General features: G+C 36.1%; 1 long non-coding RNA gene across 1 annotated transcript; it reads right to left on the bottom strand.

The window, feature by feature from the left end:
- Positions 1–18,086: 18,086 nt before the first annotated feature.
- On the bottom strand, positions 18,087–64,501 carry LOC119473416. Its single transcript, XR_005202629.1, has 3 exons — positions 64,387–64,501; positions 24,981–25,066; positions 18,087–18,911 (listed from the first exon to the last, which is right to left on the bottom strand). It is a non-coding gene; the product is annotated as an uncharacterized LOC119473416 (long non-coding RNA).
- Positions 64,502–72,089: the final 7,588 nt, after the last annotated feature.

The raw sequence follows: 72,089 nt of genomic DNA, 5'->3' as shown, positions 1-72,089 counted from the left end.
GACAATAGCATAATATGGTTTTCCTGGGTAGGGTGAGAAAGCATAAAAACTTCATAAACTTGCAGGTGTGATAGGTAAAGCATGCCAAGGATAGTGGGATAACTTGGCTCTCCTATTATAGAATATCAATGAAAGGTAAGAAAAGAGTTTGGTAGGACAGGTAGAACAGACAAATTAGTGAAGAGCAGATCAATTTATATTTAGTTTGAAAGCCATAGGGAATTATAACATGTTCTTGAGTCCCTTGGGGATCTTAAGTAGGAAATTCTTGAGAAGAAATTCATGTAGCAGTGTATAGAATAAATTTGTTGACTAGGGGATAGATTATACTAACGACAGAGAGAAGAAACTGAAGTAAATTAGATGTGCTTGTGTCATTTGTGGGTAAGGTGAATCTAGCCCTTTTAATAATGACAAGATGAGAATTAATTGAATACCTACTATAAATGGGCTTTACTTATGATAATAATGGCCACCACCATTTTTTAAGAGTTCACAATGTACTAGGCAATGTATTAAATGTATTTTAAGTGTTATCTCGTTTGCAATCTTCATGATAAACCTAGGAGATTTTGTTATGATGACCATTTTATAGCTAAGAAACCAAACATCAGGGAGGTTAATTATATATAACTGATAAGCATGAGACTTGCATTTGAACCAGACTCCAAGATTACGATTCTTCCATTGTAGCACATTGTATGTGATTCATGTATGCAACAAGTTGTAAGACATGAACCTAAAAGAGATTGCCATGGCTTGAACTTAAATAGACATCGATGGTAAAGTATAAAACTCCAATGCACAAGGATAGCCATAGTGCTATTGGAAGTGAGAAAGACATTTAGGAGATGATACTTTATCAGGGAATTTTTGCTTTGGGGAAAGACTGTCCCTGTTATTGATTACATTTTAACTGACAGCAACAGGGATAGCACTGTGTACCTTTGGGTAAGCTTTCTACATTTTGCAAATTCTCAAATATTTCATGGGCATGAGAATGCCTAAGTTAATGCAGTTTCTGGACATGCTAATGTATCCCTCCAGGAGGCAGAAGAAGGTCAGCCTAAAAAGAGAACCACCAGCAGTTGTGGTTAGATCCTTCTTTCCACCAGCCTTCAGCAAAATGTCCTTTTAATTTTCTTTAACCCTTATCTTTCAAAGTTGAAGCCTTTTGGTTTGGAGTTTAAAAGAACTTCCATCACCAAGTGTTTAATCCTTAAATCTTAATATATGTGTCTAAAATTCATCCAAGCCTCTATATAAAGTCATGTGAAGGAAGAAAGCATTTCATGCCCCTTTTCATATTTTCCTCAATTCTTTCCCAAAATGATAACCCTAGGGTCTAATAGCCTGTTTTCTGCTTCTCTACCTAATTTGCATGGCATATACTTTATAGTACAAAATGTCTATTGATGGGTAAGAAAAAAAATAATAGTGACCATTTCATGTCAGCAACAGGGGAATATGGGTTTGGATTTAGTCTAATTCCGAACCAGTGATAAGGTGGATTAACACTAAAATGCAACAATGCTGACATTAGCAGCTTCTCTACTCCTTGAGGCAAAGCAGATGTTGATTAGCAGTGTTTAGAATTCAGATTCTAGAAACAGAGACCTACATTTACAGTCCTGGCTTTACAACTTTTTAATTCTGAGACCTTGGGCAGGTTTCTTAACATACTTCAGCCTTTGTTTCCTCATCTGAAAAACAAAAATAATAGCAGCCTCAATGTATATGTGTAATTACGATCAATGAGATTACATGTCAAATGTTTAAAACAGAGCCTGTATCATTATGTGGTTAGAGACTGATGCTGCTATTAAGAGCAAACTTGGCTGGATGGGTAGTGAATTTAACATAGCAGGAGAGAGAAAGTGCCCTGTACTCTTTCAGAGCCACAGCAGTGCCTTCCAAATGGAGAGACATGAGGTGGGATTAGAACAAGCTGCAGCATGGACTTTCTCATATTTGAAGTACTGTGCACATATGTAGTATTTCCTGGAAGGCATAGGGAGCAACCGAGTCTAGCAGGTAGTTTATAGGTACGGATGTGTGGAGGGTGAGGAACGGGTGTACGTGCACGTGCACAGCCTTGTACCTAATACTAACGCTAATTTGCAAAGATAATTTTTTCCTCCTTGCCTCATTCTGAATATAAGTGAAAACAACGACAAAATATCAGAGGGAGGTTTTGATGGCTTTAACACCTTGACATGCACATATGCAGAACAAGCTTTCCAACAGGAAGCAAAAGCGACAGCAGCAACTATTGTTGGAATCATGCTCAGTGGAGTTACAGGAGACTTTTGTCATCCTGCCTTAGATTCCGTTCATCACTTGGCCTGTCAGTTACTCTTTGACAAATAGTTTCTCTAATTACTCTGGTTCCTGTGAAACCACAGCCTGGGTTAGATTTGTTTAAATATTACAATGTCTATATAAAGTAGAGTCACCCTTTTGTCTAGGAACAAAACTCTGGAAGGTCTATTATTTCAGAGGTAAGCAGTTGAGCACTTTAGACCCTTGAATAATCCAAAGTCTAGATGTCAATGACTTCAGGCTGTCCAGGCATCTAAAATTTTGTCCAATTTAACAATCTGTAACCATTTATCCTTCATGTGTTTTTATTCCCATGTTTTTAAGCTTGGGATTGGATTCTCTCTATGGTATATCATCCTTTGGTTTTTCAAGCTAATTATCTCCTTTCGAGTTTCAATCCATTCTTCATATGGGCTATAGGTTTTATACATGATACAGTATGTTCCTTTCAATATCTTCTAAATAATTAATTAAATGCTAATATTGCCTTTTTTCTTAACAATTGTTCTTAAGCATTAAATAAATCACAGATTAATTGAAACTTCCTCACCATTTTCCCATTTCTCTCCATAAATTAGCTTTTACTTTCATTTTCTTTCATGGACCTTTTTCCCCCTTCTCCTCAGGCATTCTCAGAGGGCATCTAAAGTTCTTTGGCTCTGTAGTTTTGAAATGTGCAATTTGGAAGGAATGTGGGTCTGGAGGGAATTAAATTAACTAGAAGCACTCTGATTTTTTATTAAATTGCTTCTTTCAAAGATATTATAGAACATTCCAGGTATTCATTTTTAAATTTTCTTAAAAAAAGGGAAAAGGCATTAAAGTTCAGATGATTTTAGTTACTTTTTTGCTTAACTTTTACAGTCTATACTCAAAACTCACCTTGATCACGTTTTTAGTACAAAGTTCCAAACATTAGGAAAATACATTTATTGAATTTAATTTGGTGAAAATTAGAGGTGGGAAATAAAGAGTGCAGAACAACCATCAAATGAAAATAATGTGAGAAGCCAGCACAATAAGGCATGGGTGAGCTATATCCTAAAGCAAAGAGTGAAAATTCCATGTGATTGAGGATTTGGACAGCAATCAGACATCAGCCAAATAATGTGCAGAAAGAACAAAGAGCACAGTCCCGTGGAGGGAATTCTGAGTGTGAGACAGTAAGAATGAGCAAGACTATTAGAGCTTTGTGCAGTTTGGGTTAGAAAAATTTAGAAGGACACAGCGGGTAACAAGTAGGCCACCAGTCAGCATTTTTTTTTCCTCTGGAGGACTCATAAAAAGCAAATCTGTAATTGTGAGAAATGAATGAGAGCAGCCCTTTTGAAATAGTCAACATGACTCAGGCCTTGGCTGGATCCAGTCCTGGGACTCAACTGGAAGCTATGCCTCACCAAACACCACAGTAGAAATGGAAAAACAGAATCAGTCAGCCGGCGGCCGCTGAACATCTACACCTTTGACTTTGTAAATCATATCATGTGAATGGCTAGTTAAAGGTTTCAGTTATTCTCATCAGTTTTAGTTTGCTTGCTTCAGGTAGGCATCCAAAAAGGTACAGAACATTCAGAAAGCTGAAATGATGGTTACAATTTAGAAAATGCAAGACCGTTTCTGCTGCCACAAAACTTATTCTGCCGTTGTCTTCTTAAACTGTGTTAGTGGATTTCAGCGCTCAGTGTAAAACCCAAGCTTCTTAAGTTGACTTGGAAAGTCCTCTTTTGGGACTTGACGTTTCAGATGGCTATTTTTATTGTTTCTTCATGACTTTTGCTTTTAATCATTACTGAACAATTTAAATTTTCTTAACAAGCACAGTATGTTCCACTATGATTTGAGACCATTTGGCATGCTGTTCCCTCTGCTTCATTACCACCTTGTTGTCTGGCCCCTCCTACTCTAAATTCAAGATTAGCCTCAAGTATTAGGAAACTCAGAAAACCTTACCATGTGTGGTCCAGTGGCCTCTCCCTAGTCTTAGTGCTTACCCCCCATTGCATGAATGCCTTCTTCTTTGTTCCTCTCTCCCATTAGACTGTAAGTAGTTTTAGGAAGATACCATGTAATCCAATCCACATTTTCTTTCCATTGCCAGATAAAATGGCTGTCATCTAAGTATGCATATTAAATGTCGGTTGAGTGGAATGTCAAAGGAATAGGATAATTAGGATAATTATGTTAGAAAGTGCTATTATGATTGTGCACCCCTAAAATTTGTATGTTGAAACCTAATCCCAATGTGATGATAGGAAATGAGACCTTTGGGATGTGATTAGATCATAAGGGCAGATCTCTTATGAATGGGATTAGTGCCCTTCCATTATTTGAGTACACAGCTGGAAGTTACCACCTATAAGGAACAGGCTTTCAACAGACATTGAACCTGCCAGTGCCTTCATCTTGAACTTCCCAGCTTCTAAAACTGTGAAAAATAAATGTTTACTGTTTATAAGCCACCTAGTTTATGGTATTTTGTTATGGCATTCCAAATGGACTAAGACAGAAGGGAAAACTAAAAGTGTAAATAACAGCACTGAATAGAATGAAAGACATACACTGAGAGTATTAGCAAATTCATTATCTGATTGATTGGTGAAGAGCACTGTTCTATAAACTAAAAAAGTCAGTGCTTTCCTAAAAAGGGTAATCTTCCTGTATAAAGTTGCGTCTTCCCCTTTATTATATGCTTTGACGTGTGTGTGTGTTAACTTTTCTCTAAGTCAGAAACTTACTATTTATTTATTAAAAAACTATTACAAAGGGCCTGACAGAGTGCCATGCATACAGTAGGCCTTTTATAGGCTTACATTTAATAAAATATTTATTGGATGAAATAAGATTAGAAGGAAGACTTTGCAAAACTGTTAAAAACCAAACTATGTCAAAGCTATAATCTATTTTTTCTGCACACCAGTCATAATATTTCTTCATCGTATAAAGAAACTGACATTATAAAGGATGAGGCTATCCCCCATATTTCCTTTTATCTGTCAGTAGAATTAAATGTTCTTTAACAAAAGGCCATCTGTAGTTGTGTGTATCCATATCAATGAATTTAAATACTTATAAAAATATGAATGTTTGATGTCAAGCAGAGAAAACTTAACTCATTAAATGTTTAATTTTTGGTTCCAATTAGTGGTGGCATTATATTTTAAACATGAAGATGGAAATTGATTATTGTGGAACCCAGGACAAGATTGTTCTGGCAATCAGTATGTAATTGCATAGAATAATGATTGGCAAAATCTAGTTCTTGGACCAGAAGCATGGGCATTCTAACACCTTGCCAGCAATGCAAATTCTCAGGCCCCCTCAGACTTACCTTACCAACTCAGAATCTCTGAGGGTGAGGCCTAGCAATCTGTGCTTTAACAAACCTTCCAGATGATTCCAATGCAGTATAAACTTTGAAACCCATTGGGATAAGCCTTTCAGAGTACCACTAGGAAGTTCAAAGGGGACCATGCTTATAGACCTCAGGATTTTCTGGCCTTGAGCATTCTCTGGAAAATGGGCTTTTCCTAACACTGAAACACATTTCAGTGCTCCCTTCAAATGTTGGTCCAAGACTTGATCTGATGGCTAGAAACTAAATTCTATACACTAATGCCATTAGAAAACATCAAGAATTGTTTATAATAAACGGGAAAAAGGCCAAATCCTACCTGACCTCTGTGACTTAGCAAGTGTTAGAATAACTAAGAATAGACAACTTGTACAGTAAGTTGCTCATCAAGTTGAGAATGATCATAAATGTATTTTCCATTCTTTTATGCTATATTATTGCAGATAACATTATCAAACGACTGGACTGTTGACAAATTTATGTGTTTTGATATAATATCAATCAGACAATTGTTTTTATTCTTTAGTGCCTTTGAGACAATGAATACTTGCCTTCTTAAAAATGCCAAGTATCTATACAACTGTGTTCCTTTTTCATTTTATTCTCCTCCTTATACTGTTTTGTTATTCTGTTTTCTTCTTGTTCTGATTTCTCTGATGATCTCTTCAAGGAAGTTTAATAGATTATTAAGGTTATATTTAGGGATCATATCAAACTGAGTGCCACTCAAAGCTTCTGAATACCCTAAAAAAAGTTGTCTTGGACTATGATTTCAGTTCTCTGAACCCTTGTAATATTATATGCTGTTATTTTTGGACTCCCCTATTTGGAGCATCCAATGACAAAAGTCTCTTGAGAAATAATACATTGTAACTGGAGAGCTCTATTTTGGTGGATGATTTTTTTCTTCTTCTTTTTTTTTTGTGGGTGATTTTCATGTCTAATTTCTTTCTTTCTTATTTAAGTACCTATGGAAAAAAATCTGGCTTTGTGAATAGATAGAGTCATATGGAAAATAATCTCTACCCCCAGATTAAAGAGCTGAAGTAAAAGAAACCTTTTTTTTTTTTGATATATATGCATATTCTTATACATATCAGACATGATAGAGAGAAAATGAAAAGTTATAGCTCCATTTTCTTGTATCTCTGGGAAGCTATAAAAGTGCATATGTGACTCAGGTCATCTCATAAAAAAATAATATGCAACATATAAAATACAGAGATATTTAATAGGGTTATAAAATCTGGGCTACCTACTTATTTTCTAGTAGCAAATTTATTCATTATTGTTGCTATTAATAATAGTAATATCATTACGAATCTGTGCATATATTAAAACAACATTATTTGCATCATCCACAGAAGATAATTTTCCCTCTGGGATTTAATCGTGGCGTTTGAAGGAGAGAAGTGCAATCATTATGAAATGCTGAGAGAGTCATACTTTTCTGCTCATGGGTCTAACACTCATTAATATTTATGTGAAGATTTTCTTTCATGTAGGAGAGGATGGGGTTAAATAGAAGACTCTGTGATGGGTACAACATGTGGAAATGTGTATGCAGCACAGATGCTGACATGTGGATTAGTAGCCACGTTGAAAAGAGGAAACAGTTCTGTCTTGAATAAGAAAAGATAACATTTCCATTTTGTGTGTGTGCCCAGAAATGGGGATTCCACTAGTAAAAGCTCTCTTCGTATAACTTGTGAGTCCTCTGGTGTGCTACCTGAAGAAAGATTTGGAGACTTGGGATAATTGTGTCCAAGTGGCAGGTTTATTCTTGCTCCGTTATTGTGACTGTGCTTACTTACTGGCACACAGTACACTTTGCCCTCATCTTGGACCTGTGTGGCATTACCTTCTGCTTGGTTTCTCTCACCTGAGTACACCGTATTGAGGATGCAGCAACAGACTATTCTTTTTGAAGTCAGACATTTTAAGCATTTTGGTGTCTTTTGCTGGAGCACACACCCAGCCACATTGCGAGAGTTTCATGCTATTATGAAGTGATTTTGTGAGCAGTTGTGAGCTAGTTATTAACAGAAGTGGTTTAACTGGGTCAGCCCTAAGAGCAAGTCATGTGATTTTTACAGAGAACACAACCTCTGTATCAACGTTTAAATTATGGTGTTTTGTTGTTGCTGTTATTTTTAAATAAAGAGTTTTCCATTGGGTTACCTCAGATAACTCATCAACTGATTGAATGAGGAATCACCAGGACTGGGACAAGAGATGACAATAAAGAAAATTCAGGATGGAACTGTCTTTCATGAGTCATAAACTAAGGTCTTGACATACTACCTTGGACAATTTTCTGAGTCAGAACTGCACCACTGCCCTGTTGCAGTAATAACGTGGGGATAAAATAAAGCATCCTCCAAGGAGGCATTTAGTGGTGAGCTAAGGCTGAGAGCCTTCAAGGACATTTATCTCCATAGTAGCAACGTTTGACTTGTTGTGGTTTCCACAAATCTCTGTAAAAGGCATTGATCGTCACTGACACTATGATTAGAGGAAGCACTGATGCATAGCATGTTTGTGATTAAAAAAAGAAAAAACAACTCACGTACGGAACACATGTCATGAGGAGGCTCTCATTCTCCTGAGAAAAGAGAAATTTTACTTATTTAAGAGATACTTTCTTTTTTTTTTTATCTTTTCTTATATAATGTTAGCTTTGTTTAATATGTAGGCCAGTCTAAGGACTAAGAAAGTGGCACTTTCTCTGTGACCTTAGTCAATTCATTTTACTTCCTTGATCCTCATTATCCATGCTTTTAAAATGAGATTGTTGTTCATCTGATATGTTGTCCACCTCAAATCTATAGAATTCTATAATGCAGTCACTGTTTCACATAGCTCTTCCAATGCGCCTTTCAGGATTTACTCTAAAAAGTCAAATGTCTATAGAATGTTCATAAATCATACAGCCCCAAACCTTATTGAATACCTATTCATTATTTGGAACAGTTAGTCACTCTTGAAAAGGAAAAGGATATATAATATAAAATTGTGTAAGACATAGCCTGTTACCTCTGAGAATATTCTATATATTATGTAATCCAAGGGGAAAAGTGTTAAATTCCTTTAGCACGTTACAAAGATGATTATCATATACCACAGGGTTTCTCAACCTCACACTATTGAGACAGGATGGGTAGTTATTTGTTATGGGAGGCTTTCCTGTGCATTGAGTATGTTTAGCAGCAACTGGAGTCTCTTCCCAGTAGATATTAGTAGGATTCCCCCAGTTATGACAACCGAAGATGTCGGTAAACATTGCCAGATACTCCCTGGGGAGAAAAATTGCCCTGATGCAGGAGCGGTGCAGTAGAGGAGGGCAGAAGCTATCACTGCACTAGAGGAGGACAAGAACTTGTGTCAAGTTTACAGAGAGGATGCCAAGAGGATTCATTTGACCTGAGTCTTAGAATATAGGGAGTAAGTAAGACTAGAAATATTAGGTCGTAGTCACAGTTAGCAGGACCTTGATCTCGCCACTGGGAAACACCCAACGTTTTGAGGTGAAGATTCAGGTAGAGAGTCATTATAAATAGGATAGTGGTCGATCATGAACTTTGCAGTAGGAAAAATCTGGTTTTAAATCCTGGATCCAAAATTTCACTGTTGTATGATCTTGGGTAGATTAATATTTCTGACTATGATTGTGATTAAGTGCAATATGTAAATTTCTGAGCACTATGCCTGGCATATAAGGCATGTGGTATAATTATCATGTGAAGCATGCATCAACCATAGGGTCTTCACCCTAAAGTCTGTTCATGGGTTGTGAATTGTGTTGTAAATATCTTCTTATTCATAATGAAATACTAACACATGTGAATTGTTTAATTTTATATTCGGTAGAAAGGAACAAACATATTTCTAATAAGCATTCCAGCTCACTGGTTTGCTTTCTTGACTATTAGAGTAAAAGATGGAGTTAAAGCCAGCATATGAAAATTGAGACTTCTGTGTGTATTCATGGAGGGGGGGTCATAAGAAAATGCCAATCTGAATGTATGTCAGACTTGCTACCTAGGCAATTGCTCAGTCTAGGATTAACAACTGCACTTGCTTAGCTGACCAAGTGTATCAGTTTTCAGTGCCGTGATGATGTTGGAACTTGGAAATCTGCCCTCAGCTGTGGGGTCTTCCTGCAGCTGGACAGAGAAGCTTGGGACATTTAGACGTCTGTCCTTGGGCTGCTGCTTGGGCACTAGCCATCAAGGAACAATAGGACTTAGAACTGGAATCTTGGATAATAGATAAATATAAATGTGTATATATGTGTGTGTGTGTATATATATATATATATATACACACACACACATACACACACACACATGACACAAGTGTACGTGTGTGTGGGTATGTGTATATACACATATGTATGTGTGTGGACTCTATAGTGAGTTTATATATATGTAATATATACATACACAGTGACACACATGTATGTGTGTGGGTATGTGTCTACACATATATATGATACATATATGTATAAACATGTGTCATACATATTCACATATATACATATACACATATACATCCACACATATATACATATGTGTCATATACATAGATACATACACATGCACAGATATACATATACACATATATACATGTGTGTCATACATATACACATATGTATATACATATGTGTCACATACATGTTTCATATATGTATATACATATGTTTCATATATGTATATATACCATACCCACACAAATGTACACACGTGTGTCACGTGTGTGTATATATATGTTTATATTATATATATAAACTCACTATAGAATGCACACATACATATATATGTATATATATAAACTCACTATAGAAATCTAGCTTTTGGCCAGGCATGGTGGCTCACGCCTATAATCCTAGCACTTTGGGAGGCCAAGGGGGGTGGGTCATGAGGTCAGGAGTTAAAAACCAGCCTAGCCAACATGGTGAAACCCTGTCTCTACTAAAAATACAAAAATCAGTCAGGTGTGGTGGCGGGCGCCTGTAATGCCAGCTACTCGGGAAGAGGCTGAGGCAGGAGAATTGCTTAAAACAGGAAGGCACAGGTTACAGTGAGCTAAGATCAGACCACTACACTCCAGCCAGAGCCAAAGAGTGAAACTCCATCCAAAAAAAAAAAAAAGGAAATCTATCTTTTAACAATTTTCAATAAACTTTATTATTTAGCCTTTCAAATTATTTTACTGGCCCTGCCTTGATTCATGTATTGTAAGGATTGAAACTGATAATATCTAGTTTTGAAACTTCCACTTCTGTGATATCAGTGTATTCAAGCCTTGAAATATACTGTTATGTTAGAGCTAAATTAAGGCAAATTTATACAATGCCAAAAACTGATAGCAGCCAATTTTCCAAGGCCAGTATCTCTTCCAAGCATTGAAAGTTTTATACCACTAGGGAAAGATTTTGCTGCATCACCTGTTAAATTTGAGCCTTTTTTCAAGGTTGGCTACTTTATGTGCTTGCTGCGCAGGTCTGATGCTTCATTGGTGCCAGACCCTAAAACATTCACATGACTATTGCTGGTAAGTGGCAGCTCTGGCAGTGGCTACTTAGCCATCTCTGGGAGAGGCCTGCCTGAGAAAGGTGGTAAATGTCACAATAGGAGATTAATTGTATATGTTCTGTGTGACATGACATCCCATAGGACTTAGGAAGATGTTTGTGGTTGTATAAAGTATACTGTAAATATCAGTCTTGGCTCTGGCTGTGACCCTGCCAAACACCGGGCTAATGTCATTTGTCATATTCAGACATTGCCTTTTAAGAAACATCCTTGTACAGGCTGTTACCAAGGTTTGATGTGTTTGATGGCGGCTCCGAGGAAATTGTTGTCCTTATAATAGGAGAATAGAGAGAGACGGGAAACCAGCAGGGGGAGGGAGAAGAGGAAGTGAGCCATGGGATGGAGCAAAAACATGTCACTCAGGGGAATGAGTAAATTATGTTCTTGCTTTTTGATTAATGAAAGTTACTAGACAGATTTCCTTTTGTCTTCCAAGACTTTCATTTATTACCCTATTTTTAATGAAAAATCTGTGAGAAAAGATAACCTGAGAACTTGCTGGGGAGAAATTAGATACTTCCAGTGTTTAACTTCAGCGAGGTTTATTGACATTCTCATTGAGAGACGGAAGAATGAAGTGAAGGGAGAGGGGAAGATAATGAGAAGGAATAAGGACACCATTTCACTGTGGCCTGATTATTAGCATACTGGATAGTTTCACAGCTATCTACCCTTGGGCTTCAGATTTGACCCACACATCAGTATTTGAGTTAAATCTTTATCTTATTTTTATCATCTGAGTGATCTTTCGAAACCCCAACACCCTTTTGTTGCAAAGCCTTAATGACTGGCTTGCATTACTGAATTTCTAGTTTTGGTTAATCCTGTGTATATAATACTCTTCTCAGACTAAGTAGAACCAGAACATATTCTTGCTTGCAGTAGACAGATGTTCAGAGCACAAAACCTCATCCAAAAGAGGAGCTACAATACATTACCATACATAGGGCCATGGCAATGACCAGTCACTGCCATCAATTGAATAATTAGCTTTATTTTGGAGAATACCTCTTCCACCTGGGATTCTGAAGGCATAAATCTATTATTACCTTTGCTCCTTTCTCTTTCTGTGAGTTAATACAATGTATAGCTTCTTATGTCTGTCAATTTAAATCCCTAGTGGCAATGGGAAAGGCATGTGTGATGGCGAAGTGCTTCTCAGGGGAATTGAGGCTTAATGTCTCCTTACTTGAGTTATGATAATCATGTGTATCCTGAGCTGAAGCCACATATGAGGATCCTATGTGGAAGTAGTTTGTGTCATCAGTCTTCCCCGTTGACAGTTTTATCTGCCTTCCCCTCTCTGTTTCTTTCTGTGTTTCTTCGTTTCTAGCCTCTTTATTTTTTTCTTTTCTATCTTTTCTTTTCAAACTTACTCTCAAGTTTTGTATATGAGAATTGTGCTGTCCCAATAAAGGACAAAAATGCTTCTAAGATTCAGCCACATTGTAAGCAAATAATTGCCTCCGGGATTGTCTTTAGTTTGATTAAAAACTACTTATTCTTCCCATTAATTTGTTCATTCATTTATTCATTCTCAACAGTTCTTTATTGATAATTTACTGTGCATTAGATACAGAGCTGAGATGAGAAAGAACAGCCTATAAGGCACTTATGAATCATTACAAGGCAATATAGTGAGTGTTATAAGGGGAATATTTGCCAAGTGCCAAGAGATGCCATTAGAAGAGATTGCTAACAGGTAGGGATGGGGAAAGATGATAGAAAGTGCCATAGAGCAGCAATGTTTTAGATAAACTTGATGAATTAGTAGCTGGGTATATCCATTCCAGTCAGAAGCATGAACAAATGCATAGTAGCATAAAAGAGCCTTGCACTATGGCATGCAGAGAGAAAAGTAATTTAATTTGCTCTGTCCTGAACCAAAGATCAAAATGGAGTGACTGGAGAAGGGGTTAGTTATGTAATGAGTTTGCCTGGGGCTTCCTATCAGTTTTCTTTTGCAAATTTAGCAATGATAGAAGTGTGTCATGTGGATTCAAAAGAGGAAGACATTCAAGGCATGGAAATCTACATGGAGACAGTTGTAATAATCCAGGTGTAAATAGAAAATTATAACCTGATATGTAAATAATAGATATATGTAGGCAATAATGTGAGAGCATGTGGTGTTTAGCCTTTTCTTGGAAGGTTAGAAAATGATTTTTGCATGAGGATATATTGATGTGAGATTTTAAGGATGGTGGCCTGAGGTATAGGTTAGGGGAAGTTTCTACATAGGACAGGATAGGAGGGAGGTGAGATCTGGTTATCTAGAGAGATGGGCTAATGCTGAGTTGAGAGAAGAGGGTGAGATGTTAATTTAATTGGTGTTGCTGGAAAAAAACATCGAAAATTAGGATAAACAAGACAAAAAAGGTAGGTAAGACTAAATCTTAATAAATATTAATTCCATCCTCAGTGTCTGGGCTGTATCTTGTAGGTGATGTGAGATATTGAAAGGGTTCAGCCAACAGAGACACAGGAAGACTACTTATAAAGACCTCGCTCTTTCAGCAGTTAAGAGGTTGGATTTGAGGTAGACAGGCTTAGAAGCAGAGGCATGAATAGGAGGCTTTTGGAATAGCCCAGGCAATAAATGAGGAAAAATAGAATCGGGACACAGTTACTAACTCAAGTGTTTGACTACATATTCACATAAAAGCTGGTGTCTTTGGGTTTTTTTAGAAGCAGAAACTGAGATCAGAATTTAAGTAATTTAGTTTGTAAAGGAGGAAAATACCAACACAGAAAATAAGAAAGTGAAACAGAGGAGGAAATTCAGCAAACAAATGACATATTTTCAAGCCAATCACCAGTGTGGGCAACTGGCACTTAATCCTGCTGATGAACTTGGTAAGACATATAGAACACTATACTCATTATATAGATGATGGGATCATTTATTTACATCCCAAACCTCAGCATCACACAATATGCTCATGTAACAAACCTGCGTGTATACCTCCAGATTCTAAAATGAATGCTGAAATTATTAAAAAAAAACATGTCTTATAAAATATGTAAACACATCCTAGCTAAGGAGAATGGAGGTAGGATATTTACAAACCAACTCTCGGTCATGAGTCAAAGAGAAGGGCGGTTAATTCCCTGGCACTGCTTGCTCTGCTATGTAGAGAGATAAGCAGATAATGACATTAGCAAGTGAAGCCAGTACACACTGAAATGGTAAGGCAGTAGAATAAAACCAGGACAACAGTATATTCTACCAAAGTCGGAAAAAAACTGGGATCACTCCCAGATTTTTGTCTTTGGGTCAATCACTAGATGGTAATTCCATCAATTGAGAGATTATAGGAAAATAATGAGTTTAGGACAAAAAAAAAAGAAATAATTCTGGACATATTGTCTTTAAGGTCACAACAGGATATTCTCTACAGGTGTCTATGAATTTCAAGCTCAAGGAAGGTTGCACAGGATATTTAAAATTGGAAGTCATCAGTATATAGGTAACGTTGAAATAATGCAGACAAATGAGATAACTCTGACACACTGTGCAGTGAGTAAAAGAGTGGGCCAAGGAGAGAGCCCTAGAGATCGTGAACATTTCAGGGGTGTTGGGAAGAGAGAACTACAATAGAGACAGTGTAAGGTGAGGAAAGTGTAGAGTCACAGACACCAAGAGACTGGAGAGTTTCAAAAAGGAGGAAGTCAGCAGTTTTAACTGCAGTTAAGAATAATATAGAGGTTTAATAATATACATCTAGTAGATATTTATTTGGCCTTTAGTGATCCTAGTAAGAATAGTTCATAGTAGAATGATAGATGTAAGATTATACTGGGTTTAGTAGTGAGCCTACTTCTCTTCTGTGGATGAGATGGAGATTAGATGGTAGCTTTAGGGAGATTTAATTTCAAGGTAGGCTTTATGGCATATTTATAAACTAGAGGAAGAAGGAAACAGTAGTGAGCAAGCAATTGAATGCAATGGGACGAGGATTGCCTCGCAGAGCAACATCCCAGAAGAGGCAGTATAAATGGTTTAGGTGAAGGGAATAGCTGACCAGAAGTATGGTAACCTCAACATATGAGACAGGCAGAAAGGAAATAAGGAGGAGTGTGGGTAAATTTAAGTTAGTAGAAGGGGGCGAGTGTGAATATATAGAAGTGTATACCCTAGTGCTCTTGAAGATTTAAGAGGGCAGATGCTTTGCTGAGACTTCATGGAGCAGAGTTCAGTATGAGGCTAGGCTAGAGAAGAATGCCTAAGGTTTGCAAGAGTTGTGGAAATTGCAGAGGAATCTGTCTGAGTTCAAATAAAATGATTGTTGAGGGCCTGCTGATTTTACAGATTAAACCTTTGTAGTAGCCAGGAATGGTGGCTCACCCCTGTAATCCCAATGCATTGGGAAGCTGAGGCAGGTGGATCACTTGAGCTCAGGAGTTTGAGACCAGCCTGGCCAACATGGCAAAACGCCGTCTCTACTAAAATTCCAAAAGTTAGCCAAGCATAATGGTGCGTGCCTGTAATCCCAACTACTTGGGAGGCTGAGACAGGAGAATTGCTTGAAACCAGGAGGTGGAGGCTGCAGTGAGTGGAGATCATGCCACTGTACTCCAGCCTGGGTGACAGAATGAGAATCTATTAAAAAAAAAAAAAAGAATCTATAGCAATGTAATTACCTGATTTTTTTCAGCAGTGCTCAGCCACTTGAGTTTAAGAACAAAAAAGATTGAATTGTAATACTTGTCTCTGCTTTATAGAGCCAGAGATCCACAAGGAAGGGGTGCAAAGGACCCTTACTTTTTCTCTTAGTGCTCTTTTAATTACCAAATTTATTATATGAGTGATCTACATTGTTTCCTTTGCTTCCTTAATACCTTCTCCTCAAATCCTAAAGTCTGTATTTTGTCTTTTATCCATCTATAACTTCTTCCTTTCAGATCAATACTAACATGTTACTCATCAAAGCCGATGTACATTTTTCCCATTCTTATAGCCTTTTAGAACTCTCTGCAACATATGCCAACATTGACTATCCCTCATTTCTGGAAAAAATCCTTACATTAGCCAAGTTAGCCTAGGTTAAATTGTGGAAGCAAACAAATCTGAAGGTTCGTTGTGGCTTAACACAATGAAAATGTTGTTTTGCATTCATGCTACATGGTCAGTATACGTTAGGAATTGAGGCACTGTGCATTTAACAAACACTGCAGAGCTTAGGTTGTTGGAGAATCCATCTGCAATCACCACAAACTTCCACAATCTCCACAATCACTACGGTAATAGGAAAGGATTTTGGCAAGTCCTATACTGTTTCTTAGAGCTTCCACCCAAATGTGACACACATTAATGCTGTTCACATTTAATTGGCCAAATTAAATCGCTTGGTCATTTCTAACTGGAAAGTTTCAGCAAAATGCAGTACTATTTGATACACAACAGGAGAGACAGGATATTCGGGAACAGTTCAAATGACTACCTTTATTTCAGCGTCTATGATAATGTAAATGTATTTTAACATTCAGGTTCTCATACAACCTTTGCCTCCTCCAACCCTAACCTCTTTTACCTACTAAGTGCCCACATATGCCAAGTTTGGTTCTCAGCCTGGTGTTCTTCAATTTATTCCCAAAGTACTCTCGCATCCCTTTAGGTGATTTCCAGATTCATGATCCTTGACCTGACTTAATGTCTTTGTCTCGTCCCATAGTACTAAATGTATCCTGAATGTTTCCACTTACATGTTTTGCTGTCATCTCAGTTGGAGAATATCCAAAACAGTATTCAAAAACTGACTTTCACTTACATTTCCTATTTTTGTTATTTCCTTCTCGGGAGACTCTGTCTCAGAGCCTCAGAAGCCCATCTAGATCCTCTTTTTCTTGAGGTCGTCAAGCACCTGTTTTTACTTCATTATTCATGGATATATACCTAGTAGGTATTCTAAAATTACCATTTGGTGATTTTATTTTTCTAATTTTTCCTTCTCTAAAGGAAACCCTTTACTCATATTATTTTGTACAGACAGTGGCATTCCAGAATGTAATTGAAAAGTTCGAGAATAGGATTCAAGAACATGTGGTTGAAATCTTAACTACATCACTTAACCAAGCGGCTTTAGATTTGGCTCATCACTTTTTGTTGTTGTTGTTGTTGTTGTTGTTGTTGTTGTTTTTTGATCTATTTCCTTATCTTTTTAGTGAGAAGACTATACTAAGGGTAACTTTATGAATTTTAGATACCTTATTATTGTCCAGCTGAAATACTTGAAGCTATTGGAATCTAATTTTAAAGAGTTTATTCAAGCACAAAGTTTGAGACTAGCCACTTCAGAAACACCAATTCCAAATAAATGGGATCAGTGTTCTAAAGCAGAGTAAAGGTCTCACTTACATGGGCAGAAACAAAGAAGTTTAGCAGAGTTGCAACATTGTCTTATACAAGGCTGGTTCATGAGTTTCAGCAAATTGATTGGTTATAGTCTGTTCCTTTTGGGGAAAGGTGTATTTAACATTGCATCCCAAATGATGTCATAGTCGTGGGAACTATTATGCCATCTGGTCTAAGTCAGATGCAGAAAAATAAATGAAGGAAGTTAATCTATAATAAAATATCAGTAACTAAAAAGAAGGGGGTCTCATCCCTGGTGCAATTCAATCTCATGTTTTACAAACCAAGAAATACCAGAAAGAAGATTAATGTATAATCAAAGAAGCAACGGTTGCCACTGCTTACTGATGACTCAGTCCCCACAATCACATTTTCTTTAAGGCACAAAATAATTTCAAGTTCCAACAGCTTTATTTTGAATTATTTATTTTTACATTAGAGAAAGAGATAATGGCTTTTTAAAAAAATTGACAATAAAGAGGTAGTGAAAATGTAGTAGTTGAATAGTCTGTTCTATATCTGTAAGAGTTTGTTGTTTCAGTTCTGAGAACATCTGAAAAAAGGAACGAGAAAGCAAGATTCTATTTAAATTATGATCAGGCTACTTATTGGGGGTTATGTGTTCAGTAAAGGTATTCCATCGTCAGAGACAGAAGTCAGAAGCAATGACTATCAGAGTCCAAGAATGATGTAGAAGACAGCTTTCTTTTAAATAGTAGCCTCTCTTCCTGGCTACTCTTGCCAGAAGAAAAGGAATTAGAGATAAGTACCCTAACAGACAGACTTTTTAAAAATAAAGAGAATTGTTATTGTAAAGAAAGAGAGAACATTACGAAAAGACTGAATACAGGAAAACTTCTACAAAGAGGGACTACAAATCCTCAAATAATTTTCACCTAGGTAAAATAGAAAATACTGTATAGATGGATTAAAAGGAAGGGGAAAGTAGAATTAATAATTACAAATGTGTGAGCATGAGGAAGTGGCCAAGGAAAGAAAACTAGCCCAAGGCTAAATAAAAATAAGGGGGATAGTTATGGGACTGTGAATTACAGATAGAACTTAAAGTGAGGCAGGGTGGGACTGAGAATATGGGAAGGAGAAGAGAGAAAGGCAGTGGATTTATGAGTTACTCACTCGCTATGAACAGAGCAAGTTCCTGTCTTTAGGTGAGCCATGATGGATAACTAGTGGGAAACTGGCATTGCTTATATGTTAGTTCTCCTTAAATCTATCATGATGAGTTCTTCTTTCTGTTGGAATCATTTCAAAAGCCCCATGGCCTCTGCAGGAAGAAAAAAGAGAAAGAGGCATTATACAGTAGGAGTGAGAATTAGGGATGGAGAACAGCTTGGGGGAGGGGTGCTGTAAATAGAGTCTCATTACCACAGTCTAGCTTGGTGCCTGATTAATTATGGAGCACTTGATAATGTCCTGGAGTCATGGAAATCAGGAGGAAAAGTACAGATAATTGAATGGAATTGAAGAACTGGCAGTGTTGAGAGCATCATTAACATATTTTTGCTGTTGTTGTTCTTGGCATCTGCCCTTGTCACAATTGACTCTGGGCTTCAACAGCTGCACGTTTTGGTGGAAGTGAGGAAGGAGAGATGGGAAGAAGAAGGGCAAGTGGAAGCTGCCATCTTTCATAGAAACCCAGAGGTCTACTGGTGTTTGTAGCCAGTCCCATTCTATTGACTAGGACTCGCCTTTATCTCTTTGTATTATGAAGAATTAACTTTTGCTTAAAGCACGTCAGGGCCAGTTTTCTATAGAATTCAGCCTAAGTACGTGATAGTGGTTTACAAGATAAGTCACTAGGACTTGTGTTTAGAAAGCTAATACAAATTACAAATCTCCTCTGAAGCAATACCTATTGGGATAGCTTTGCCTGCCATGCTGAATCAGACAAGTCAAGTTCTATTTTCGACAATGAAATAAAACATTATCAGTGTGCAAGGTCTGAGTAGATATCCATTTGCATGGCGCTGTGCATGTGAATTTTTTAGTTGTCAAACTTTTTATTCTCCCTGTAGATGTCTGAGGTTGCTTGTTGATTAAAATATCAGTGATAAAATTTAGAGGAAAAATTTACAATGTAAGTATTTTCAGATTAGTCTAGAGCAAATTTGACAAAACAAACTGAGAAGTTTGTACTCATTTCTTGTCTCTTCCTGGATGAGGAGAGTGGTGTACACCTAGGGACTACGGCACAGCTGTGCATAGAGACTGAGCTGCCTTCTGAGACCCAGTATATGTTTCAGGTCAGTGGAATATTGCTGGTCATGCTCAGTTCTGCCTGTGGCCTGCAGCAGGGTGGCGTGGAGCTGGGAGACTGCACAGAGAATGCCAAGGTCTGAGGAGCAGCAGCTGCCTTTGCTGGCATTTTAGTACAGATAATAAAATAGCTTGGAGAGTATCACATGAGATAGAATTGTTCTATAGAAAATACTGCCACTTGGGATACTGCCAAGCTTTATCTATCCCAAGTGTTTTTCTACTCCTTAATTTTTTTTCTCTTCTTTCTTTTTCATTTTTGTTAAAGAAATAGAACCAGTCCAGATTGAATAAAAATTGACCTAAATGCTCATTAGAACACAAGCTTACTAGTCCCTCTTAAGATTTATTCTATTTGCACAAAAATCACAATAAAACCTTCCTTATACAATAGCCCTGGTGCATGGATAAACTAAGGGGCTGGACTATAAAGAGAGCTCCCAGGCAAATGGATGAAGAAGCACATGAGCTCCATTAGTAGCAGTTTCTCTGCATTTTTTTTTTCTTGAAAATATTTACCGAATGTCTGCTTTGCCTCAGCCAGGAACTCTTCTTTTGTTTGTATTTGTTTTCCCATCTTAGTAGAAATTCTACTTACAGGTGGTGGTTGTTGTTGTTGTTATTAATTATTATTGAGACAGAGTCTTGTTCTTTTGCTCAGGCTGGAGTGCAGTGGCGCTATCTTGGCTCACTGTAACCTCCACCTCCGGGGTTCAAGTGATTCTCCTGCATCAGCCTCCTGAGTAGCTGGGATCACAGGTATGCACCACCACACCTGGCTAATTTTTTGTTTATTTTTAGTAGATGTGGTTTCCCATGTTGGTCAGGCTGGCATGGAACTCCTGACCTCGTGATCCGCCTTTCTTGTACTCCCAAAGGGCTGGGATTATAGGCGTGATCCACCATACCCAGCCCACAGGTTATTTTTCAAAAGCACTCAAATATTTCTCTTGGTGTTGAATAGTAAGGCTTCAGGAGGTTTTCCCAGGTGAATCACACATTTCTTTCATAGTGGTAACTGGTACGACCAACCAGAAGACCTAGAATAGTTTGTATACAAAAACTCGTAGGTCAACTCATATCAAACATCTATTCTCAACTGGGCAACATGCTGTGTTCCAAGAACTACTGAGCTGGATCCTGACAAGATGAGTGTGCAAAATTTCACAAATACCTGATAACCTAAAATATTGTAGACTAACCTTATTATTCAAGCAAAAAAATTTAGGCAGAAGTTTTGTGATTCACCCTATATTCTTCGGTTTTGTTTTTGTATCTAGGTCTAAAAATCAGGCTTAGACAGCAGTAGTGGCTACTTCAATTTTCTTTTTGTTCTTGTTTCTGTATTTATTCAGTTCTGGCATTTCACAGCTTATCAAGAGACATAGTTTAACAAGAGTCTCTGAGATGAAACTTGTAAATTAGTCAAATTCATTCTTGTTGAGCATCATGCTTGCTTCACTGATTTGTTCTAGAGTGCCAATGGGAATTTCTAGGACAATGCAACTTCATCTCACAACCACCTTGAGCCACTAGGAAAAATAGTTGCATACAATCTGTATATGAAGGCCTGAGCAGAAAAGTTATTCTCTTATTGATTCAATATTCACAAATTACTTATGGCACCTAATCTAATAAATTGCAATTTCAATAGATTACATGTTAAATTGATGAGAATTGGGAGGAAAAGAAGTTGTTTTATTGTTTTTCCAAATTTTATTAGGAATTTTGAAGAAAAGCATGATTTCAACTTAGACAATGGCTTTTTGAGAATATTTATTTTTTCCTTTAATAGCCTGCTTCTTTGTTGAAATTATTGCATACCTAAAGAAATTCTCAGGCAGAAAAACAAATCACCAGTGATTTGTCAAATCATTAGCAATAAACCTGCTTCTCGGTATGTACTTCTTTATAACTCAGGCTGATCTTAAGTTATAGATCAGCATGATTTCATATAACTTAATATGGGAAAGACTACAGCTAGACACTGCTGTGATAAAAATGTAACAGATACTGAGAGAAGTCAGATAAGTTCTGCTCAGTTTCTATATCTTGAACATCAGAGTATTATCTTCATTTATAAATGATATTCCATTGCACATATTAGTTTAACTTATGGTTATATGTGCATTGAACCTCTCTTTGACTAACAAATTCATTTGCTAAAATTTTTCTTTTAACTCCCGTTTTATCCTCTTTTATTTGCAGGAATAAAATCATTTAATACTTTAGGAGATTTGATAAGCACACTTTGTAATTTGAATGTAAGTGAAATTGCTGTTAGGATTGACACCTCTGAGCCAAAACTCATGGCTATGTTTTATTAAAGTAAACATCTAGAAGATAAGAGGAGTACACAATTAGACATTCGGATATTTTGTCAACAAGCTGTTAAGTGTCCAAATGTCTTATAAACATCTGATGCTTGATGATTTTCTTTATTCCCATGGCTGTTTGGTATTTCATAGGTTCAAAGACATCCTGTCAATTTGGAGACCCTGATAATATGACAGTGGATTTCAAATTGCACAGCAGAATTCATAGCAGGAAATGTATTTCATATTGTAACCCACTGTATTTGTGCATATTCACACCTACATCCACATCCCTCCCAATACAAATAAATAACTGAAACAACAATTTTACAGAATAATACATGGCCTTTCTATGTGGGATTTCTATTATACTCTATTCTCTTTTATTCTTTTCATTATATTGTATTCTACTTCATTTCATTCCGTTATTTGAAAACTGAATAACTCTCTGTATTAATTCCATCACAAGTTGCAACTCCTACTTGGAAAGCTTTTTATTAGCTTGTACCTCAACTTTGGGTTTCACCCTTATAGGCTAGTATGGATATGACTTAATGGTATATAACCTTCCATTGAAGCTCAGAAAAACAAGCTTTGATCTTGACAAGTACACTATGTGTGTTCACAATGTACATCCTAACATAATGTAAGGTTCTTTTTAACCCCTATTGCCTGCCCCCAAAGGAAAGAGAAGAAAGAGGAGTTAGGGGACAGGGTCTCCCAACTTTCGTTGCTTTTCATCAATTTGAATTACCAACCTTAGTTAGGATTCTTCGAGAGAAAATCAGCTGTCAGTAGCACGAGGCAAGATGTCATTGGCTTAGTAGCTGTCACCTCCTTATAGCCATCATCTCCCTGTGTCATCCGTTACTTTATCAGGGTGGAGAAAACTCAGTATGACACATTTGGCTCTGCAGGTAGGGGATGATTTATTGCCTTGGTGTGGACTCATTATTTGCGTTCCCTTAAAATTAATATGTAGAAATACTACCCCCGAAACTGATAGTATTTGGAAGTGGGACCTTGGGATGTGATTAGGCATTAGGGCAGAGTCCTCATGAATAAAATTGATATTCTTATAAATGAGGCATGTGGGAGCTCCCTTGTTACTTCCATCATGAGAGGTTAACAGGGAGAGATGGCCCTTTCTCAATGAGAAAGTAGGCCTTCACCAGACACTGAGTCTGTGGCACCTTGTTGTTGAACTTCCCTATGTCTAGAACTGTAAGAAATAACTTTCTGTTGTTTCTAAGCCACCCAATTTATGGTATTTTGTTATAGCAGCCTGAATGGACCAAGACTGTCCCATTGTCTAATGGCTTTTTAATCTTGTCTATATGAACACTTGCCATCTGCAAATCATCTGCTAGCAGTAAGCGTATCACTTGCTTCATGTCTTGGTGAACTAAAGGTGAAAATGTCGAAGGACATCTTATTTCTCTGGCAGCCTCCTGTCCAAAGTGTTTAGACTTCTCATTCGGCTCTGACCATTAAACTGACCACATTACTTTTATAGACTGAAAACAAATCTCTCTAGGGTCCTCATTACCTTCGGAGGTCACAAACAGTGAGATCTTTAAACAAGGTTACTCTTACCAGTCCTAGAGAAAAAATAAAATCTCTTCTGCCTTTAATGATTTCTATGGAAGAATAAACCTCAGGCCATCATAATATACAGCAGTATTTTTTCTGAAAGATTTTATTTGCTTCTTTCTTAAATCATTCTTACTTAAATTTAAAAATATTTTCTTATTTTCTTTCTATGGTAATGGAAAATAACAGTTTCTCACATTTGCAAATACAAAAACAATTTGAAACCCTACATATTTATGCATTTAATTGCAGGATGAATAATAACAACCTCTTAAGTTATTCCTTGAATATTTTCAACAAGTATTGCCTTTATAGTTGCATGTCTTTTAAATTATTTTAATTTCCTCTTTAATATTATAGAGGCCAGAAGTCTAGCCAGTATGGTAGCCAGTCTATGGCATGACTGTGAGTGTCAAAGTTCCTCACCTTCCGATCACACATCCCAGCTTTTAAAAATAGCCCTGACTTAAATTGTGTAGCTACAAGGTACATACTTCTTCAATAGATACTTTTGACTGCATTGCTATTTGGTTAATAAATGTTGGCTTTGTCTGTTTTTTTCCTTCCTTTTTTCTTTAGTTTGCTTTTCCTTTGTAACCACAGCATTGCTCATGTTTATTCCTAGAAATTTTCATTTGTGTGTAACTACTACTCCAATTTCTCAGGATAACTTTGAATTCTAATCTGATTGTTTTATTACTACTAAAGTTTATATAATCTGAAATATTAGTAATCATCTGTATTCCATTTTTCAGATAATCAGTGAAATAGTCTTATTTCCAAGGCTAATATCCCGAGCACCAGTTGTTAAGTGTTTTCAAGATCTTAATATCAATTGATGGATTTTTAGCATATATCTACAGCCAGCTGTGACTATATCATGCAGGAAGCTAGTAGTTCTATGATCTTGATACTCTTCAGTATATGGAATTCCCGTGGCAGTGTCACACTTACCAAAATTCATTGAAATATGTTAAGAATTACAAAAAGTTATGCCCATATGGAAAATGCATTGGCTGCCATTTGGGTTTCAGCTGATATACTGGAGACAAAACTGAATTTAGGTTGTTTCTTGTTCCTTTTATAGAGTATCACATTTGGTCATATTTAGCTCATTTAAATGTTATTGTGAAGTTATCTAACACACTGCAGGTACTAGCTGTACATACTAACTGAACTCTTGGATGGAAGTGTGGTTAGGTGGAATATTTGATTGTGTTCCATAGTTACACTGGAGACCAGGTGATGGCGACATCTGGTAATGAAAAAATACAGAGAATAAAATATTCTCCTAGTTTGAAAATGTTATTTTAGTCTTTCACCTGCTTTCAGGATAAAAAGTACAAAATGAAAATGAAAAGATACAAAGGAAATCAAACACAGCCTTCTGCTATATAATGTTATTATAGATAGTTAATGGTCCCTGGACTGGGGTGAACAGTGGGGAGAGAATCATTAGGAGAAAGCAGTACTTTGTGGGTCCTAAGTATTGAAGGAGTAATAATTTAGAAATGGCACAAAGTAGATAATCTCCACATGTATGATGGAGAAGTTCATTAATTAGCTCTCAATAATTTCTCCAAATTTCTCTAAAAGAATCTTGGCTGTTTATAGTTTTTATTTATGTATATTATATATACACTGCAACATATATCTTGTACATAGTTCTTTTTCTTCTCTAGGAATGACTTATTTCCAATTATGTTATGGGCAGGAATGCATAAACTTGCTGATAAGGGAGATATAATGTAAGGATTCATATAAGGGGAACCCAGTGGAGCAATATTTAGAGCTTTGTTCATTTTGTTAGTCCGGTTTATTCTGTAACTCACTAGGTGTTTATTAATTTCATATTTTGTACCCCTGGACATGGACGGGAAAAAAAGGAAACATTGAATACAGAGTATGCCTTCCAGAAGTATACTGATTACATAGGAATACAAGTCATATTTTTATGAAACAGTCCATAGTAATAAGAGCTGGTGTGTATTTATGCCAAAATTAGCAATAAAGAAAGGGATAAGAGCTTCTGTGGTCTTCAGAATCACCCACCTAAAACTGTGAGCTTCCCCTGGGCCAGATTCTAAGACAGTTCTCTTTTTAGGGAAGAAAATTTGTGAAGCTTCAGTCCATTCATCCATTCATCCAGATGACTCTGAATCATGTTGGTCTGGCTACAGGTCCTGCTGTATCCTGTGCCCAAGTTCTAAGGCTTGGGTCCGTGTGCTTCATCTGGGATAAAGCCATAGTCATATACTATCCCAGACACTGAGTCTGTGGCACCTTGTTGTTGAACTTCCCTATGTCTAGAACTGTAAGAAATAACTTTCTGTTGTTTCTAAGCCACCCAATTTATGGTATTTTGTTATAGCAGCCTGAATGGACCAAGACTGTCCCATTGTCTAATGGCTTTTTAATCTTGTCTATATGAACACTTGCCATCTGCAAATCATCTGCTAGCAGTAAGCGTATCACTTGCTTCATGTCTTGGTGAACTAAAGGTGAAAATGTCGAAGGACATCTTATTTCTCTGGCAGCCTCCTGTCCAAAGTGTTTAGACTTCTCATTCGGCTCTGACCATTAAACTGACCACATTACTTTTATAGACTGAAAAATATAGAGTATTATTATTATATAGAGTATTCATTATTATTATTATTATTATTCAGTATTATTATTATATAGAGTATTCATTTTTCTATATTTAGCAAAAATGGGTAGAATGGTTTAAACAATAGAGTGAGTAATTGGTGGTGCCAATTATTTAATCTTGTTCTGTATTTTGCACCTTTGATATTCAAATAAGTGATGTATAATGTAATTGCCAAAGTAAAGAATGAATTATATTTTAGGTAAGCATGTTTTTGCAGAATTTGTGAACAACATGTAGGTTAGAGATTCTAACCTAAACCCCCTTAGGAGGATAAGCCAGGGTAGTAGATTAGAAGATGAACATGTTGGAAGGCCCAGAGCCTCCATTTATGATACTTTTATTTCTGAAATGTTTAATCATGTTTACTATTAAGTCAACTCAGGCAGAATTGTGCCAATGGACTGAATAAACAATGAGGATTAAGCAACTAGAGGACAAGAGGATGAAAAGAACATTCTATGAGGGGAAAGCAAGACAGATCAAAGGATGGGACTGGTACTGGAGGGCAGATACTGTGCTGTGTTTTTCATTGTGTTCAGTGCCTAACACAGTAACTTGAATATAGCAGGCACATAACAAAATCTGCTTAGTGACAATGTGAGAGAGAATATCAGATTTGGGATTTTTGCAGTGGGATAATTTTAAATGATAAAAGTAAAGAGCTGGTGCTACTAGTGGATGCCATGACTGAGGAGACAGGACACCAGAGCGTCTCTTGGACATTGAACCATTGCAAAGTCAGAGTGTTGCCTTTGGGAGTTGAGTTCATCACCAATAAAGGAGAATGGAAACCTTAAATATAGCAATGCAGAAAGTAAGTTTAAAGCCCACTGAAGACCAAGGAATAAAAAGATCACTCATCCTCACCCCTAGGTGGAGTGGTGGGATAGAGGGGAGGTGCACGTAACAAACTTAGAAAAGACTGGATGTTGCATGGTAATTTTGGTAAAAGATATTTAGCAAGATAAACAAATGGTCCTAATAAAAATATGAGAATTTGTTTGGAAGAAAGTAGATGTTCCACATAAAATAGGAACACATTGAGCCAGTCTTGGAGGAAGGAGCCTGGGAGGAATGAAAATGATCTGAATAAGATTAGTTGAAAATCCAGGAAATATAAAGAAAACCTGAAAGTAATAATAGAAATTAGGGAAGATACTGCAAGGGAAAATGGGAAATATACAGATATGTATTTTGCTACAATTACTAAGTATCCAAGTGGAAATATCCAGTGAGTAGATGAACATAAATGAATGCAGTTATTTCAAATATTTTATAATATATATCATTTTGAATACTTTCTTTTCTATTTTAAATGTTTTGCAAAAGAAATGGGCACTGTGACAAAGCAAACAATGAGTCAATATTGGAGACAAATTTAAGATTAAGATATTAGAGATAGAATTTTGTGAGCGATTATTATGTGTCAGGCAGGGATTGAAGAGGTTTAAAGGCAATTCATGTAATCCTCACAAAGGTATTGTTGTTAGGCATGTACCAGTATTGTCTCTAATCCATGGGATGCAATAAAGGTAAATAAATCAGCCTACATTTGCCCAGAAATGTAGTTATGGAGCTAGAATTGGAACCTAACCAAAGTTTCTAACCACTATGCTATTTTGCTTCACTATATTAATTTTTTTTTTAATATTAAACCTCTTCAACAACTATCGAACGTTCCCTTTGACTGTGGCATCTTCTTCTTGGCAGAGAGTATTCATTTTTCTATATTTAGCAAAAATGGGTAGAATGGTTTAAACAATAGATTGAGTAAACACTGACAGAATAATGTGAAACCAACGTGCCAGTATTACGAAGAGATGACGGATGACACGTCATTATTCAATGGCACAATAAAACGTGATGGATTTCCTAACCACCCAATCTTTCACTGACAGGCTAGTCCCTTTCTTTCTGATGTAGCTTGATTGTAATGGCCTGCAGAATATTGAATAGTCTTGATGTTAGAAGCTACTATGATATACTGTCCATCACTCAGGTGAGATGAACTAGGTTGCAGATAATCCCTAAACTTTTCCTAAAATTATCTTGTTTGTCTATGCTATCCTAAGTGGACCCAATATCTAGTAGTCTAATTGATTACAAGACCCAGGAAATGAGAGGTGTATCCAATAAGATTGGAAGATTTGAAATCCCTAGATTGTAAGCTACTTGGAGAGCTACCGGGAACCGTGATCAGATCATTTCTTCTAGTGCCATGCCTAAAAAACAGATTCTCTATTAGTGTTTATTGAATTGAATTAAATATAATTAACAGATAAGCAATACAATACTTTATACGATATGTGTAAAATTATAGACTTACTAGCATAAATTTAAAATGTTGATTTAGATCCATATTTATTGACTTGGAGTTATGTTCGCAGTGTATTGTTGGATTTAAAAAAAGGAACATTCCAAAATATAACATATACTAAGATTAGTTTATGTTACCTAGCTAGAATACTGTATGTATAATTCCCTGTAACTGAACAATCTCGAGGCCATATAGTATAGTGGTTCAGCATGTGGGCTTTGGAATCAGACTCCGAGGATTTAAAATCATGATACCCTTCATGATTTTACTTCAGCTGAGTAACTTGGAGTAAATTACTGAGTAATTCTGTGCCTCAGTTTTCTGACTGTAAAATTGGGTAAAAATAGAACTCACATCATAGAGTTATAATAAACATTGAAAGAGATCATATGTATAAAAGTATTTACTCTAATGTCTGATTTGGAGTAAGCATGCAAATAATTTATTATTATTATATCTTATTATTATGGAAGGAATATGGAAGAAGACTTACCAAAATGTCGTATTGTCTTTTCTTCCTCTTTTATTACTTTAAGAACATTATTTTATAATTAGATAACAATAAAGCATTTTATCAAATTTTGAGGAAGACAATACATTTTGTTAGAAGGAAATTTAGATGGCATTTATCCCATTTTCCAAGTGCAGGGATCCCCCCGCCTCCCAGTGTAAGTTTCCTAACATATTGACATTCAGCCTCTACAGAAGTTCCTTGTGCTACCTCTTAACTAGACTGTAAGTTTTCTGTGGACAGATCCTATATCTCTATCCTATATACATATCCTATATTCTATCCAGTCTTTTTTGAATGCCTCATGGAGTAATCACTGCATAAGTTATATTTTAATGAGGTATAAGCCTCCCATCATTTCCTTCCCAAGGTATAGCTGCCCTACCGTGGAATATGCTCAGGTTCTTAATACAGTTCTCATTCTCCCTTCACATCTGAGAGAATTCTAGTAACATGGCTTCCCAGGGCCTGAAGGGTAAAACACCCATCCCTACTCATTCTCCTGAGTCTTTTTCATAAGAAGAGATTATATGAGATTTTAACTTTTCTTGGCATCATTAGCCTTAGCATCTGTCTTGTCTCTCAAACAGCAACTGAGTCCTTAAAAATCAGATTAAGAAGATTGCAGCAGAAATACAACACTAAGCATTGTCCATGAGGGAATATCTATAAGGGTTCTCAACTCTCTACCCCTCACGGGTTGCCCTACAAAAGTATTTAATTCAGTCGTTCTCAGAATCAACTTGGAATCTTAGGGAGTGGGGAGGAAAAGAAATGAAATCTGTGCTTTAGAATGCATATTCCAGGTTACCTGTAGGACTTGGAAGTTCATAATTTCAGGTTAATGGTCTGTTAACAACTCCCTAGTCTTTTTTTATTGCATTTTAGGTTTTGGGGTACATGTGAAGAACATGCAAGATTGTTGCAGAGGTACAGACATGGCAGTGTGATTTTCTGCCTTCCTCCCCTTCGCCTATATCTGGCATTTCTCCCGTGGTATCTCTCCCCAACTCCCCACCCCACACTGTCCCTCCCCTTTTTTCCCCCAACAGACTCCAGTGTGTAGTGCTCCCCTCCCTGTGTCCATGTGTTCTCATTGTTCAACACCCACCTATGAGTGAGAACATGCGGTGTTTGATTTTCTGCTCTTGTGTCCATTTGCTGAGAATGATGGTTTCTAGGTTCATCCATGTCCCTACAAAGGACACGAACTCATCGTTTTTGATGGCTGCATAATATTCCATGGTGTATATGTGCCACATTTTCCCTGTCTTTATCCAGACCCAAATTACTTTTGGTCCTAGCCATACCCAAGGCTCTTCCAGGAGTAAACCCTTAGCTAGAAATGTCCCCTATCTTTGGGTAGAACTGCATGCTGGAAGCACTGACAAGGGAAACGCTAAAATATTGTGGAAATAATAAAGTTAAATTAGTGATTCTGTAGCATACAGCTCTCAAAGAACTAGAAGCCATATCTAAGACTTAACAATACACATGTATTTTAAGAGATTAGATATATACCACTTATTTTCTGACAGGTATTAAGCAGATTGGACTTGGTTTTGCCCCTTATAGGTTATGTTCATTCTGTCACTGTGAAGTAAGCCCTGCCCTTTGAGCAATCGTTAACACATAAGCATACAAAGCTGCTCACATAGGGCCAGAGAATAACAGCAAACAGCATCAACTCAGGCAATTCCTCTGTTCCCTAAGAACACATTCACAGCCTTCCTGTTCATCCCTTCTTTAGGTAACTGCCAGGATTCTTGGCTCTTGTCTACCTGGACTTTGGGCACATCTACGCTCCATTTTTCGGTTGACCTCTCTTGGCTTACCCTGTAAAAACTCACTGTTGCTCTGCTGAGACACTAATTTAAAAAATAACAATGTTGAAGAATGTGTCAAAAGACCAGGAAGATGCTGTTAAATATATATTTATAATCTTCTGAGAAGCTCTTTTCATAGAAGAAATGAGAATTTTTTTAAAGATAGTTCTGTTTATTCTGATGTTCTCAGAAACTATGGACTTTAATGTGTCCTTCCTTACATCACCAATGCAACATCAGGACCCAACAGTAAACACATGTCTGCTTGCAGCATTGATCCTTACGTATAACCCAAGACTGCCAGTAGCCCTTGAAAATTGTTGAAATCTGTGGATGCCTGTTTGGTCCTGTTTGCGCTGCTTGTGAGAGCTATACCTCAATTTCCTCATCTGTAAACTAGGGATACCACTTGTTCCTGCCTCTTACTGAGGATTAAATGAGGAAGCCCTCAATCAAGGTTAGCTAGTTTTGCTGTTTTCCTTCCATTACCATCTAGATGTTTTTTCCTACTCAATACTCTTTCCTTTTTTTTCCTTAATGAGCTTATTCCATTTTTCTAGCTTTTAATTTTGACAATCCTTGTGACTTTAGCACCATCATCAATTCTTCAGAACTTAATTTGCCCTTTTTATTAATTTCATATTATTCATTATCAACATATTTAAATAAAAAATTCAGTTAAGAGTTATATAAATCTCTTGTTTCCTTTGATAACTTAAACACTTGCCAAAGTTTTGCAAACTTTTTTTCTCTTAAAGAAAAAATAGTACAGCATGCTATCTCCAATTCCCTTGTGAAAAATATGTGTTTTATATAATAATTACTATAATATAAATATATAAATATATATTTATATATTTATATTATAGTAATTATTATATAAAACACATATTTATATTTATATAATTACTATAATATAAATATATAAATATATATTTATATATTTATAAATATATAAATATATTTATAAATATAAATATAAATATTTATATTTATAAATATATTTATATATTTATAAATATATAAATATATAAATATTTATATTTATATATTTATATAAATATATAAATATAACAAGTATTATCCTATAAACACCGTTTTACAAATGGTGGTAAAAAATGAATTTTCACTGTTGTTGATTAATATGATTAATGTTATTCTTACAATTTAATAAGGGACAATTTTAGCATTAATTAAGTTTGTAGGAGGCCCCAGATAGATACTTTGGTAGAAATATTGTTAAAACAGGACTGTACTTTTAGCGGTCAAGAATTTAAAATAGCTCTAGTTGGCAATAATCTGGTTTTTGAAAGAACATGAATGATTGAGCATGAATATGTGGGGCCACATTATAATTGTCTGAAAAAGACTAAGGACTGCTCTGTGTTTCCATATTCGCCATTTTCTCTCAGCTTTGCACAGTTCACACAGCCTAACACAACTGAACTACTTGGCAAATTTTATTTTTACTAGGGCATCTCATAGCATGAATGTAGAGAGACTAGCACTTATGGATAGCTTCTGCACAGTCATAGAAAATAAAATGAAAATATGCATTTTTTTCTACTTGTATTACTTAACTGAAAACTTTTTTTCTCATAGTAAGTCAATGACTCTACTTTGTGAGTAGATATTCTTTTACATTTGTTACATTTAATTTTTATATCTGCCGGTATTCTAATCATTGAATTTGAGATGAAATAAACTAGTCAAGATTTAGGTATTTATTCAAGCAGTTTTTGAGGATCCAACATATACTAAGCTCTCTCCCATACCGTGGAGATGGAAATGAAAAAGACATAATCTACATCTTTCATGAGCTTTTGGTATAGTGGAAGGCAGACATACAATCTAAAGTAAATGTCAAAACATTTTTAAGTGCCCTGGCGTAATTATATAGAGGGCACAGTAGTGGTTTCAAGGAAGGAGCTGTTAGTTATATAAGAAGTATTGTTTAAAGGAATGATTCTTAAATATTTTTGTCAAAATCAAGATTCCCAATAAGGAGAAGCAAGGAAAAACAAAAAGAAAATCATTCTAGCAGAAAAAGTTTTAAAAGCATAAATCAGTAGGGACTTGGCAAATCAAGTTTAGTAGACTGTGGCAAGAGATAAGGCTATGAAACAAGCATCCTTAGGCCATATACACTTTTATCTGACTTTGAAGAATATGATCTGATAGTTGTATCTGAAGATCTTAAAGAGCATAAAGGATAAATTCAAGATAGTATGAAAATAATTAGTCTCCTGTTGTAATCTAGAAGAGAAATGTAGACACCAGCAAGTAGGTGTTATTGATAATAGAGGGATCTATTCAGGAGCTTTATAATGGAGAGAGATCAGCAAAAACTTGGACTTTGGAGGTATGGGATGAGGGATAGGGCAGGAATGGATGAGTTGGTGATGGCCATAGGCAGTGTGATTTTGGGTCACTTAGTGGATGGCATTGTCAATAACTGAGAAAGGGAATAATTTAAAAAGCAAGGTTTTGAGAAAAGTTCAGTTGGTGGCATCAAAAAATCATCTTCAAGTTTGCCAGTTAAAGTAACAAGCATATATTACCACATTTTTTGTTTGAGTCAGAAAATTGGGAGCAGTTTAGAATGTTGGTTATGGTTCAGGGTCTTTCATGGGGTTGCATTTAAGATGTTGGCCAGAGTTGCAGGCATTTGAAGGCTTAACTGAGGATCAATTTCAAAAATGGTCTGCTCACGTGGCTGTTGGCAAGAGGCTAGTTTTTTGCCACATGTGTTTCTCCATAGACCTATTGTGTGTCCTCATGACATGGTGCTTGGCCTTTCCCAGAACAAGTGATCCAAGAGAATCAAGGAAGTTACAATGTCTTTCATGACACAGCCTCATGAGTGACATGGTGTCAGTTCTGCAATACTGCTGACCAGTACTTACATAGTTTAGCACAATTTAATGTGGGAGAGGACCTCAAAAGGACGTGAATACCAGGAAGCATGGATCATTACGGCTGTCTTGGAGGCTGGCCACCACAAGGCATATAAGTTTAAGTGACTGGAAGTGGCAAGCTCAGTAAGTAGGAAGCAGTTGGGTATATGGGTCTGGAACATGGCAAGAGAGTTCTGTTTTGAGAAAAGAATGTTTAAAAAGATGGCATTTAAAGTCAAAAACATTTGAAAATGTCTGCATTCAAAAGCTTGTCAAAGGGAAACATTATCTTTGAAAATCTGAGGAGGAAGGGATTGGGGAGTGAGGACAGTAGCCGCAAGAAAAATTGTCGCCCTGAAACCAAAAGTGGAGAGTTTCACATGGTGCAAATAAGGAAAAAGTACATTGTATTTGGTAATTGTGAGATAACTAATGACAACTACCAGTGAACTAGGAGAAGAATAGAAAACCAGTGATGCAGACTATTTAAAGAAATTGAAGAAATCGAGGCAGTAAGTAGTAATCATATTTTCAGAGTCTTGGCTAAAAGAGAAGGAGAAGGAGGTAATGCCAGTAACAGGGGACAGGATCATGGATGTGATGCGAGGAAATGGAGGGTGTAGGGAGAGGAAGACAAAGCATTTAGGAAATGGAAAGGTGACTGAAGGAGGAAGACCCTGGGGGACACAGATTTTCATAGCAGGAGTCCAGGTAGAGGGCCTACTCTAAATTTGGATAAAAGTTTCTTATTCCTTTGAGGTGAGTTTCTGAGAAGACATAAAATAGGTTATGGGCATTATTAGTGGGAAATTGAGATTGTTCATGCTGGGGAGAATCAATTTTTTCTGAAAAGTATAAGAGTTCTTGTGACAATGTGATTTAGAGCAGTAGAGTTGAGGACCTAAAATGGGTAGTTGAGAAGAGCCTGTGAAGAGTGGAAAGGGGTGACCACCCCAGGATGGCCAACTGTCTCAGGGGCTCCACTGAGATTGAAAATCGTATATTTATGGTGGCACTAATGGGTATGTCTGACTTTAAAAATGTGGAGTTCAGAAAACTAGGAAAAAGAGGTCATGTTGTTTGGTGTGTTAAACCAACTCTGGAACTGCGTTGCTTGAATTTAAATGCAATTCTGCCCGTAAAGGTGTGCAATCAAAGGCAAATTAACCTGTTAGGCTGTTTCCTCATCTTCTAAGAGAAGGTAATGATACTGTCTGCCTTACAGAGTTGTTGTGGGGGTTAAATAAATTAATATATAAGGAACATTTATACAAAGATGGTATATGGTGAACATGCAATAAAAGGTAGTTGTTATAACAAGGGTATTAAAAAAGGTTTATTTTCAAATATTTCTTTCTGTTTTTTAAATAAACAGTATAGTTTAGCTTTAAGCATTTTTAGAAACAAGTTTTAAATACAAAAAAAGAGCAATAAATTTTCTTGGATGTTTTGTAGCCTGACTTTATAGATTAAGGAGTTTGATTTAAGTGCTGAAAAAAAATGATCAATAAGTCAACAACTAAACCCACCACATTATACAAGACAGTGTAGATAACCAATAACAAAACACTCCTGTCTGCCTTGTTACCTGCCCCTGCTTTGTGTAGGTAGAGTCTAGATCCCATATCATTATGACTACTATCCTGTACCTCCTCATTTTTTTTTTTTGAAGTCTGTTAAAATTACTATTTAAAAAAATTGGCCAAGTGTGGTGGCACATGCCTATAATCCTAGCACTTGGGAGACTGAGGCAGACAGATCACAAGGTCAAGAGATTGAGGCCATGCTGGCCTATGTGGTGAAAACCTGTCTCTACTAAATATACAAAAATTAGCTGGGCGTGGTGGCAGGTGCCTGTAATCCCAGCTACTTGGGTGGCTGAGGCAGAAAAATTGCTGGAACTGGGAGGGCAGTGTTGCAGTGAGCCAAGATTGTGCCACTGCACTCCAGCCTGGTGACAGAGTAAGACTCCATCTCAAAAAAACAAAAAATTACTATTATTTATAGAGAAATGTCTGTTAATTTCAGGTTTAGCATTCTGAAATTAAGCATAAATATATAATATACACATCAATTCAATGCTCACTAGAATTTTGTTTTAAAATTGTTTTTCAGTCCACCAGAAAGTTCTGGAAAACATGACGAAGTATAGGAATTATGTGAACTAAAGCTCAGCTTTAGTATCTAATGTCCATGTTTTCTTAAGTGGTTATGGCCAGATGAAAGTTGGTTTACATTTTTTATTCTAATGGAAAAGATGAGTTTTCTGAAATGAGATACTACGGTCATACAATGGAGCGGTTGGCACAGATGCAAGTTAGACCATTCGAGAAAGGTAAATACATTTTCAGAAAGGATTAGGAAATAAGGCAGTCCGATTTTTGTTAGAACATCATCATATCTTCTGTGTGAAATTGATTAGAGCATTGTATTTCATTCTGGACTGATCTGGACATTAGATTTTGCCTTGATGATGAATTTTCTCATCAACTTCTCAAGTATAGGAAATGAGAAAATTAGCAACTACTTTACAAGTCATTGTGAAGATTAAATAAGTTAATATATGTAAAGAATTTAGGGAATTATTTTGAAGAATCACTAATCAAACCCACATTTGCAAAACAAATTATAAATATTGAAAAGAATCACTAGTGTGTGAATGCAGTTTTTATATGAAAAATAAGTGGATTATGTAGTTCATTTTATATGTATATTAGTTATAACTGTAGAGCACTTTAGAGATCAGCTAAACCTTAAAAATGAAAGAGTAACTCTCAAATGGGAATGTAGGAGAAATACCTAATGCAGATGATGGGGGGATGGTTGCAGCAAACCACTGTCGCATGTGTATACCTATGTAGCAATCCTGCATGATCTGCACATGTACCCCCAAACTTAAATATAATAAAGAAAAGCAAACAGGTTATTGCCATGCTATATACATTTATGTCAAATAAATGTAGACAGTGAAGTGTTTTTGATATTTTTTTTAACTTGGTGCTGTGGCCATCCTAATGTTGAAGTGTGACTGCCTCAGCTCATCATGGGTGTGATCCGAAGGCTGAATAAGCATAGTGATGCACACTCCCCATTTTTGGATAAGCCCTCTGGATTTGCCTGCTTTCCCACATGTGCTGCACTTGGTGCACTGCTATGCTTGTAGTGGCTCACATTGATCTCTTGATTCTGTGGTTAATTAGGATATATTTTACAGCACAGCCCACAGATTCCAAGGCTCAAAGGATTAGTCGATAGTTTTCTGCAGCTCTGCGATTAGCAGAGCAAACTGTCTTAAAGACAGCCTGCTTCCATTAAGAAAGTGCACATTTTTTATATTTCAGGAAATTTGATGTACTGCCATAGCAGTTGGGGATGGTGAGAGGTAGGCAACTGTGATAAGATAGAAACATACATGGACTGGGGTTCTAACCAGAGCACTACACACTGAGAAACCTGGGCAGAATTAATGTCTGAACCTGGGTCCTCATCTATGAAAAGAAGACATCTCTTGATACCAACATCATAGGATCGTTGTAAGCATCTGAATCATGAGAGTAAGAGAAAGCACATTGAAGTTTAAAGCATTATGTGTGAACTTTGGGATAGTTATGAATCAATGAAAAGTTCAGAACATAACTTTAAAATATGCATAGGAAGAAAATGAGGCATAGTGTGGTAAGTGAAAAGAAGTGAGAAGTGAAAACGGAGTCACAGGCATCATGGGAAGACAATGCAGAAGAGTGAGAGAAAGAAAAGCTGTAGCTTTACCAAAAAATCAAATATGGTTGCATCAAAGGGAAGATAAATAAAGAGGCAGGATAGGAAACGTTAGGCAAAACAAAGGGGAATGTTTACTTTTAGCAACTCCAATCCACTTGGACTGTTGTGCTGCCGACATTTGAGTTATTTCTGTTCCAAGGAACTACTAAGGTCTGTCCTTGATAATGCAGGTTCCCAAAGCTCATTCCATAGCAAAATGAATGACCCCCTACTTTCCCAAAAGCTCTTTCTGGCTAACTACAACAGACTCAAAGCTGTTATCTCAGTGGACCATACATGTCCCATGGCCATAACTCTTCCAGCAGCACACACTCAGCCAATTGTGTCATCACCAGAAACCTCCACAGCATCTGGCAAAAGGTGCTTACCATTACCACATTGTTCTACTGCTATGTTTATATGCCCCTGGAAAGAGATATGTCTGTGGTCACTAGAAGCTTAACCATTGCATTTAAGGGAAAAGGGCAATGGAATTTGGATAATTTTTAAAGGAAGTATTGGGCTACTCACATATGTTCATTTTTATATGTAGGTATAAAGAAAAGAAAAGAATATTTGACTGATTTCACTGCCCACATGTGAGGGGATTTATTTCAGAGAGATAGGGGAAATTCACATATAATTAGCTGTGTAGCTGAGAAACAGATGTATAAGAGAATGAATTTTCCCTGTTTTTGACTAATGTATTTTAGTCCCTTCTATTAAAGCTAAATCACTTAACAGTAAAGTTGGAAAGAACCTGGACTTTAGTTTTAGGTAACTATTGGGTAAATTTGTCCAGAGTTTCCTAAAATTACAAAATGAATGGATGCCAGGTTTTGTTTTTAATAAATATTTATTTGGGAAGTATAAGGTTTTTTTTGTTTTTTTGTTTTTTTTTTTTTCTTTTTCTGCCTTTAGCCTTTAAGTAAATGAATAAATCAGGTAACTTTATGAAGACTCTAATTTCTTCACTATGATTTCACACCCTGGTGGATACTGAGGAAGAATATGCTAATGATGACATTATAATTCACTTACAAGTATAACATATCTACTATTGGGATTACCACATTTGCTGATATAATCTAAATTAACTCTTCAGATTCACATTTGAAAAATCCCAAATGTCTGTTAGCAAAATGAATGGTGAGTGGTTTACCCCTCCATAAGAACTCATTTATCCCTTCCCCAAAATTATTTTACCCAAAGGGCATTAAATATTTGTTGCCTAAATTCCAACAGAATGCAATTCAGGGATAATTTCTAAATATCAAAAAATAACTTATAACACTGCATATGTCTTCTAAAGTACAGGAAATTGTTAGAATTATAGGATTTCACAGTCCAAGTTTTAAAGATTTGTGAACAACCCAAAGGTATATTTCAAGTGATAATTTATGATATTACCAAATCTAGGATATGGAGCACATGGTAGAAGCTAGGTATTTAGAAGCCAAACGCTGACTCACCACTCAGAAACAGAGGTTCGACAGGAGTTCAACATTTTCCATTTATTTCCATGGACTCTAAAGCTCTCACTGATTTGAAAGGGTCACTTTACATCTTGTGGGGGAAATAATTTAATATTAAAGAGTTTGGATATTAAGCGGAGTCTCAAAAGTAAATAGTAAGAATATCGAGAGTGATTTTTTTTTTCAATTATAATGACTTCACTATCCTTATCTCAACCCTTTACCCTTCCCCAAACTCCAGGAATTTCTGCATAGGACTTAAGCCAGAGTTACATGCAAATATCAAATATTAATTTCTTTAGTAAGTAGAAAAAAACTGTGATTCAAATCTATATCTGACTTTCAAACCCATAACTCCTTTTACTATACTTTGCCACAGAAGACTTTTGCTTCTGGGGAGTTCAGTGATGGCTTTCTAGTATATTCTTCATCTTGCTTTTGTGGAAACAGAGCCGTGGGTCACTCCAAAAGCACCTTCTCCAGAGAACAGTGGTATATCTCTCATATCCCACAGGCATCCCTACACTTAGGCTGACGAAGAAGCTGCTAATGGAGTTTAAAAGGTTACAGTCATTAATGAAAAATAAATTTACAGCAGATGGCCTTCCTTCAAAGAAGGAACACTCAGAATGAATATTGTTAGATGAAATGAAAGACAGATTAGTTTTTGCAATGCTTTCCTAGTGTGTTTTTCCCATTTCTGTTCATAAATGTCTGCTGCCTCAGAGTCCTCCCTGGAACCTGATTAGACTTCAGGGTCTTCATAATGTTCAAAGGTGAGCTCAGATCAATTTCCTGCATCTTTCCTGCCATGGTAAATCATTTATTGGGATGAATGTTTTACAAAGCCAGGCAAGAAGAAAACTCATGAAAAATAAATATGGTAGAATACACTATGCTGTCCTGCAGTGGTCTTCCAGGCTTCACCGTATTTAAACTCTCGATGGTAGTGAAGCAGGTAGAACATTTCACCTCATTGGGTCTCACTGTGACCAGTTGAACTCAATTAACACATGATGCCATTGAGGCCAAGAGGCTGCATTTTATTTCCTCACATATCATTTGATTCACTCTATTCTGAGGCCACAGATTTCTTAGTCTGATATAGCAAGCAACAAGGACAGTTAGTCATCACAGTAGGGAGCAAGCCAGAGGTGGATGGATTAATGTTTACTCATTCTTACAGAAGATAAAGCAAACAAATGCAAGTAAGGACACTGACTCACTGGGTAGGTCATTAAAAATTATTTCTAGGAACTGATGGAATAATATTAATGCACATTAAAATTTGACAGATTCAAACTTATTCTTTAAAAATAATTTAACCAGTGGGCAGAGTTAGAAGAATTGGTTTTCTAATAATAAAGCCATTTTTACAATTGAATAATTAATTGATATTCCCTGGGAGTATAAGATACCATAATAACTATTAAAAAGAAACCAAACAAACATAAAACATTAATAACCACAGTGGCAACTATTGTCCTCAACTGCATTAACTACTACTTTTCCTTTGTCAGAAACTCTCATTCTACTGATGTCAGAAGATAACATGAGGGGTGAAGATACTAATTTGTATGCCCATGATAGTATTAGACACATCTTATAATCTAATTTAGTTTAATCCTTATGACCACCTGTCAAAATGGGTAGAATTATTCCTATTTTACCAATAAAGAAACTAAGGCTACACAATGTGCTTAAAGACATGTAATTAGTGAGGGTGAACCAGACTTCAGTCAGGTCAGTTTAAAATTTAGGTGATGCCTCGTAGACATTCTAAGTCTAGTTAGGCAGAGATTTTTTAAGAAAAAAGAAAGTTAGAAACATGTCCAAAGGAGAAAAAAGGATGTCAGTCACATGGGGAAACTGATGTGGTTTGGTTGTGTCCCCACTCAAATCTCATATTGTAGCTCCCATAATCCCCAGGTGTTGCGGGAGGGACCCAGTGGAAGGTAATTGAATCATGGGGGCAAGTCTTTCTCATGCTATTTTCATGATAGTGAATAAGACTCACAAGATCTGATGATTTTATTAAGGCCAGTTCCGCTACACATCCTCTCTTGCCTACTGCCATGTGAAATGTTCCTTTGTTCCTCCTCGGCCTTCTGCCATGATTGTGAGGCCTTCCATAGGACTGTGAATCCATTAAACCTCTTATTCTCTATAAATTACCCAGTCTCGGGTATTTCTTCATAGCAGTTTGAAAATGGACTAATACAGAGACAAATTGGAAAGACCAGAGATGACCAGAGCAACATTATACAACAGAGAATAACACTAGTTCTCTGATAGGGGAAGTGCCTTCTAAATTTCTCTTGCAGATGATGATGCCTTTCTAAGGTTTTACCATCTTGACTGGTGAGTTTTGTTGTTGTTGTTGTTGTTGTTGTTTTGAGATGGAGTCTCACTCTGACTCCAGAGTGGAATGCAGTGGTGTGATCTCAGCTCACTGCAACCTCTGCCTCCTGGGTTCAAACAATCCTTATGCCCCAGCCTCCCAAGTAGCTGGGATTACAGGCATGCACCACTACACCCAGTTAATTTTTGTGTTTTTGGTAGAGACAGGTTTCACCATGTTGGCCAGGCTTGTCTTGATCTCCTGACCTCATGGTCCAGCTGCCTGGGCCTCCCAAAGTGCTGGGATTACAGGCACGAGCCACTGAGCCCGGCCTTGACTGGTTTTTGATTAAATCTCTCCAAGCCCTCCTTTGGGAATTTGTGCAGGTTCTCTGATGATGTCTTTTGTCAAGAGGAAGAACTCAGAATATTTTTGATCGTCATGTCATTCCCAGAAGCACTTATTAGATTTGAATTAATAACTCTTTTATATACTTCCATTCCTTTACTCCACCCAGGCCATCTGCTACACTGACTTATATTAATCTAAAGAGAACTTCACATTTATCAAATCATTACTTGGTTCAAGAATATCATTGGCTCATCCTGATTTTCAAGGTTTTCTAATATGCGTTCACACTTTAGCTTTTCAACCCCATTTCCGGCTCCTTCCCGGCACATATGCTGTCTACATTCTCATCAGTTATATCAAGCACATCCCTACCTATTCACCTTCACTTAAGTGCTTCTGTTATTCCGGAATTTCCTTTCAATTCTAATGTGCATATCTGAATCAGTCTTTTAAAAATATGATAATACTTGGAAAACACAGGAAAGTATAAAGAACTACTAAAAATAGTCTCTATAATCTCAAAAAACAGATAACCACTGCAAACCTCTTTTTAGCCTTTGTGCATATTTTCTTCAATTATGCACAAATGTTCTTAGAAAATATGGGTCATACTATATAAATTGTTGTGCCTTTTTATTTATGTGGTAGTCACTTTTCCCCCATCAGTAATTATTTTTAAAATTTTTACTGATTTAATAATATTCTATTGTGCTTAATTTAGGAAGTAGTACTCTGTCCTTTGACAGTTTTAGTCCTAATTTTCCTTATATCAGTCATCTTGTAATAAATATACTTGTAATACTTTTTTTGTGTCTTTGATTCTATTCTTAAGGTAGAATCTCCGGTGTGAAAATACTGTTTCTAACAGCAACATTCTCATGGATCTTAATATAAATATTATTGACAAACAAGCTTCTTTCCAGAAAAGTTTATTTTAATTTATATTCACATGAAGAAAATATGACAATTTAAACTTACCCTAATGATTTTTACTGTCAATTTTTCAATCTTATTTCATCATTTTTATTTATTTGATATTGAATAGAGTTAAATTTTTAAAAATGTATTAATCAGTAATATCTTTTTCCTGTGATTTCATTTTTGTTGTTTATTCCTATTTTCTGACTCTCAAAAAAGAAACTAAAAAAGGTAAAAAATCAAAATTAAAAAATTTTTATTTCTCTAAGTTTTTAAAAATTATATATTTAAATTAGAAAAAAATTGGCAAAGCTAGTTAAAAACATCATTTTAATCAGTCAGTGCTCTTTGGCTGCTTAAAAAAAAAAAAAAAGGAAAGAATCTGTGCCATACATGGAAGAATGGTTGCCCAATTTTCTATTTGTGAAAGAGCTTAAATCTCTGAGCCAGCAACTAGGAAATGAAGGAGTAATGAACTAAGATTTTTTTTTTTCTTTTTTTTTCCCTCTGTAGGTAGGAAGCCTGGTTTAATGCAAAACAGGGATAGGCTTCCATCTATTTTTCTTAATCTTGTTCCAGGCCCTGGCAAAAAAAAATAGATTTTCTTCCAATTTTAGTTGTCTCTAAAATGTGAGGCTGTTGTTTTTTATTGGAAGCCCAACCAAGTGCTGGTCCCCCATTGAACTTATTCCTAACAAAACTAGAACAGAGATTGTTTGTTCTTCATTTTAATGTTTGAACACACCCAATTTAACAGTAGCAATTTCTGTTTTTTCTTTTCTCCTTTATTTTTTTTTTTTGGTCAAGAAATGATATTACAGTTTCCTTGAGGGCTTGTAACTTGAAATATTATTGCATATTGGTAGGTGATATGTTTATGGCTGAGAACATGGAGTCTAAATATCAGCTAAACCAGTCCATGACTTCTGGAATTAGAGAAAATTACATTTCAATCAACTGTAAATTTTCATAGGGTTTTTATAAGATGAAATCATACATATTAAACTCAGAACTTCCATTTCCCACACATCTCTTTTTACTGTTTAACCTTGTCCTTGAAATCCTGATTCACATTCTTGTTCCAATGTGTAAACTGGAAATGTTCTGAGTTCCTTCTTTCCTAAATGCATGCCTCTTTGCAGCCATAAGAGTTTGATAGAACTTGATAGAACATATATTAGATAATTTCTAATGCTACCAATGAAGAATTTATCATCTTGAAGTCTATGGTAGAATCTAAGTTTAATTATATTATGTAAAAAAACACAGAAAATCAGCAAAATTGTTGAACAAAGCCAATGACATAGATGAACACCCAGTTATACACACCATTTCTCTTCAAACAATCTCTATGTGCTTCAATCTCATGTGCATTTTACCTTAGATAGAGGAGTCTTGAATCAGCTTCTGACAGATCTGGCTCAGTGTTTTCTGTACCTGGGGTGCCAACTTGCAAAGCTAATGGCCATGTACTCAGCCATTGCATGTCTCCTTCGGGCAGCTGTTAAGAGTGATGTTCAAGACACATCCTTAGAAATGAAGGCTTCACAGCTGCTTGGGAAAATTACCTCTGATTTTCAAGTGGTGACAAAATTTCCAAATTTTCCAACTTTCTTCAGGGAAATTTCCCTACCACATTATAGTATATACGAATCCAAGGGGAAAGGGACAGCCATTTCATCCCAAGTTAATTTCGGAATTTCTTTCTCCCCAAAATGTATTTGATAACTAGCTAACATTTCTTGCATCCAGTAAGAATGGCTTATTATCTTTTAGTGCTTTGTGTTGAGTTTCAATATCCTACCCTTTAATTAAAAACTCATATTTGCCTCTAGTATGCTGTGAAATAGATCCTGGCAACATGCATTTTGGTTTTCTGCGCTAACCCAGACCTCTTGTGTACAGCCATGGCATGATACTTCTGTGAGATTTTTGCTGTACACTCCTTCCCTGTACACCGATCTGTCTTGTACCTTGCCTTTGGAGTCCAAATTTGCTGTACAAATGTATAACTTTAATAGGCCAGTAACTGGAAATATCAAATTTATAAAGAAGACATTTAGTGATAAGACAAAGAATTAGCTACTCTATATACCATTTTCCTTTTGGATATAAAGCTTACTTACTTCCAAGATGCATTCTATTGTATGGCTATATTTTCATATGACTGTAACTAGAAATTCTGAAGAAATAGTGTCTTCCCAATTACCATAGGATTTGTGCAAAATTTACTGATGCCCAAGGCATGTTTTCAGAGTTGGTTCGTTTCAAGTAAGTTGATTTACAACTGATTCTTGTGAGGTTTCACAACACTGAGTTCCTTTTACTTTTCTTTGCTTTAAATACTGAGACTGTTGAGAACATTGACCGGGGTATAGAAGTTGAAAACTTGATTGATGATAAAAACTAATTATCCTTCCTTGTTCTATTCCTATTAATGAGATGTTTACAGCAAATTTCTAGGACTTTGTTTAAGAGAGAGAAGGAAACAAAATCTATTAATTAAGAGTTTTATCAAACGTTTCCCTTGTCAATTGTCAGTAAATCATACCAGCTAAAAGCAAGGCTTGCTCATCAGATTTGGAATGCGTCGATATGCACAGTGGTGCCTGAAGGACTCAGAATCACCTTTGACCATAACTTTTGTTCTGACTAATTAGCTGCATTGTTTTGCATGATATCATCATAAAAAAGATCTTATTTCTTGGCTTATATTTGTCACATTCTGTGTAAACAATGCATACTAATCTATATTATCCCAAATAAGAGATTCATTTTTATCATTCTGTTTCCACTGTGTTGACAATAATGTTGTTAACCTTTAATAATGATACCTTAAAGTGGCAAGGTATATTACCATAAGAAGACATTTCTTTCTTCACTGATATGTTACCTGCAGAATCTTATATGTATCTCACACAGGGTCAAGAAGGAGCCAAATTTTGAACCGTGCTGTTTGATGAATTCATACAAAACTCAACGTTCATATTAAAAGCAATTTTCTTAAAAAAATGAAAAGGATAAGACTAACTTATATTCAAATAACATATCAAGTTTTCAAAGTTTTTTTTTTTCCCTTGGTATCCTTTCTAAATCCTCTGAACAATTAAAGGTGGATAGATATTGCTATCCCCATTATAAAGATGAGAAAAGCAAGACACAGATAGAATAGTGGATTTTCATTATGGAATAGTATTTTGCATTATGGAATAATATTTTCTGGGTCATAGACTCTTTTAGGAATTTGATTCTAACTATCACCCATCTCTCCTAGAAAATGTATATAGAAAAATAAACATTGTTTGTATAGAAATTCATTTTAATAATCTCTAGCCTAGGTAACAGGTGTTAGCCTAGGTAACTACAGCCCTGTTAACCTGGCTTTTAAACGTGTGTTCTTTTCTCTGTTCCTGTTCCATCCTACCTATTAGCTACATCAGAGACATTCTTTTATTATTCTCTCTCTCTTAATGTTATATAAAGATTAATATATTTTCTTTAAAAGCTGACTGAATATTTCTCCTTTCTGTACAATATGCGATACAAAACTTCTGTAAATTAATTCTTCTTGTTTCCTCTTCTACACAATTTCTGCTAAGGTTTATTTTTTTCATGCTCCTTCCCTAGTCCCTATGGGAGGTGGAGATGGCATATAATGATATGACAGTTTCAGACTGTACAACTTGTGCTTCACACATCAAAGAACAGAGACTTCGTAAGCTGTGCCTTATTTTGCTGTTCTGCCACCAAAAAGCAATGTATTAATTAGGTTTCTAAATATTGTTCTTATGATGTCAAGGTTAACTTGTAGGATAAGTCCATATGAGTTATAGGCATTCACTTTATGTATCCCTCAATTGTTTTGAGCTTTAAAAAAAACAGAAGGGGATGAGACTAGAAAGATAATGCATAACACTCTTAAAATACTGACACAAAAAACACCTCTGCGTGTTGTTATCTAATTGCTTTTTTCTTGTTTCTATATACTTTTTATTTTCTGTTTGCCTATAATACTATCAAATATATAATAACATTTTTCTATGTCTTTTTCCCTTAAAACTTTATTAAAAAATTAATCCAAGGCTTTTATTGTTTATCATTTATTATGTATCATTTTTTATCACCAGATTTTAAATGAAAGAGAGTCTGTGAATTAGAAACACTGCAAACACTTTTATATTGAGTACTTAAACACAATCGTTATAATTAATTTTAATACAGAGGTTGAATGTGCTACCATTTTTTTTAGCAATTTTAGTTGAGCAATGCACAATGCCATAGATTTGAGTATGTGTTTGTTTTATTTGGGTAATTATTTCTCTGTTCTGTTCTACTTTTCTTTCAAGGCTAAGAATGTAATAGCTATCTACTCCTCACAACCTATAATTAAGACCCCATTTCCTCACAGCTTCGCCAAGTGAGGAGTTCTACATGTTTTCTCTCCAAAAAACCAGAATTTGAACTGTGCTCAGTCCTATGCTTTTTATTTCATCCTCTTGGTAGCGAAAACATAGCCTTCATTTTAATGTTGCAATTGACATTTTTCATGTCACCTTTACTGTATCATTGCTGCTTCCTGTAGGCATGGTGAGATACTGTCAGTCAGTCCAAGCAATCTGGAGTTGTTAGAAAGACAAGGCAGAAAGGAAACTTGAGGGAAAGTAAAGAGTGGGACACGAGATTGGAGCTGCTTCTCAGGAATCAAAAATGAAAGGAAACAAGTAGCGTGGAAATGGAATCCATGGCAGTTGCCTCAATCAGCCTTTCTACTAATATGTCCAGGGTGGAAGTTAGAAGTTTAATTTCAGGGTCCTACTTCCCATTCACTTTTCTCACTAGGTTTTTATTTTGGCTTTTTAATCCTAGGTTTTTTGTTTGTTTATTTGTTTTTCTGTTTGTCTCTCTCTTTTGCCTATGCTGTTTTCTAATTGATTTGGAATTTCATTGTTATTTCTTCCTACATTCTGTCTACTGATACCTAGATTTAACAGATCACTCCTAGTTACTAACACTCCTTGATCTGTGGAACTCTTTCCTCATTAAAAATTATTATAGCTTTCACAGTATGACCCAGCAAAACATAGTAAATGATCTTGTGTAGCTCTGACTAGTCCAGGTTACAAGAACTATCTATTTTAGTAAGAATGTATTAGAGTATATGCAGAAAACCGTAGAAAAGTCACTCAAAACTACCTTGTATGAATAATAATGTATTTGTAATAATTAACATAAAATACGTTAAAAGTCTTCGATACTTATTTTTCTTGCTTACTAAGATTAGTGATTTACATCTTTTGTCATTGGCCAGCTGCTTAATTATGTCAATGTCAGTAAGTATTTCTGGAATTATTTTTGCTAGTGACTGTTGCTGCATAGTTCAGGATAGTTACCTTAGCTCCAGGCATAATGTTCATATTAAAGGCAGCAAGGCATAAGGAGAAGGAAAAGGGGTTTTGCTACCCATTCGTCTAGGAAAACCTAAAAGCCTTCCCAGAAACCCTCAGCAAACTTTGGTTTGTATCTCACTGACCACATGATTGGTCAATTCTGCATCTCATTATTACCCCTACCTGCAGTAGTGATATAAAAGAATTGCTTAGCTTCCCAGCCTTTATAGAGGAGGTAACATGGAAGGAGCTTGAGAATTATGAGTGAATTCACTGATTAACAGGGTCAGCCACATTCTTTTACTGGGAAATAAGTACAAAATAGTTAACCACACACATACACATACATACATAGGCAAGATAACAAGAATAAAAAGTCCCTGAAAACCCAAAGGAAGAAAGTATAGCCTGGTACCTTACTCATGCTCAATATTGTTTTCATGGTAATTTTTTCTCTGTGTATCATCTGTCTTTGTCAAAAGCGTGAATTAAAATTCATCACTTCCCAGCTTCTGACTTTCTCTGGCTCTAAGTAAAAGTTTAAAGACGAAGACAAGCTAATTGTAACTTGGAAAGGATCAACAAGATTTCTGATCTGAACTACCATAAATTATCCTAGAAATGTGGTTCTTCTTTAATTTCCCTGGACTATGTAAAGAGTTTCTTAACTAATTGTCCTGTTAGCCTCTTCTTTATGCTACTGAAAGCCATTTTTTTTTGGTTTCCTTTTCCACAGAGAGAGTGCAGAATGTGTGGGAGCCCACTTGTTATATTTCTTATTGCCCCACTTTAGAGCATGAGTTCTGACATCTTCAAGAACTCTGATAGAGCAGTGACTCACCTGACTGGTAGGAAGAACTCGCTCATGTGGTGCCTAAAACAGACAGCAAATATGGGTAGGCATGAAACATTTCCATGGATCCCAAATCCATTTGTTATTATTGAGTTAGAAAGATAGTAAGGCAATGTGTTCCTGAGAGCATCTGGGGAAGCATCTAAGGAGAATTTTCTGAGTCCTGATGCTCTCAATTGCTTTAGTTTAAGCCTTTCTGCTTCTGTAAGGAAGCAATTGATGAATCATAGGTCTGCGGTGAAGGGTAATCATTTGTTAGCTTAAGTAAGGTGCCATCCCTTGATTGCAGTGTTCAGTATTGAATACCTTCACTGCATCTCAGATCTAGCCGTTGAAATGTAAATTATGTGAATTGTGTGTGAATTTATAAAAGTCAAACACACTATTGAAAGTCATGAGTTGTGAACTGAAGGCAGTGGGTTTTAGATTAAATGAACACTTTATTAGACTTGTTAGTAGAGAAGTGAACATGTTTTTGTATGCCTACTATGTGTTAGGCAAAATAATCCTGTAAAGTATTTTCCATCTTTGTTTTAAAAGATGAGGCATTAAAGCTCAGAGGTGCCAAGTAATTTGCCTAAGTTTATAAAAGTGAGAACAGGAAGGTGTTCAAAACATTTTCCTTTTGTTCTTCATGTTCCATAATTTAAATATATTTGCACTTATTTTTTCAGATATATCTGAATTTTATTGTTTTATAAATGGAAATGTCATGGAACTTTTACATGTTTATAACAGAAGTCCCTAGATATACACCAGGATGGCACTTTATTTCTTCTGGGACTTGTGAAGATATGCAGCTTCCTCCTGGAACAATTGTATACCAAACACAACTTCCCCCTTAAAGCATCCCCCACTGATCATGACACTTAAGTGAAAAGCTATACAAGATGCCTCTTGACTTCCTAACATACAGTCTATAAACACACTTACCCTTCACTGATTATGAATTAACTGGTGCTACAGCTTTGCTGTCACAGCTGATGAGAACCTAAAACTAGTGCTCCCAGGTGTGTTGTATAGGCACAGAGGGCAGGTACATTCTGGGAGCCCTTTGCAATTCCTGGTTGCACCTTCTTGAGATTAGAAAATTGGCAACCTGTAGATGCTGCAGAAATGCCAGGCAAGTCTCATTTGGCTAGAAAGAAGGGAGGCAAAGCAGTCACTTGTTTTGTTCTTGGAACAAAAGATGCGAGCCTCATGGTTCATCAGCCTAGTCATTCTGGGAATTTACCGTCCCGCCTCGAGGGCTGGCATTAGCCTCATTTTCAGTGGTATATTGCCTAAGTGCGCTAGACCAACTGTGAGATCTTGTTCGATCTGGAAGCACTCTCTGGTTTTGAAAGTATCTCAAACAGATGTGAAATATGAGATCTGATTTTATGAAATACATTATCTTCATAAGCTCAGTATAGGAATAAGAGGGTGACTTTCTTTGTTCAGAGTTATTCTCATGTCCCTGTGAAGTGAGGGCATTACTCCTGTCTGCCTCGTTTGTCTCAGGCTTTACATATCAGATTAAGTGGATTTCCCAACATATGGAGACCAAGCAGAAGGAAATGCTAATAGAAAAGATATTGGTTATGGTGCTTGTTCTCCCTGACAATGTTCTTCTTGCTTTGTTGGAGGAATGGGATTATTCTGAAATGCCTGCATGCCTGTTTTTCTCTTCCTTGAAATGCCCAGGGAGATAAGTGAATAGTATTTACCCAAATTATATAACACGTTATTATTTCATCAACACAGTTGTTCCTCTTGACATTTGTGAGTGCCTTTTAGTAGTTGTTATTAGCTGCAATGCTCATAACTCTCTAGTCAACAAGAGGAGTTTGTACATCCTCTTCACAGGTAAGATCTTTGAAGTACAGGGTGATTAAATGTGCATAGGTGGGATAATGAGGCACCTGGCTAGTCTCATCTATTGGGAACAATTTGAAAGATTGAGTCACTCTTTCATTGAATATACATTTTGTATTTCCAATGGATGCCAGATACTATTCAAGGTGATATGAATAAAAAGGTAAATAAGATAATAAGATACTCCTGCCCTATGGAGCTCAGAGACTAATAGCAGGAATCATGAAAGCTACCAAGGACAGCCCAGTGCTCCAGGTGTTGTAATAAATGACTGTAGAAGCAGGACAATTGTGCCTCGTAATGGGTGTAAGTAGGGGTTAATGTGTGAATTTTGTAACATTCTGTGTAAAGCCTTATGTGTTTATGAACACAAATATATGTTTTGTGTCTATATACTCTTTTTCTTCTTGAGGGAAAGTCCAAACGTTACCAGTCTAAGATACCATAGGAATTAGGATGAAGTGTTAAGGAAGCCTAGGGGAAGAGGCTGAGAAATTTACAAGTACTGCCCTGTCCCAATTGCTTCTCTCTCATGAAGTTGGCAAGACAAAATTGCCTATGGATCCTAATGCCTAACTAATGCAGAGCTTTCTGATAAAACTTCCTGCGCACCTGACTTAGGACAAAATTCAAGCCAGGACTCTCTCCCTCATTAGGCCCCGTCATACCACCTGCCACCCCATGAATAAAGGTGGCCAATGTCCCAAATCCTGTTACATCAGATTATCAACTCCTCCTCCCTTACTATGAGAGAGACGATTTACATGGGAGATGGTAAGAGATGCTGTTGGTGATAGACTGTAAGCAAGAGAGTGGTGCTCAGGAAATATTTGAACAAGCTGAAACTTAAAGCACTAGATAAGTGTGTGAAACAAATAGTGGCATACAGTGTTTTAAAGAAAGGCTAGTGGTACAAGTTATTCTGTTACAAAATAACTCTTCTTCAAGTAGTGTCTAAAATTTTTACCCGTGTATACCTTAATACATAGAAGGCAGTTTTAATACCAAAACAAGATGAGATCCATAGATGACTTATTTTTTGAGCTGTTAGCCCTTCAATTTGAATCTTGTTATTGGATTAAGGATCCAATCAACAAACTGGTTTCTGAGGTAACGGGACATAAACAATTAGCTTTAAATGTTGGAAGTGGGCTGGCATTAGTGCCATTCAGTCAGTGGATGACACTAAAAAATGGTGTAAAAGCTATTGATGAACCAGTCAGTGTTTTAAGTTGCAACAAAATAAAACAACCCTGGCTACTTTAAGCAGAATCAGTAGACAAGTACCCAGCTGGTAAGGAATGGAAGCTGTGTTATGTGAATGGAAGCTAGTAAGGAATGGAAGCTAAGGTCCTGCCACAAGATCTCTGCTTAGAATGCTACCACTGATAACTGACCGTAGGACAGTATGCATAACTGCTCTTTCACTATGACAGCTTCACCACCAGTACCATGAATTATTGCTCTTTGAGAGCCCCATGTCTCTGGGTTCCTACTGTCAGATTCAAGGTCCTGAGCCAGGGGTCTCTGGTTGATAGAGTAACCTGGCTACCAGGAAGAAAGAGGAGGGGATGCTTGAAGACTTTGACTTTTCTAGCAAGAAAAGGGTCTTGTCTTGTCCAAAATGTGTGCATCAAGGCATAACCTAAAAAATAATGAGAATTCAGCTACTAGTCAATCAGAAACACCACCATAGACATCTACTTCAGTTGAGAAGACTTTTGTTCTTCCTGAAATCTCAAATGTGTTTATTTCCTGTATGTTGGACCATCTCAGAAGCAGCTGAGAAATCTGATATTCAGTACGAAGCACATTAGATTTTAACAGACCCAGCAACTCTCAAGGCACTTCTGAAAGACTTGAAGTAGGGGGACAAGTGGTGATGAAAATGCTTGATGTGGTCTGTCAGTGGGTCAGCCAAGTCTGCCACTGATGGAACTGTGACCTGGGAAAATTCACTTCATTTTCATCATCCTCAGTTTCTTTACTGATTAAAGGTAGGGGATATTTCTAACTGCCTGTTAGATTTCCTCATTTAAGTATTCATATATCTATCAAATGTTTATTTTGTACCTTCTCCATGCTAGTCAGCATTCCAGGCAGCAGGTAACAGTGAAGAGCAAGCAGAAAGAGGTTCCTGCTTCTTCTATCTCACTAGACAGACTAGTACCTATCTAGCAAGTACAGGGTGATTATTATACACAGATGGGATAATGCATATTATAGATAAACTAATATTTATACAGTCTATTTAGCAAACTGTGTCTAGTCTATTGTTGGTCTAAAGGGAGAATTAGAGAGAGTGAGAATCAATAATTCTATTTTGTATATGCTAAGTTTGAAATGACTATTAGGCAACCACATAGTAATGTCAGAGGAAAGGAAAAGACTAAAAATATAATCTTGAGTTTTATAAAAATATTATATGGCCTTTAAAGCCATAAAATTGAATGAGTTCATTCAAAATGTGGGACCAAATTTAGAAGAGAAGAGGGCTGAAGACCTAATCTTGGAGTACTCTGACATTTAGAGATTTGTTGTGAGGGAAACTAGTTAAATAAATGAGACTCCCATGGTACAGGGGGTAATGTGGAAACTTAGGAAGAAACGGACTCAAGTTTATCAAATGGATGTTGTCTTTGGCAGACACTCTTTCAGTCAAGGACTGTTGATGAGAATACATTTGAGGAGAATTGAGGAGATAATAGGAGATGAAAATGTGAAAACACTAAGTACATTCAATTATTTCAGGAAATATTTTAAAACACTGGTGCCAGATGCTGTTGTTGCTATCACAGTTTTTTTCTCATTATCTGTCTTTGGGTGATAGGGCCACCTATTGGAAGTCCTCAGAAAAAATATTATATTAGTTGAATCTTGGTCAGTGTCTTTACTCTGAACCAGGGACAAAAATCAAAGGTGAAGTTCCATAGTTGGGGGTGAAATCTTAGTTCACAACAAAATTCATGTAATAGGTATTACCAAAATTAAAGCAGAGTATTCAGATGTATATCTCCCCAAATTAACAGAGCCCACTGTTCTCTCCATTGTGTCTGTTGTACCCATTATGATCTTCATTCCAAATACAACTGCTGTCATATTGATCATAATTCTTTCTCATCTGTCTACTGTTTTTTTCTCTCCTGCAGCCTCTAACTGTCATAAACTATTACTATTAGTCTTTATAAACATTTTTATCATATCACTTCCTGTTAAAAACTCTGCACTTTCTTCTCCCTGTCTAAAGTGCAAACTCCATAGTCTAGAATACAAGCCACTTGGTTATTAAGTCACAACCATTTCTTTCTAGTATTATTTTCTGACTTACCTTTCAGCATCTATTGGTCAAGCAAGACTGAATTACTGTTTCATGTGCATACTTTATTTCCATAATGCTATTCATTGTTCTTCATGAAATGGCCTTTATATCTCTGTCTACTCTTTTGGTAAACCTTCCAGAATTCTCCAGGAGAACAGAATGTATTCTTTTTTCATAATGTATATAATGTTTTCTAGCAATCTGTTAATATTTATAAGTTTGTATGTGTTACGTACATATGTGTGTGTGTATATATGCTGGGGGAACACTACTTTCCAGTTGCATTTTAGGTTTTGTATTACTCAGAAAACAATTAAATAAGCTCTTCTTTCTTGAATTTTCTGTGTCCTATAGCCCTGTACAAAATGAAAGGCCCTTCCCAAACTCTCCCAGATTTTTATGTATTTCCAGGAAGCTTCTATTTTTTGGTAATTTCTGGTACTGGAGTCGTGAAAGCTGTCTTTTTTCTAAATAACATTTAAATGTGTAACTTGGCCCTGTCTCATTTTCAACAGAAATTAATCAATTGATCAATCAGTGAAAACAATAACAAAAAGTGAGCCAAACAGCAGCCACAAGAACTCACTAAAAATGTGGCAGGTCATAAGGAAGGCTGTAATCTCCCCAAGACACAGACTCAGCTTAAGATTACATGTTAAACATCCTATGCTATTATTTTGGCTATTCCACAACTAAAAGTTCCTGATGAATTTCCTCTATATGTAGCAACCACATTTCTACCTTCCTCTGAGCCAATTCCTTTGGTTCTTGCACTTCTAAATGCAATTTAACTTTAGGCTTAGTTACCCAGGCTTCTAAAACACCTAGGATTTAGGGCTCATCCTCAATACAAAGTAGCCTATTAAGGCATATTTTAAAAAACAGTTGTCTTCCCAAAAGGAACTATTAAGTGTCATCTGTTAAGAGTTTATTTTTCACCTTTTTACATCTTTGTAACACTTTTATGTCTCTCACAAGGCAGCAAATTTTCCAGCAAGTAGAGATAGGATCATAATGATGTGTTCCATGGAGTTATGCACAGTTCCTGACATATAATAGGCATGGAATAAGTATGTGTTGAGTGAGTGAATCGTTGATACTGTTTCTTCAAGGTGTAAGTTTCCATGTTTTTCTATTTCTTCGAATAATTTATTCTAGAATAATCAAAAATACCTACTAATTATTAATAAGTATGACATTATATAGCTAGTTAAATAAATACTGACTTAAAAGGAATAAATAAACACTACTGACCGAAGAGTGCAGGCCATTAGATTGTATTGAGGTTAGAGTCTTGGACATTTTTGTTTGGCACCAATGTGGTGATTGATCTTTGTGTTAGTTTCTCTTTGCTATTACTACTGCGTTTAAGTAAAAGACATCTTCAGACTGAAGGAAAAATAGGTGATATCCCATAACATTTATGAAGAAGCTCCTTCTACCCTCTATTTTCTTCTCCAGTGTGTGTATCAGGTCTGCCCCATGGGAAAGTATTGGTTCCTTCAGACAGGCACTGTCCTTTGTTCCATATATAGCACTACTGCTCTTAGGTGTTCCGTAGATTTTGTTAAAGTGACTTGATTAGAATCGAGAAGTTTCTCTGAACCTCTGGGCATTGACTTCCCTCTTTGTTTCATTTTAGAAATGGCTAAATCTGTTGTGTTCTCCAGAGACCAAAACATACACCCAGTGGATCAAAACAGAAGCTTTTTTTCCACCTTCAATATGAAAAAACAAAATCAGAATGAACCGTATCTATGAAGATTAAATAGTAAAATACCCCTTTTTAGATGAATCAACCAAAACAGTACGCTAAAGATCAAGATATTTAATCAACAAATAAATCAAATGCTAAGTTAAAGGCTATCAAAGAGAAGTAGTTTTTCAGTTTTTAATAAGAATAAAAAGTGAATCATATGTCAAAAATAGGAATGTTTTGTTTTTGCATAACAGAGCAATGTTGCACAAAATGTGGTCTGCATGAGGAATAGTCCAGGGAGGGAGAACTGTTAGGCATTGAAACAGAGGAGCTATTTAGTCACAGAAATGCCTGTGATGGAGAGGCAGATACTCAAAAGTGAACACAAGTGCACTGTTTTGAAATATGCTAACGAGATCCATGCAAATAGTAGACTAATTTATAAAATAGAATTTACTTTGTTTACTCAGATAAAGATATTTTAGAAATGTTTGATTCTTCCACTCCCCCAAAATTAATGTGTTGAGTACCCCATTATTATACCTAAAGTACAGAAGAAAGAAGAAAGCTAAGGGAATTTATTGTTGTCCAGGTGGATTTTGTTTATTTTTGTTTTGTTTGAGCCAATTTTTCTGTGTTGCCCAGGTTGGAAATCTTCTCCTGCTGAGTACCTAAAACTACAGGAGTGCACCACCATGCCTTGCCCTATCAGGTGGATCTAAATCCCAGATATATTACCTACTGCCTAAGTAAAGCAAGGCAAATCACTCACCCTATTCTGAAATGTAACTTCTTAATGTCTGAAACAAGGAGAGCAGTACATTCTTCAAAGTCTTGTTGCAAGGATCATTTGACTTAACATGCAGATTACCTAAGACTAGTGTTGGGAATTTTTCTGTATAAGGCTGGATAGTAAATATCTTAGGCTTTGCAGATTGGATGGTTTCTGTTGTAACTACTCAACATCTGCTGTTTTAGTTGCACAAGCAATCATGAGCAACATGTAAATAAACCGCCATGGCTGTGTTCCAATAAAACTTTATTTACAATAGACAATGGCCCACATTTGCTCTGTGGGCCATAGTTAGCCATCCCATGATCTTGAACAATGGCTGGCATGTTGGCAATGCTCAATTTAAATATAAAAAATCATCCAACACGGTATCTGCCACATAGGTAATTTTGAATAAATGCATTAAGTGAATCAATCAGTCAAGAAATCAAGGAATGACTATGGCCTATGAGTATAATTATTATCTCTAACCTCATCACTTAATATTTTACTACTTTTTATGCATGTCACTTTTTGCTGTTTTGATGAGATCATTTGACAGTTCCTACTGATGTCCCAGATACAAGAAGATGCCTTATGCTGTCAGAAATTTTTAAAAATACTTTTTGAAAATATTCTTAAAATAATTGGCTTAAGATATGGTATTTAGGAAACTCAGTGGTGAAAATTGGAAGAAATCCCATGAAGCCTTCTTTTCAAAACAATACTCCATAAATGACTATGTACTAGGAGATATTCACGGGGTTCTATGGTAAAATATTTTTGAGAAATGATGTGTTAAAGGAAATTAAGCAGGCTCCTCTATCACATAAATTATCATGGCCTTTGATGTTAAAGAGGGGTGGAGGAATATATTCTGTACAATTTCTCAAATATTCTTTAACTAGAAATTTTTTAATATACCTATTATCATCTTACATATCTGTTTTACATACCTATTACCACCTTTGGAAAATCTTATTTGGGAAACGCTGCTCTGTAACATATATCAAACTTCAGTGCCTTTGAAATAAATGATATGACTGGCCTTCTCAGACAAGGAACTTAGCAAACCAAAAGAGAAAAATGCTGACAATTTACTGTTTATGTTTGGTATTTTTTTCATTGAATCATTTCTTCGTTTATTCAATAACCATTTATCATTCACTATATCCAAGGTGCAACCTTATTCCTATTAAAAATTTAAGGGTGGCTTTATGAATAGAAGGTTTAGAGATTCTAAAATAAATGACTTTATGAATAGAAGGTTTAGAGATTCTAAAATAAATGACTACAATCTCAAGCTCTTTGTTTCACATCGATAAAAAATTTTCTGAGTTTCATGTGAAGATAAACTTTTATTTCCAAAAGGAACTTCAAAGTTATATGAAGATAAAAGAAAAGCTACAGTGAATGAACTGGAGTAATATTTGGCAATAACCTGCCAGAGAGCTCATCTGAATTAGAAAGGACTCTGATAATGAATCTCTTATAGTTTAAGTCCAGAGAAGCTTGAAATAGGGTTGACGCAGCCTTGCTGAAACTAATACCCTTGCACTAGAATCATCTTCAAAATTTGATAATGAATTTTATTTAAGCAGAAATTAAGAAGATGAATCATTTTCAAGCAATTCTCTGTGTATCTAAGGGTACTGTACTCTTTTTACAGGTCTCAGTGAAACATTGCAAAACACAAAAGAACTACTTCAACTAAGCAATTGCTATAAATTCAGCATCCTTGATCACCAATATTTTTATCATAGGGCTTTAAAAGGATGTTGTTCCCAGAAAGAAACACAAATTGTTTATGAGTATTGTGAGAAAGAACAAAGTAACTTCTTTCTACTTCCTTCCCATGCCTCAACACACACACACACACACACACACACACACACACACACACACACACACACCCCTTCTCAGAATTTCTTTCAGTAAAAGGATTTTCTTGACTACAATTTAATTCTTTCTTGTATGAGGTTATCCTGAAAGAATACTTTCTGTGGGGCTAGTGGAACAAAAAGTTGAATCTACAGAGCCTTCTAATAAGTCATATATACATATACATTTAGTGACTTCATAATGTTATTGTATATTATATATATTTAACAGTTTGTGCTTCTATACTGTTGGTGCTAAGTATATTCCAGACATTCAGTTGAAATCTATTTTTCAATGTAAACTGAAATCAGTAATTATGGTGACCCAACCTAAACTTAACAGTGTTGAGCCATTCTTTGATTAATGTGAATTACAAAAAAAANAAAAAAAAAAAAAAAAGCAATACAGAAAAAAATATATATTCTCCAAAATACTTAATGGATGATCTGGATTAGAAGCCCAGTGTGGTGAATAATACAATTGCCTAATGTTGCACAATCTAATTTCTCAAAGATGTGCGGTAATATGTAGATCTCTCTCAACTTCAAATCTTAGAGAAAAATTATAAACCCCCTTAGGAAACTAATTAAATAGGGCTGTGTGGAGAGTGAAACTTTACATTTACATTTAAAATTGTGGTTCTGTGACCTGGCCTTCCTGGAGGTTGGGGAGGACCTTCCCATCCAACTGAGTGAGCTCCTCAAAATGATTTAAATGTTTGCAAGCGAAGGGTTATATATGAGAGAACTGGCCAAGTCCATGTTGAGACTTTTTTTTTCTCTTTCCTAATTTGGTAAATAGATATTATCATTTCAGAATCTATCAATATTGATATTAGTATCCAGAGTTAAATGCAAATGACCCAACTCAGCATGTATTTCTCATTACTTTTCTAATCTGTACACTTGAAAAATGGATTTCCATTGTGGTCACATGCTTTCTTTAAGGGATATGAGCAGAGAAGACAAAATATTGAGAAACACGTAGGAAAGAACCTGAAATGAATTGATAGAATTAGTGACAGAAATACAAAGTGAATTGTGAAAAAGGAAAGTAACTTAATCTTATTAAGCCTAGCAGAGCCAGTATAATTAAATAGCTGCATGGTATCATTTAATTATTTTCCTAAACACTACTATCATTATATATGACCAAGAAATAACTTTTCTGTATTTATTTGACAGAGTAGCAAAAAATGAATGAAACGTACATTATCAATTGCAAAAGCGGCATTACAGCGGATTGGAAGTAATTTGAAATTACACCTAATAGAACAAAGCACACTCCAAATTAATGTATAGTGCTGGTCGGAAATAAATGAATTCTTTACTCTTAAGTCTTTTGTTTTAAAGAGAACCTTTAGCAATGAAAGCCAAATAATTGTCCCTAAGACCATGAAATGAATCAAAGTAGCTGTAAATGGCTTTCATGATTACAAGAAAAAAGATTTTCTTCTCTTTGAATCGTTCTCCTTTTATGCGATGCAGGCAGAGTCCTATAGTATGACATAGAGCCTCTTAAGTTGTTTCGAGCTGTAACTTTGACATAACTATTCTCCTTTGTCTGGTTTCATGTTTTACACTGCACTCTTTTCTCTTTACACCCTTTTTCTTAAGCTGCTCTTTGCCTGCCTGCTTCCCACTGTTATAATAAGTGAGTATATGCCATGACTTGTCAACAAGGAACTGCTATCAGCCAATTCATTAATGAGGGTCCTGTCTGAAGTTCTCCTGTGAAACATAATAATTTGTTAGCTTAACTAAAATCTTCTTTCTTCCTGAGGAATGTCATTCTGAGAAAATATTGATTGAGAATGGACCCCTGCTAGGTAATACATGTACAATTTATACATACTTGAGGATATTCAAGGGCACTATCTCGTTTTTGATAGTCAGTAATAACTAATAAACAAAATGATCTCATTTTAAATCAACAGATGTTTTAAATTGACAATGGAGATACAATTCACAAGCATGCTAATAATTATTTCAAAGTTAGTGGATATTAACCCAAATTAAAACAGGCACGAATGTATAAATTTATATTCTGTTTTATTTAACTATTCTAAAACAGTCTTTACCCATGTGATTCCTTACATATGAAATGCTATTCTCCCTGCTTATTCAAATTAAAATAATAATTCAAAACAATCATAAGTTTTGCCATCTCATGTTATAGCTAAAAGTTCTAACAAATACATATTTCTTGCCTTGCTTTCTTGAATACCTTCATTTATGGATAGCAAGTAGAAAATATAACATTTCATCCCAGCTATATTTGATTTTAAAACTGTTGCTTTTGGAGGGATGGCTCAGCATGACTTTAGTATTTCTTACCTTCAGGTGGCACTGTTACGTGACCTTTCAGGACTGCCTCAAACATTCAATCCTTGATACTGTGTTCCTCTTCACATTCTATGTTCTTTACTTCTAACTTTTAGCCCTGCCTATGTTAATCATCTGGCCCCAATCTTTACTTTTCGCCTTTGCTTTTAATTTAGCTTTTGATTATAAATTGTTTTTCATTTTTCAGTTTTTATTTTTTTAATTCTAAGGCTATAACCTGAACAAGTTGAACTCTACTATACATCCTGGGAAAGCTGGACCAGACTTCTCCTCTCCCACATTGTGTGGCAACTATGTTGAGGTGAAAGTCAACTGTATTTTGAGTTAGAAGAGATGAGTTAGAGGGTTGATTTTAAGTCCTAATACATGTACAACCTTGGACAAAGCATAATATTTCTGAGCCTCTTTGTTCTGTAAGCCTATGACCCACCTCAATATCGTATGTGTGGGGTCCCTTTATTAATGCCATTTGTTGAAAATAGCATGGTGACTTTTTATGGTATTCTAGATGTATATCATATCATGTGTAAATCTACTGTCAGAGATGTTGGATTTCCAAGTATAGCTGGTACACAGGAAGGAAGAGGCTGAGTTCATAGGGAACAGTATAAGGACTTCAGTGGAATATAGGGATGGTTCCCAAAGTGAAAATAAGAGTGGATGTTTGACTACTTCACAATACAATGTATAGAACATACAAAAGGGGATAATGAACCTAAGCTAGGCTTCAGCTAGTGTGTGTGCCTTTGATCCGGCACGTATATGTATATCTAGGATAGGCTGAGCTGGTTAGTGGGGCAAGGAGAAACACTACATGCATTGTGGTCACATCGATAACAGCTTTACAATGTGTCAACGTTTAAGAGGTTTGTGATCTCTATGGAGGAACCTAGCTATAAACTGATAGGAGAGTAGAGTGAATCTAAGGAGGTTAGAAAGTATTGGGAAGCCATATATTTCAGCTGGACTCCAAGTATATTTTCAGTTCCCCAGAAGGCCAAAGCAGACGTCTAACTGTATGCATTAGCCCAACATGAGAGGAATGGGCTAATATTTTGGCCATATAAGCACACTGCCTCATGTGTATATCTAGCCCAGAGTTCTGTGTCTGAATCAAATGTTAGCTCCCAGCAAAACTATTAAGTGGTTTCTAAGGAAATTAGTTTTTCCTCTGTGCTCTCTCAACACCATGTTAAAATTTCTAAAATAGAATTTAACATCATAGTATTTCCATTATTCATAATTCCATCTTACCTTCAGATTATGGGTTCTTAAAGGAAGGCATAAAATTGCTTTCTGCTCAAATTCTTCAGTGCTTAGCATGGTGCCTAGAGTAGGTACACAGGAAATGCTTATGGAGTAAATGAATAAATAACAAAGCTTCATTTCAGGTCTCAAAGATGTACCTCTGAATACTGTTTATCTTGAAAATGCATGCCTTTGTCACGTTATTAACCATGAATCTTGGCAGGGATGACTTGAAGTCTATGACACATGTTGGGGTAAGGAGGAGGGAGACATCAGAGATATCTTCTGCACTTGTCTTACCTTCCTTCTGAAACATTTGGACCAAAATTTTTATCCCAAGAAATGTCATAGTGCCATAGACTATAGTGCCTCTGATTCCCTCTAGTACAGGGTTAGGAAAATAGTTTCAAGCATATGTCCTATTCATGAAAGATTCATTTTCCATATGAAGTTGACCTATGATGTGCCATGAATGTGAATACACCATTGTGAGTATCTGTAAAAATGACCAGGGAGAAAACAAAAGGCTCTTAAATTATTTTTCCTAGCATCATATTTTACCACTGAGGACCATAACGAGGAAGAAAGACTGAAGCCTATTACTTCTTCTGAATTTCTTTTGCTCTGGAATCACTTTGGTTTACAGTGATCCCGTCAGTTTTCTAAATAATTAGAAAGCACTTTGCTGAAGAAGTGTTAGTGGCTGCATTAGTTTGGAGGCAATTTGGTTTAATCATGCGGTTGATGATCCTGAACTGCTCAGCAGTTCCAGACTTCACTGCCATAAACACAGGTACAGGGAAGTATTTTTTCCAAACAACTTGTAACAAAGAGTAACTTTTTTCCCCAGACTTTTTATTCTTAAAATCCACAGTTAGGGACTTTGCTCAAGTAGGACTTTTTTGCTTAATCTTCACACCCTCCTATTTCAGAGTGCTGAATTATCAAGTAAGCCAAGAGAAGATTATACTAAAAATGGGACTCTCAGAATTGTGAACTTATTCAGCAGAGATTTTACATGAACCTCAGGGGATTTTATTCAAAACTTAACTTGAATAATTTTCAATAATACTCTCTGGTTTTGGAAAAGTACCTCTCAAAGTTTCCTATTTCTTCTTCTTTAATGTGTATAGAGATACTTAACTTCTATAATATCACAAAAAAAAATGTAGAGGTAAAATGGAAATTCAGAGATCTGAATCCTCAGTGAATGCTCTTAGTTTGAGTTTATAAAAAGATTTATGATAACAGTTATTTTGGAAAAAAGTATGTTCAGGCATAGAACTCCATAAAATTCATTCATTCAGCAAAAAATGTGTTGTGTGCCTACTCTGTACCAGGCTTGCCAGACTTTCCAGACACCCTCCGTAATAATTTGAAGTAGAGCCAGTCAATCCAGCTTTGTGATTTTTCTCAAGCAGAACTCAGAATCCCATTTATAGAAAAAGGCAACTGCAGCATTACCCAAGATAGGATATGCGGGAGAATGAGAAAACAATGCATTCCACAATGGTGAGTGTGTATGATGGAAGTGGCCTTTCCTCATCCTCGATGCTTCTCCTCCAGACATTTATTCGCATGGTGTTTCTTCCCATCATGTCTCCTCGTGGAGGGGCTTTTGCGGGTAACCCAGTCTAAAACAGCACCACCCTTACATTCTCTATTCCCTTATGCACCTTATTTTTTTAAATCACTGTTGAACAGTATATTTAGTTATATTTTTATCTTTCACCAAAAAATGTAAGCAAAGTTTCCTGAGGGCAGGGCCTTGACCAGTTTTGTTCATCTCTGCATTTCCTGTGCTCAGATCAATGACTGGTGGGTAATAGGACCCATTAAACGTTTGGTAAATGAAAGTATTTATTCTAAGTTGAGAAGTAAATAATCCTAGCATACCTTCCTGTAAGACTGGGAAGAGCTGAATTCTGACTACAGGCAATGGTTTAAAAAAAAAAAAAAAACACCAACAGGAAGGGTATAAGCTAGATAAAAAGGCAGATGTACCTTCAGAATGAGAGTTGAGCATCAGAGATCTAGATCTTTGATGTGAGCTAAGGGAGAAATCATGAGGGCTAAGCTCAGGTGGCCTTTAAGTAACAGGTCATTGAATTTCAATAAATCTAGGAGGTGTGAGACAAATAGTCCAGAAAAGAAATTAAGATGTACCTTTTAAGTCCCTGAGAATTCTTGCAGAGGGGCACCAATCTCCCAATGGTGAAATAGGCAAAACTACTCCAAACGTAGGCCTGGAAGAGGAGATCCAGCATTAGACGAGAACCTTTCTATGATTAATGTTCAGTTTTTCAGAAGCGAAATCTGATTGTCAGAGGGCTAAATGCCCAGAGTTACATAATGAATAATCAGCATAGGCAGAGTTAAAACGTGGTTCTGTATGGCTTCAAGTCCCACATTCATTGTACAAGATTGTGCCTCTCCCCACCTTTGCCCTCTGGGTGCCACATCTTCAACTCTTCCTCATTTTCTTACTTTCTCTTTTGGACATACTCTCATTGTCCTAAACATTTTTTTTTTTTAAAAAGCTACTCTGAGCCGTGTTTTTTTCTCCTTTCCCTTAGTTTGAAGGGAATAGTTAACAAAGCTAAAAGGAATATAAGGTAAACTACTTTTCAGAATCATCAGGGTATTTAGCTAGTATTTTCTGTGCATAAAGGAGAAGAAAGCATCTGAGAGCAAATCACAACAATAAAGGTAAAATGTTGTCAACATTTGTTTGGAAAAATAAATGCATTATAGCTTAAATTTCTAGAATTTAGCCAAGGTAAATTACATTTCCATTAACTTAGAATACCCTGGTTCCTAATGATTGAGCTACTGTTTACAAAATGTCCCATGCAACATATATAGGAGTTATGGGAATAATAGTTGTTAAAAAAAATCCCTGGGAAATTTAAATTTTTTTAATGATTTAGGAATAACATGGAATTTTAGCTGAGTTTGTAGAAACATTATTATATATATATTTTTAATTTTAGGGAGGGGTAGAGCTGGCTATTTGACAAAATGAGAGGATTTCATGAAACATAGAACCCATTTGTTAGAAAGGCAAAATGAAGTCGTGTATTTTATTATTCTGATGATCATGTGTTTGAAGTATCAGCTAACATCTGGCATTTATCAAAGATTAGTATAATCTGGTTTTTGCATAGATGTGATCATAAATGTCTGTTTGCGAGATTGATAGTTAAGATCGTGTATGATGGGGATGTAGTCATAAGTTTTAAGTTACCTTTATAATACCCATTGGTTTCATTTTTTTATTTTTATAAAATAAACTTTTCATTTCCATTGTTCATTTCTGGGCTTAGTGCTGTAATAACACAATGATAGACTTCAATTACAACCTTTCAAAGTATTAAGTTGGCTTTTCACAGTAAACTGAAGTAGGGGTATGAACAACTAACTGAGAAAAATTCATCTACACATTCCAAATCATGTATTGATCCAAGCATATTTATTTGGTACTCCTAGAATCTGAGGATGCACACATGAAAAGAGGGAGAAAAGTCTCTGTCCTCATGGAATTTATATCTAGGGAGGGAGGGCAGACAATACACACAGACACACACACACACACACACACACACACACACAGACACACACACGCACACATACACACACACACATACACATACATACACACATACACACATATACACATATATATACACATACACACACACAGAGTAATTCAAAAGAGCTGTAAAATGGGCTGAATGACGAGAAAGTGCCAGGGTAGTAGGGAGCCAGAGGAATGCTAATTTAGATAGTTTAGTCAAAGTTGTCTCTCTGAATAAACCACTTTTAAGCATGATTCATTTTGAAAGCTGACAAGAAGTAAGAGGACAGAAATATGTTATTGGGCTTATTAAGAATAACTTATTAGACACCAAGCAGTTTTAAAAATTATTCTCATGAGCTATTTCAAGCAATATTTACTGTAACACAGCAATATAAGAATTAGTGTACTCATATGAGCTGAGGAATATGATATACAGAAAGACTGACTAATTTTTCTGAGATCATGCAATTTCTAATTGAGTCAAGTTTAAAACTCAGATCTGCTTAAATTTAGAAACCATGTTCTTTCCATTATACTGAGGTGTCTCATAGATCAAATAAATTCATCCTTTAATGAGGATTTTTTTTCTCTCAAAGGTAGTTTTGTGGAGAATGAAATTTTCTGGACAATTGTTCCCAGTCTCTTTAGAGAAGCTGTATTAGAATTCTACCTCTCAGTATCTATGAAATTTCCTCCTGTGCATTAGAAATTGCTGGACACCGTAGAAAGAGATAACATGGAGTTGCTACACTCAGGCACTTTCATATTGAGGAAGGGGGAAAGACAGACAGAGGGACAATTTCAAGGTACTAGGATACAGGCTAACATGGGATACTGTGAGAAGAGATGAGAACTGCATCTTAAAGGTGGAAAAGAGGAAAGGAGGGGAGTGTATAACTAGTAGAAGTAACAATTATCTGGGTCTTGAGACAGCCAGAAATACAAAGTTCGGGGAAGTAAGGGACTGGGAGCTCTTTTAGTTTCTGATGGCTGCTGTAACAAATTTACCATGAACTGGGTAGCTTAAAACAGCATAAACCTATTTATTCCCAGTTCTGGGAGCTAGAAATCCAAAATCAGTATGACTGTGCTAAAATCGAGATGGTGGCAGGGCTGCACAGCCTCTTGGGCAGTTCTGGAAAACCTTTTTTTGCTTCTTCTGGCCTTATATGGCTGCAGGATTCCGTGACGTACAGCTGCATCACTTCAGTCCCTACCTCTCTCTTCACATGGCCTTCTCTGAGTGTGTGAAATTTCCCTCTTCCTCCCTCTTGTAAGGGTGCGCGCAGCTGCGTTTAGGGCCCACTGGGATAAACGGGAATAGTTTCATCTCAAAACCTTTAACTTAGAGCTGCAAATACTTCCTTCTTCCTTTCCTTTCCTTCCTTCCTTCCTTCCTCCCTTCCTTCCTTCCTTCCTTCCTTCCTTCCTTCCTTCCTCCCTCCCTCCCTCCCTCCCTCCCTCCCTCCCTCTATCCTTTCCTCCCTCCCTTCCCTCCTTCCTTTCCTTCATTCGTCCCTCCCTTCCTCCCTTCCTATCTCCCTTCCTCCTTCTTTGTCTTCCTCTCTCCTACCTTCTCTCTCTCTTTCTTTCTTTTTCATCTCTCTCTCTCTCTCTCTCTCTCTCTCTGTGTCTCTCCTGTATTAAGTAACATGTACAGATACTAGAGATTAGGGTGTGGTTATCATTGGAGGAGGGTCATTTTCAGCTTACGTTAAGGGTTAAAGAAAAATAGCATGCAGAGGGAAAAAGTAGATGTCTGGAGGCTGTTAGGGCACTAAGCATTGGGGAGGTTCTGATTGAGAAGCTGAGGAAGGCTAAGGGAAGTCATTGAATAGTATTTTTGCTTTGTACTAATTTTCTAGAAACATCACTCACAATTCATTCATTCCATTATTATGTATTTGGTTAAACTCTGTGCAAGAAACTAGAAGAACTTAATGGTGGGACGATATCTATTTATTATCCCTGCTTTTATAGAGCTTGTGATATCATGGTGGAAATGGGCCTTTAAACACACACATGCACAGATAGATTATATGATTACACACTGTGATAATTCCTATGAAGAGTAACACAAGATGTCATTAGGATTGATAAAAGTCCAGAGAAAGCCAGCACCTTTTTTTAGGATAAAAAAAGTTCTAACCATGTTGCCTACTGATATATATCTTACATAAAATATTCTAGATAGTCCATTCTTTCTGTAACACCTCTTCACTTGCCCCTCATTTTACTTTTGTTTATTGCTTTTCCCCACTGGGGCCAAAAATTACTCTTCATGTTATATTGCTTGAGATTTATTTACATGGTGTCCTTAAGGATGTGACATTTAAACTGCAGTCTAATGGTTGTGTCACAGTTAACTAGGTAAAAGATAGAAGGAAGCAGAGAAGAACATTCTGGACAGACATGAAAACTCTATGATGAAAAGATTTGCATTGAAGGTATAGAATGAAGACCAGTGCAATTCTGTGAAGAGAAAGTTCTATGCAGAGAGACTGGTACAAGATGCACCAGGAGAAGCCAGATGATAAAAGCCCTGCTAGGCCACACTCAGATGTTCTTTGTTGTATAAGCATTGGAAATTAAGAGAAGTATTTTTTTTTCCCATTTATTTATTTGATTGCATTTTAGGTTTTGGGGTACATGTGAAGAACATGCAAGATTGTTGCATAGGTACACACGTGGCAGTGTGATTTGCTGCCTTCCCCCCATCACCTGCATCTGGCATCTCTCCCCTTGCTGTCTCTCCCCAGCTCCCCACCCCCCACCGTCCCTCCCCTATTTCCCCCCAACTGACCCCAGTGTGTAGTGCTCCCCTCCCTGTGTCCATTGTTCTCATTGTTCAACACCTGCCTGTGAGTGAGAACATGTGGTGTTTGATCTTCTGCTCTTCTGTCAGTTTGCTGAGAATGATGGTTTCCAGTTTCATCCATGTCCCTACAAAGGACACAAATTTGGGGTTTTTATTTATTTATTTTTTTCTGCTTTCTAAATTTTGCCTACAGAAAATTTGTTCTATTTGGTGTACTGTTTGATGAATGCATGCAGTCATGCTAACAATACCCAGAATCAAGGTACTGATCAGTCCTAACACCTTCCTAGCATTTCCTTATGTTACCCCTTTGTGGTTAACTCTTCCTCCTTTCCACGGCCCCTGACAAACACTGATTAAACAAGGGTTCATGCAGTCATGGAAAAAAGACTAGGTGAAAAGACAAGACTGAAATTCAAATGAGAAAAATGATGACCTAACACTGTGGTAGCAGAAAAAGTAAAGAGGGTATAATAAATTTAGGAGATATTTAGAATCCAGAATCAAGAAAGCCTGATAACAGTAAATATTGTAATTTGGAAGAGAAGGAAGAGTGCAGGAAATTTACGGGTCACTGGCTTGGAAAACTAGGTAAATGTTGTTAGGTGGAGGCAGAGTTCAGCCTGTGGTGTGAATGAGACATCTAGGACAGGGTGCTTGGGGGATTTTGCATCTCACACCCGTTAAAGCAGTTTCAACTAAAGATTTACATTTGACAGACGCTCAATTTTGAAAGGAACCTGAACCCTTTTCTTTCTTCACTACCTAATGAACATTTTGTAAAATTAAAAATAATAATATAAAAAAGTATATAAATGGCATACAAACTGTGTGCTAAGCCTTGTTCTGTATTTCTAAACATACGTATATTTAATTCTAAAAATCTCAAAAGTAAAAATCACTTGTATTTTACAGATAATAAACCAAGGCATAAAGATATTAAGAAATATGGTCAAGGTTTCACAACTAGTAAGACTTAGAGTTTGTAATACAAGCGCATTACTCAAATGGTCAAGGTTTCACAACTAGTAAGACTTAGAGTTTGTAATACAAGCGCATTACTCAATTACTAAAGACTAGTTCACATGCATTTTATTATATGTTTAGGGCAGTCATACTTTTAGGAAATTAATCATAATTATCTATGAGGCTTTTAACAATATCAGTGCAATCGGTATTCATGACCCTTTCTACCTTACCTGCTAAAGGAAAGCAAGGAAGCAAGGACTAGAAAACTTTTTAATGTCCGTACCTGATTTTGATACATCCCTTTTCCTCTCTTTCACCGTTAAGCACTACTACTGACACACACTTGAATGGTGACAACCACCGGGTTTATGGTTAGTGTTCTTAGGTTACTGATTCATTGTGGATATTAATGGATCACAGAAGTATGCTACAAGTAGATGTGAACAAAAAAATATTCTGGACTAGCCCATGCCCTCAGTATAGTCTGAGTGGGCACCTGGCATTTCTTGCATACGGCTATATTATATGGACCATATTTTGGCCATTAATATCATACATTGCAATTTACAGGCATAATAAAGAGTTAAAATTAGTGTTTTCTAGTGCAGTCACTGGGTTATATGAACAGAGTTCTAGAAGTTGATCCAGGCTGCAAAATGTTAAATACACTGCATATGTATCCTTTTTTTCCATAGGCATATTCTTGAAATTCATCCTGAACACTTTTATGTATTGTATTATATTTTACATTTTCTAATGGAAATAAATATCTAAAGAAATATTATCTTTTTAGAAAATACAGACCTTCACAAAATGAGTGAGCATTTCTAAACTGTTTTGTAAACTACATGTTCATATAATGCATTTGGATATATGTAATGATATTCTCTTTTTCCACATTTATGTTTATGGGGATGAACCTTCCAATATTAATTTGTAGAAAACCCTAATAATTTTTCATCTCTTAGTTTTGTTGTATAATCAAAAGAGTTAAAGATCTCTTTCATATATTCTAAAGAGGAAAGAGTAAAATCTGAATATTTTGCATTAACTTTGTGTCGTTACCAAAAGGCAAAAACAAAAAGAAACAAAAAGCAAACAATGGCAATAAAACATGTCAATAATGTTGATTTCTGTTGCAAGGCCTATGCTCCATTTAAGGTAAATATTTTATTTCAATCAATGAATTTTAGCTCTTTCTCAGTATTGAAATCACCTTTTCCAGCATGTCTGAAGCAACACAAGTCTTACTGTTGTATTGTGCCTATTTATTTATTCAGTATTCACCTATAATGAGAAACAATTGGATTGGTAAATAGATAATTGGAGGTGACTTTTGCAATACAGCACTAATATCAGAATGGATTTATAATCCTCTCTTATTTCAAAGATTGAATGCTGATTGAGTTATAATATTTTGACCTGCTGTTTATATTCCAGAGGATTATGGCCCAGACATTCCTCGTGGTTTTAGTAGAATGAATAATGTATTCTTCCCCTAGAGGAAGCTAAATGCAATATGCCAGAGTTATGATCTCAGAAATTTTAATTTTATGTTATTCTTCCTTTTGTTTTTTTCCCCAGGTTAGCCCATAGAAGAGTGAGGTAAAGAAAAATGGGTGGCCGTGAAAGTGATCTCTTTCACAAAAGAGTCATAGGTTTTGAGATGTGACCCTCTTCCCAGGGCCCTCGTGATGTAGACTGTTTCTCAGTACTTTGTAATGTCCCAACTGCTGTTTGGGAGAGATGAAAACAAAAATAAAAACCAACAGAGAATGAGTAAAAAAGAAAGAAGCAAGTTGTGTGTGTGTGTGTGTGTGTGTGTGTGTGTGTGTGTGTGTGTGTGTGTATGTAACTTGGCAATGATTTTACACTGTTAAATCCTATAGAGAAATAACATGGGGAATGCTTATAATGTAACATAAAACAAGATTCAAATGTGTGCATGTTTTATCATTTCAACTGTTTTTCAAAATTTCCAAATTATAAGCATAGGGGGAAGAAAGCTGGAAGGAAATAAAGCAAAATGTTAACAGTTGTCATATTTTGGCAGAGAATATATATTTTTTCTTCATATTTTTCTAAGTGCTGCATTTTCTAAAATTTTAAATGAGTTTGGCCAACTTTTATAATATAAAAAGACACAATTTGGTGACAGTAGTAATGATATGGTTGATGATCCATGAGTCTAATCAGAGTTCAGGCTAAAAAATATGAAAATGAGCAAAAATGTAAGCTCTGTCTTTAGAATACATTGCATTTTTCCCATGAATTCCTGCCTTTCATCCTCATTACCACCACCTTCCTCACTTCCTTTCCCCCAATAATCAACTTGAAAACTTCCAAGACTTTATTCTGAAAAAAACTTCCTAATGTTTCCACCCTATGTATATCTAGATCCTTCTGAAATCTCTGCTCAGGAGCAACGCTTAGCTTTCCCACACCTGCTTTCACTAGGCATTTGCAGCTAGTGTGATAAGCTGATATTAATGGATGATATTG

The sequence above is a fragment of the Cebus imitator genome, unplaced genomic scaffold, assembly GCF_001604975.1.
Source record: "Cebus imitator isolate Cc_AM_T3 unplaced genomic scaffold, Cebus_imitator-1.0 Scaffold157, whole genome shotgun sequence".
Lineage (NCBI taxonomy): Eukaryota > Metazoa > Chordata > Mammalia > Primates > Cebidae > Cebus > Cebus imitator.
This window is presented reverse-complemented; position numbering and strand designations above follow the sequence as displayed.